The 71,552-nt window shown below is 47.6% G+C and overlaps 1 protein-coding gene across 2 annotated transcripts; it reads right to left on the bottom strand.

The window, feature by feature from the left end:
* Positions 1–11,861: 11,861 nt before the first annotated feature.
* ARID3B (AT-rich interaction domain 3B) lies at positions 11,862–60,967 on the bottom strand. Of its 2 annotated transcripts, none has more exons than XM_082841394.1 (8): positions 60,196–60,967; positions 31,394–31,465; positions 31,112–31,184; positions 18,265–18,448; positions 16,759–17,039; positions 16,386–16,640; positions 14,850–14,951; positions 11,862–12,097 (listed from the first exon to the last, which is right to left on the bottom strand). In XM_082841394.1, the coding sequence occupies exons 1-8, from the start codon at positions 60,763–60,765 to the stop codon at positions 11,934–11,936; spliced, it is 1,701 nt and encodes a 566-aa protein (XP_082697520.1). In that variant the 5' UTR covers positions 60,766–60,967; the 3' UTR covers positions 11,862–11,933. The 2 variants fall into 2 exon arrangements, with proteins under 2 accessions (XP_082697520.1, XP_082697521.1); XM_082841395.1 differs by having other exon boundaries at positions 14,850–14,948.
* Positions 60,968–71,552: the final 10,585 nt, after the last annotated feature.

The raw sequence follows: 71,552 nt of genomic DNA, 5'->3' as shown, positions 1-71,552 counted from the left end.
TGGAGCCTGACCACTGACTCCACATTATACTAGCTGTGTGCCCTTGGGCAAATTATTCCATTTCTCTGGCCCTCATCTGTAAAAACCAAGAACAGTAACAGCTTTCCTCCCCCAGCAGCTGGCTGTGAGGGTTAAACTGGACAAGCATGTAAGAAGCTCAGTGCTGTGCTGGACACGTGGCACGTAGTCATGAAATGTTAGCTGCTATCGTTACACACTTCATGCTGCTGCAGGCCTGGCCGCTTTCAGGCAAAAGTCTCCCTTCTGAATCAGGGTCCCTTTGGGGCCAAAGAGCTGCCATGGGGGTTTGATCTCATTCACCTTCTGTGTTAGTTTGCTAGGGCTGCCATAACCAAGGACCACAAAATGGGGAGTTTAACCAACAGAAACTTACTGTCTCAAAGTTCTGGAGGCTGGAGTCCGAGATCAAGATGTCGGCAGGGTTGGTTCCTTCTGAGGGCTGTGAGAGAGCATCTGTTCCCGCCTCTCCCCCAGCTTCTGGTGGTTGCTGACAGTCTTGGACATTCGCATCACCCCAGTCTCTGCCTTCATATTCACAAAGGACTCTCCCTGTGTGTATGTTTCTGTGTTCAAGTTTCCCCTATTTATAAAGACACCAGTTTTACTGAATTAAGGCCCACTCTAATGAGCTCATTTTAAATTTACTTCTGTAAAGACCCTGTCTCCAAATAAAGTCCCATTCTGGGGTACGGGAGGTTAGAATGCAAACATACCTTTTTTTGTGGGGGACACAGTTCAATCCACAACACCCTCCAATTTGCTTCCTGCTACCTTCTTGTTGGGTGGGTTGGGTGTGACTTGGGATCTTGGGGACCCAGCTCTTCTTTGTCTTGTTTTTCCCCTCCCTTAATCCCAGGACCCTGGCACAGCTGCAGAGGGGCTGGAGTGTCCACGGGAGGGGCCGCTCAGTGAGCCCCCAGGCACCTCGGGTGAGGGAGGTGGACTGGGGTCCAGGCTGGAAATCGGGCTCCTCTCTGCAGGCGGGGCCCTGCCCAGACTCAAGAGCCTGTGTGGGGGTGTCTGTGGGCATGAGAGGATGGGGGTGGGGCTCCCCACAGATGGGGCTGCAATCTGTGCTTCACTGCCTGGCTTTGGCCAGTGACAGGAGCAAGACGCAGGCTCTGGAGAGAAAAAACAACCAGATGACTGCCAGGATCCAGAGGTGGAAGGTGGGAGGAGCTAGGGGCTGCCTGGGGTGGGGGGAGTTGGGGCCCACCTGGGGTCAGGGCCCCCAGAAGCCCTTCCTGATGACCCTAGAGTTTTCCCCAAGCCTGAAACCAGGGACCTAGTGCAAAAAAGTAAGCAGCCCGGGCTCTGTCACAGGCACTAGCCCCTTCCCCTCATGGGGCCTCAGCTTCCCTGTCTGTATAATGGGTCCCAAACTCCATGTCCTGGCCCCTGTAGTACCTGGGGGCTCAGGTCCAGGGTGTGGGGCCTCTTGGGCTAAGGCAGCCCTTCTGTCCACAAATGGATAAGGGCCTCTCACTCCAGTCTGAGCTGGATGCCTGGGGGCAGGAGCAGGACTCAGGGTGCAGCTGGCACTGGAACCTGCAGCGTGAGCTACTAGGGGCAAGGGTTGGTGCCCTCGGGTGGGTGTGGCCCGGGCCTGCCCACACGCCAGGACAGGGACACGAGAACCTGGACAGTCCAGCCGGCTGAGAAGGCAGGCCAGCCGCCCAGGTGTTCCCGAGTCCTAGGCACCCGCCCTCTTCCCATAGGTGCGGGCCCCGGCAGAGACCCCAGGCAGGCTATGAGTCTGTGCATGCAAGGTGGACTCCACCCCATCCCCAGCCCCCTGTGGAGGTCTGCGCCCAGCTTGGCTTCTCTCTGGGGACCAGACTGGCATTTACTGAGTGGGCACCAGTCAAGCCCACTCCCCTCAGCCTCCAGTCCCATAGTCTGCAGGGGAGGCCACTGTGGAATCCTCCCTGGGCCTCCCAGGCAGCAGGGTTTCCAAGAACACAGAGATGGGGTTGTGGCCAGGTGGCCTTGGACAAACCCTCTGCTGACTCTGGGCTCAGGTCCCCATCTGTGCACTGGGACTGGTGTCGGCAGGACTCAGGAGGGGTTCTTGACCCTCAGTGGTACTATGACCCTATTTGGTTTACCCATTAGGTTGCTGTCCCTGGGTCATACTCTCCAGATCTTTAGGGCCTGTGTCCCAGTGGAGTGGCCCACTGTCCTTGGTGGGGCTAATGACATACAGAATGGGATGTGGGCAAGGCCTGCCCCAGGGGCTGCCAGAGCCGAGGCCTGCAGAGAAACCCAAGGAGTGTCCAGGGGGGCCCCCCCAGGGGCAGAGGGGAAAGCTTGGGAGCAGGCAGGGGCAGAGTCACTGCAGCCCCACTGGGAGGTGAGAGCTGGCCTGGGTTGGTCCTGGCTGCCCTCCCTCAGGGCTGGGGACAGGGCCTCCCAGGCAGAGGATGCAGCTGTGTGGACCGGGCCCTCTAAGACCACGCTGGGTCCTTGTGACCAGGAAACTGAGGCCGAGGCCACCTGGAGAGGTGAAGGTAGGGTGAACTCCGGAGGCGGGGAGGGGAAAGCTTGTTGGAACCAGTGAATCGGGATCAAGATGTCTCCTCCGAGGGCCAAGAGCTGAGCCTAGACTCACTGCAGGCTGGACCCCAGGCTGCCCTGCTCTTGCATGGTCTCGGGGTGGCCCTGGGTGGGGACCAGGCACTCGCTCCTTGGCAGGGTGGGCTCACCAGTCAACACAAAGCAAGTGCATCACGGTCAAGGCTCTGTGGGCCCGGCCTGGTGCACAGGGACCCAGTGCAGGGAGAGAGGGGAGGACCTGGAGACAGACGGGGATTTGGAGACCGGGGCCTGCCCTCAGGAAGCTCTCAGGCTGGAAGTAATTAGTCATACAGGGAGCACTGAGGGAGTTTCACCCATCAGTATTTTTGGACTCAGGGAAATTTTTAGTCACCTAAAAGTTAGGAGGGGAAGAAAGAGGCCATCTTGCTCCTTCCCCCTAGTGCTGTTCCGTCAGCTTCTCCCAGCACCTGATAGTCAGCTGTCCCTTCTCTGGGTCAAGGCGTAGTCCCAGGCAGGCCCCTGTGAGAATGGAGTGGGTTGATGTCCTCGGGGAAGCACCAGATTGAGATAGGAGTCAATGACCGTCCCCCCCACCCCCAGTTCCTGCAGACTTCGCTGCAGGAGGTGGGCTCCGAGCTGACCCAGATGCGGCCTAAGCTCGAGAAAGCCTGGGACGTGCTGAAAGCTCAAGCCTCAGAGCTGGAGGCTCAGCAGCTGGCCCTGGAGGGTGCCCAGAACCAGGGGCTCAACTCACCCCCACCTCTGTGCCGCTGCCAGGCCTGCATGCCCAACGAGGGACCCACAGTCTCCCCTGCCCATTCCTGGTCACACTGTGGCCACTGGCTTTCCCTTCTTCGACTCCCTAGTCAAGTCCCTCCCAAGCCCTCACTGCCCCCTTTCCGACAGGGCTGAAGCCCTCGAATGTGCTCACTGCCTCTCCCCACTCCCCCTCAAGGTGGCAGAGAGCCTTGCTGAGAAGCTGAGGCTGGAGCAGGAGCTGGTGGGAAAGTGAGGACCATGGTGGGGGGTGAGGGGCACCCGGATCTGATGGGCTCTGGGGGAGAAACCCCCCTCCCTCACAGAGATGCTCACCAGGCCCCACAGCTCTTCCCCTGCCCCTGAGAATCTGGGGCAGGTGGCAGGGGGCGTTTGGGGACATGCTGTTAAGTGAGTCCTCTCATCCCCTCGGGGGATAGTGATGGGCCTGGGGCCTGATGTATCGCCCTGTCTGCCTTCTCTTCTCTGAAGAGGGGAATCTAGGGGAAGAAGCAGGAGGGAGTGTGGCTAGGTGGGTTCTGGGGGCACAGAGAGTCAGGATGTCTGGGTTCCTGGGCCTGGCGTCACAGATTGAAGGAGAGTGGCCTTCAGAGCTGAGAAGTCCTGTGCTCGAGTCAGCTTCTCCACCAACCAACTAGGTGAGTATGAGCAGGTGTGCCTTCTCTAAGCCTCAGTTTCCTCATCTGCAAAATGGAGGTACTGACAGTACCTACCTCAAAAAGGACGATGTGAGGATTACACGAGACAGTGCACGGAGCACAGTGCCTGTTTCCAGTCCCCCTAAGCTTCCTGATACCTGGGGTCCAGTTTGGGTGAGTCAGTATTAAAGCCATAAAACCACAGAGATGTGCCCAAGACCAACTGTGTATGGGGCTTCAGTCACAAAGTCTATCCATTGTTCCACCAACAAGGCATTGTCTACACTTCTTATTAAGTTCAGGAAACAATCTGATATAATGTGCAGCCACCAGGGATAGACAATGCCCACGACCAGGAGCTTGAATACTGTTAGTGCTTGGATTCGATTTCACTCTGACCAAGGGCCTCATCTTTATGACCCTGCGTGGAGGAGCTGGATGGGGTGGGGGATCCTGTCTTTTGCCTCAGCTGCTGTCAGTGGACCCTCAGGCTGGGAACTGTGTCCACAGGGAACAGGAGCTGGTGCAGCTCCGAGCATCAAGGGCTCCAGCGCCGGGAGGACAGGAGCCTCCATCCGCCTCTCAACTGAAGGTAGCATTTGGGGATTCTCCAGAGGGACAGGCAGAGTGACCCCTGCCTCCTGTGGGACCCAGGCCCAGTCTCTCTCTCTGCCTTTGTCTCCCCATCCACAAGTTGGAGGGGGAAACAGAGGCTCGAAGGGTCCCTCCAGCTTGGACCTTTGCTGGTTCTCCTGGATTCCTCAACTGCCCACCCTTCCCCGGCAGAGCTGGAGCTACCGCATACCTGGTACCTGCCCTGCCTCTGCGCCCTCTGTGGGGGTCAGCCTCTGCCTCATCTGCTTCCAGATCGTAGCCACAGCCCTGGAACCAGAGGAAAGGAGCATCTGAGAAGCAGCCAGGGGCAGTGCCCAGGCTGGGGAAGAAAGGTGGCGTGGAGACTGAGGCCCAGAGCCACGAGGGAACAGATTCACAGCCCCGCTCTGCAGCACAAGAGACTGAGGTCAGCCCCTGGCCCAGCCCCAGGGAGCCGGGCAGTCCTGGCACAGAGGGCCTGGATCGATAGGCCTCAGGAAACCAAGTGGGGAAAAAGACTCTTGGGGAGAGGGGAGGCCCCTGTAGCTATGCCTTTAGCCCCCAAGGCCAAAGTCTCTGTCAGACCTATTGTAGGTGGCTGCAGTAAGAGGCTGTCCTTGTCCCCCACCTGCCACGGGGCCTGAAATGCTCACGCCGGCACAGCGTTCCTGACTCTCAGTGGTTGAGGCCACCTGGCTCTTTCCCAGGGGGACCCTGTGGCTCAGAGTAGAGCTGGGCAGGGAGTGGCCAAGTGGGGATGCTGGGGTCCTCGTGGGGCTTGGTTGGCCCAATCATTGCCCCAGTGCCAGCAGAGTGATGGCTGGGACCCTCTGTCTTACTGGTGAAGGCCTTAGGCACTGGGCTTTAGGCTTTTCAAAGTGAGTTTTCATTTACTTGTGCTTCATTCAAATCACTCTACAGTTTCCATTTCACAGACAGGAAACTGCCCAGAGAAGGGCAGTAACTTGCCCTAGGTCACACAGCAAAACAGCAGCTAAGCCCCCTGGTTCCCTAACCTGTCCCAGAAAGGTGGTTTCTCATTTCACACTGCCTATTCTGAGCTTGATAGCAGGACCATCTTTAATGGCCACAGGCCAGGCCGGCTTAGGGTTGACATCCCCCTCAAGGTCAACTGGCCATTTTTCTTTTTCTGAACTTCCCTCCCCACCCTCCTCTGTGCTTCCTTCCCCTACAGAGCTCTGTCAGCTGGGCCACATGCCCCCCAGAACCATCCTCGATGCTGTCACTGAACGCTCCCCCCATCTACTGCCTTAAGTGAAGCAGGGTTTTGCAGAGGGGGACTCTGGCAGGGCGATGGGACAGAACATCTTTGGGATTGTTTCTCCAGCATCGTCCTCCACAAAATGTCCTCTGCCCTCCCTGCCATATACAGGCTACTGTGGGGGCTGTCAAGTTCTCAACTGATTGGTCCAGCACTGGGTGCTGAACCCAACTGAACCAATGGTCTCCTTCCTGGGGTCACTGGACTTAGGACAAAAGAGTAATCTTTCCTGGGCTGAAAACTGGACACATAAAACTGGGGAGCTGTCAACCGCCGTTTTTCTCTGCGGAAAAAGGTGTATTTCAGTAAGAGTAAATGGAGCTGATGATTCCCAGAAACTGAAATTGGGATGGAGAGATTTTGGTTCAGCCCAGGGGGTCTCATGCATGCAGAAGACATAAAGTTGACCTTTCGGATGGTCATCTCACCTTGCTCTGTAGCTCAGGTGTCAGGCTGAGCTGGTCTTCAGGAGGGGAGGAATACCTTCCACGGGCAGCGCTTCTGGGTTCCAGACCCTTCCTGAGACCAGCCCCAGGTCCCATTGCCCTTGGGCTCCTCCACGTACCCTGGTGTCGGAGAATAAATACCCCTCCTGTCTGCTCATATGGGCCTGAGCGATTTGGGTCCCTTACGAGGGAATGCCTCCAAACCAGATGGCTGCCCACCCTGTCCCAAAGGCCCTCCGGGTAGGCGGAGCATTGCCCTCCACCGGCTTACCTCAGACCCGGCTCCGGTTTGTTCCCCTGGCACAGAAGGCCACCCCACCACCCCTTTGCCTTCTTGTGTGTCCCTGTGTCCCAGCTGCTGACGGGGTTGGTACTCACTGTCTGCAAGCGCAGCGGGGGCTCCCACTCTTCCCAGTCCTGCTGGTCCGGTCGGTTCCTTCTCCCTTTCCTTCCGGTGGTGATTACAAACCTTCTCTTTCATAAGTCCCAAGCCACCAACTCCCCCTCCTTTCCGGGCAGTAACGGGCACTTCATTTCATAGGGAGGCGGGCAGAGACGCTGCCGGCGCCGGACCGACCCTCCAAGCGCCGCGCGGCCCCAGGCCCTTCCCAGCCGCCCCCCACCCCCCGCTCGCCCCATTGGCTGCGCGGAGGGCACATGCCCAGCCCTGGCCAATGAGGTGGGGGAAGCTGCGGCTCGTGGCTGGGAAAGCTGGTCCCGGAGATGCTAATGTCCCTCAGGTGACCCCCCGTGCTGTGCGAGGCCTGGGGGGTCGGGTGGGGCCAGAGCCGAGACGTGGGATAATCAGACTCCCCTCCCCGCGTCCTCTGCTTCCCTCTCGTAACCGCGTTGGGTTACCCCTGCCCTAACTTAAAAGAGGCATCTGCGGGAGAAGTTGGACAGCTGCGTTAGAGTTCGTTCCCAGCCCTGCCATTCACTACGTTTGTGACCTCGTGCACATTTCTGCTCTTCAGTTTCTTCATCTGTAAAATGAACGAAGTCTCTGCCTCACAGGTCTATGGGTGCAGTGTTAAATGAGACACTGAGCAGAGTGCTTTGCCTCGCTCGTGGTTAGGGCAGATTCTGGACTCCGTAGCCACCGACTGCTCTTCTCACAGCTCTGGGACCTCATGCTAGTTACTCAACCTCTCTGCGCCTCCAAACTCATAAATATGTAGAGGAGCAAACGAGTTAATTCATGCAAAGAACTTAAACCACACCTGGCATACACCAGTGTTCAGTAATTGGTAATTTCACAGTCTCCTTATTACCATCAGTGCCATCCCATGTCCTGGGGCACACGTTCAGAGTTCCTCTGGGGTACAAACCTGGGAGCAGAATTGCTGGACCCCAGGGCATGGGGCACGTTCCACTTTACTAGGTACAGCCATAGCGTTTTCCAGAGTTAGGCTAATTTATCCCCCCCCAACCCCCAGCAATCTGTGAAAGTTCCCATTGCTCCCCATCCTCACCAAGGCCTGGTATTTTAAGACTACAGTTTGTGCCAATCTGATGGTGTGGAATGGATTTTTGTGCATTTTCCTGATTACTAATGAGGACCATTTTATTTCCTCTTCTGCCAAACACCTGTTCGTGACTTTGCCCCCTCTCCTCAATCCTTCTTTTTGCTTTTGTCTTAACAATAAGCATTTAATGGCCGCTGAGCCTGCGCGTCCGGAGCCTGTGCTCCGCAATGGGAGAGGCCACAACAGTGAGAGGCCCGCGTAATGCAAAAAAAACAAAAAAAACAATAAGTATTTTTTAAAAAAAGAAAGAAATTCTGACTAGTTGTGTGTTACAAGCATCTCCTCCCAGTTTGTCTTTTTATCTTATGGTATCTTTTGATGAACTTTTCTCGGAGGGTCTAGTCTGAGGAATTCTTCCTTTTCTCGAGGTCTTAGATATTCTCCTATATTTTTTTCTGTTAATTTAAAGTGGGATGGAATTGCAGTGGCTCAGTGCCTTGGTCTTCTCAGATTCTCCATCTCTATCAGGAGGCTTATTCAGCTGCCACTTCTCCCTCAGCGTCCCCTCACATCCACCCCATACTTCTAACTCAAATGTCTCTGGACCCTGCTTCTCCTCATCTCTGGGCCTCCTCCCATACCAGGCCCACTGAATCTCCACGTGGCAGCCTCCTGGTGTGTCACAGGAGGTTGTGACGTGTGATCCCAACTATTGGTTAGTAATTAAAGTACTAAAGGGTTGGTTATTTCTTTCAAAAGATTTTTAAAAGTCAGTGAGAGGTTCAAGACTGTCCCAGTGTCACCCTCACTTTCTAGCACTTCAAAATGGCAGAGAGAACCCCCACCCCGTGCCTCAGAGGTTGCAGACAGGCGAGGTGTATGTTGTTATGGATGGAGATGGGCAGTCACAAACCCACCCAGTGCTTTACCTCTCTGCCCATTTCTTTTGGTTTTGCCAAAACCAGGTTGTGCCCATACGATGCGCATCGTGGCAGAGAAAAAGGCTGAGCAGTCTGGGTATAGGCCTGTTTCAGTGGCAGTGTCCCAGGGTGTCCATGCCTAGAATGTCTCCCAGCTCCAGATCACCCTTCTAGAAAAGCCTCTTTCTAAGCCTATGTCCTCCTTCAAACATGTCAGCAGGGTCCCGATGCTCAGAGGATGGTGCCCAAATTCCTTAGCCTGGGCTCCATCCTGGCCCCAGCCACACTTTTTTCCAGCACCCCCCAACCCTAGGCACTGCCCACAGTTCCCCAATGCCAGGTCCTTTGATGCCACCGAGCTTCCACATGTATCACTTCCTCTGCTCTTCCTCACGTCTCCAGTTGGCCACCTCATTCTTCTAGCTGAAATGTCCGCTGCTGGGAAGCCTTCCAGAGATCCCCTAGTGAGCTGCTCCAGCATTTATCTACCCCACTGGTCCCAGTCATGCTGTATTCTAAAGACTCGGGTTTTGTCTAGAGTCGTGTGTGCCTCCCAGACAAGAGTGTGAGCTCTGTGAGCGCGGGGACTGTGCGTATTCAGCAGGAGCTCCAAGAGGGCTTGCTCACGGGGGAGACCCCTGGCCCTGTGCCTGCTGGGACCCTGGCGTGGCGCCAGGGGAGTCAGTTTTGGTGATCATGCAGTATCAGCGGTGCCCAGCTAATACAGAAGACGGGCTGAGAGAAGCGCTTTGGGAAAACGATGGGTGGGCAGCGAAGAGAAGGGTTAGGAAAAATCAAGGGTCAGAGGAGTAGCTCACTTGGCCGCTCTCATTCTGAAGGCCCTCGCCTCTTCCCTGTCAAATGAAAGAGTCACCGAGAGCGCCTGCGAGACCTGCTTGTGTGAAGAGGTAGAGGTTTATTGACATATAAACATTCGAGAACATGTAAGATAGAAAATGACCACAGCATATACACACACTGGCTGCAAGAGGACTTCTGAGGTATTTATCCACTGCCTAGGCTACCCATGTGCTATCACATTTTTTCCTGGTTAAATACAAGTAAGATGGGGAGGGGGAGGGGACGGAGCGGCCCTGGCCAATGGCTGCCATGTGACCTCAGGGCTGCACCGTCAGGAGAGCTCCTCTTGGCCCAGGGCCCCATTCTGGGGGCACCTGCCGCGCTCCCACCCTCGGGCTTTCAGGCTGAGACCCTGCTGTTGCCCTTGAGGGCAGCGAGGGCTTGCTGAGAGGGCAAGCTGGGCAAGCTGCCTGAGGAAAGGGAGAGGATACAACAACCAGGAAGACACAGTGCACCACCCCTGTGTCCTCCAGGTGGGAAGAGTCCATCCTTTGTGACCGAAGCCCTGAGAAAGACACACTGGCCAAATGTCTGCGATGCCTTCAAGTGGGCCCAGCGCCAGCCAACCGGGCTCCTCCCTGACACGGACCTCAGACGCCCTTCTCTGCCAGGCCCTGCGCCGGCCTGGTGAGGCCAGGAGAGGGTCAGCCCCCAATGGATGGGGCTGTGTGTGTGAGTATGTGTGAGTGTGAGACAGTGTGGAGGGCTAGGGAAGGGAGAGAAGATGCCGTCAGTGCAGCTGCAGCTCACTGGGCTGAGGTATGTGTTTTTCAAGCGTATGATTTCCCTTTCCTTTCCTAGATGGACTGAGTGTTAGTCGTGCGTGGGCTTGTGCCACCATGGTCTCCCACCACCACAGCGCGATGATGTCACAGCAGGTGGGGTTCCACTGAACACTGCAGGGCTTACTCGATTGAGAGGCGAGCCTTGTGTGAGAATCACCTCTTCTCTCGGACACAGGAACAGCCCACTCCACCCCAGGGTCCAAGAGGAGAGACAGAGCTCTTTCAGCATCTCCTCACCCTCTGGGGCAGCTCAACTTCTCCAAGGTCCATGGCCTCCACAGCCCACTCCTGCCCTGAGGTGGGAATGTTGAGTGAAGGGAAGATCCCCTGCCCCCACCCTGGTGAACTGGGCGCTGGGGTTTGGGACTGCCCTGCTCTGGTGGGAAATGGGTCAAGGGCCATCTTGAGAACCGGTGTGGTTTCACGATCCAACCTGCGTGAGAGCGGGCCTCTCCGTTCCACCTCCTCCTGCCACTGTGATCCCTGAGTCGTCTCTCCTGCTGCCTCGCTCGCACCCTCACTGGGGTCTTAGGGAAGGGCCGGAGGGGCTGGGGTACCAAATCATTTGCTCGGCTTTTGGGGTGATCTGCTTTCATTTCTTTGGTGCTACAATAACAACAATAAAAATTTTAAAGTAAAAAAAAAAACAAAAGTCAGCAAACACATATAAAAAAGATTTCAGAGATGCAAATACTTCCTGAAGAATCAAACATCAACAGTTACAAATCTGAGGTATTTCAATGAACCTGACATTGGCAGGTTTGGGCCCCACGAGAAGAAGAGGGGTCCAAGGGACAAGTGGGCTGTTTCCTGGGAGAGCTGGCCAACAGGGATGAGTGGGGACGTGAGGTCTGGCAGGGTCAGAAAAGGGTCAGTGGAGTGGGTGCCAGGGCCTGCCTGGGCAGCCCCTGAGGCTCTGCCTCTCCCTCAGCAGATGCCCAGCAGGCCCTGGGTCCTGAGGACTGCCCTCATGATCCCTGTCTTGGGACCATTAAAAGGGGGATATGGGGCCCTGAGGACTGCTTCAAGACTTGAATTTGAGAGACCCACACCCCAAGAACCAAACATGGGAGGCAAGGTGGGTTGGGAGGACCCCATGCCATGCTCAGCAGAGAAGGGCCACAAAGACATGCTCTTGGCTCCTAGCAGCCCCACACTGGAGTCAAAGATTGGGGGGACTGAGCAGGGGAAGAGACCAGTGACCCTAGGGTCACGGCAGAAGGCAGGGGAAGGGAAATAAATTAAAGGGGAAGGGATGTGGAGGGCCTCCAGCCCTGTGTCAGCTTACAGATTGTCAATACACTGTGCCCGGGATGGGAGGTGGCCTGGGAGCCCTGGAGGAAGCTGGACGCCCACAGACCCCGCCCAGTTCTCCAGGACAATCCCTGATTGGACAACGCTGCCCTGTCAGGCCCCTCCAGCCTCTCCTTGCCTCTAGAGTACAGCAGGACCTGATGGAGCCTGGACAGACGGACAGGTCCAAACTCTCAACATCTGGCCAAATGGTGTTTGATGTGGGCTCCATGAGATGAGGTAAATTCTGTGCATCAGCTTCCTCCACTCTCGATGGGAGGGTGGAGGGAGTTGGGAGCTGGGTCCTGCCCCTCAGAGGGACCAGCTGGTGGAGGGCTCTGCACTGGGGGTGCCCCGGGACGAGGTAGGACTTGGCGAGCAGTGAGAACTGCTGCTGCTGCTGGCGCTGCTGCCGATGCTCTGGGGAGCGGATCCTGCGATGAGGTGGACCACAGGTTTCTGGGCAAACAGCACACCTGAGCGAGTGGGGGCGGGGAGAAGCAAGTGTGAGCACATTGGGAGAGGAGGGACAGGTTCAGGGGTTCAGTTCATTCCACTGTATCTATTGCCGCCTAACTCTGGGCGAGGAGGTTCCATGCTGGACGCTGCGCTAGGTGCCGACACTGCCCTGCCTGCAGGTGCTTACAGGCTGGTGAGGGGGACGGACAGAGTCATTTTGCTGAAATGTCACAAAGGCTCTAAGTGAAGTGTACCCAGCGTGTTGTGGGGGAAAAAGGCGGCTTTGGAGGGCAGGGGAAAGTGGGTCAGGAGAAGCTCTGGCGGGAGAGCATGCCTGGACTTTTTAGAAAAAGTGGCCACACGACGAGGAGGAGACGGTGTGGCAGGCAGAGGAAATCTGAGAGAACAAAGAACAGAGAGAGGCGGCGAACGTGCTGGAGGCTGGTGCAGCAACGCGGTAGGCCCGGGGGGAGCTGAAGGCAGGCGTGCGGCACAGGAGGCTGGAGAGGTGGCAGCGCGAGGAAATGGAGGCCTGCGTGTCTCCAGGCTGCCGGGGTCGTACCCTGTGGGGCTTGTGAAGCCCCTGAAGTTTTAAGGGGAAGAAGGGGACGGACGTCACGCGACGGGCATTTCAGAGCTCTCTGTGGGGCTGGGAGGATGTGGGTGGATGGAAGCCTGCAAGTCAGAGCTACTCTAACAGGGGAGAAGAGAGGTCTGAACCAGGGCCATGCGGCGGGGACGCAGCAGAGCAGTGGTGTCTGCTGAGCTCTGGTGGTTGATGGGCCTGAGGGGCTCTCAGGAATGACTTCCAAGCTCCGGGCCTGGGTGACTGCACAGCCACTGAGAAAGGACACAGGTGGGACAGGATTGAGGCAAGTGAGGTTTGGGGAGCCTTCAACTCTCTTCTGACTGTTCCCCATGCTGAGGGAGAGGAGGCATATCCTCCTCTCTCCTGAGAAAGGATGAGAGGAGATGGAGAGCCAGGCACTGATCTCCCCCTTCCCTGCTTTCCACACAGACCCACTCCCAACCCCCAAACCTCCTCGACCACACGGCACCACCAGAAGGCAAAGGGCATCCAGGCCCTAGCCGCCAGCTCGTCCAGTCTCCTTGAGGGGTCTGTGTTAGGCAGAGACCTTTGAACGTGGCGTGGTCTCTGAAGCACTGACTCTGTGGTGAGTGGCTAGGCAACTTGGCATCCCTGCTTCTCTGCAGGCTGATTCCAGGAACTCTGCCCCTTCCCTGGCCCCAAGCGTGATGCCCCCAGCAAGTGGCCCGGCAGAGATCCAGAGCGGCCTTGGCCCCAGTCCCCAGAGCAGGAGCACTCAAAGCATGCCCTGTGGAAATGCCCCTGGTTTCGATAGAAGGTGCAGCTCTAAGCCCCCTCCACTGGGCACCTCCCCATGCCCCCTCTAAAACAGGTGATTGATGCCCAGGCTCCCAGCAGGAGGCCACTGGCCAGAGTGCCCGTGCTCTGGGGCCCCCACTCATCAAGCTGTGCTTAACAAGAGTCAGCTGGAGGGACTTACCTGGTGGTACAGTGGTCAAGAATCCGCCTGCCAATGCAGGGGACACAGGTTCAATCCCTACTCTGGGAAGATCCCACATGCCGTGGAGCAACTAAGCCCGTGCACCACAACTACTGAGCCCACGCACCACAACTACTGAAGCCCGTGTGCTGCAACTACTGAAGCCCACGCACTGCAACTACTGAAGCCCGCGGGCCTAGAGCCCGTGCTCCGCAACAAGAGAAACCACTGCAATGAGAAGCCCGCGCACCTCAACGAAGAGTAGCCCCCGCTTGCCGCAACTAGAGAAAGCCCATGCGCAGCAACAAAGACCCAATGCAGCCAAAAAAAAAACAAAAAACAACCAGTCAGCTGGCTTTATCCCCAAACTCATCTCTACACTAACAAAATGGGAGTGGGAAACGGATTGCTGTTTCTATGAAAACTAAGTTGAACACCTTGGAAAGTCTTCGTACAGGTGCTAAACCAACCAACCAACAAAAAACTGTTGCCAAATTAGATCTAGGAAGAGACAACTGTAAAAGACTGGGGGGAAAATCATGAAAATATAGGCTGATTCTGCTGCGCTCAGATTCCTTTGCCTGTGTCAGTTCTTGGACCATGACAGATGATGTCCAGGAAGAGAAGAGCTGAACCAGTCAAAGAAAGGAGACACATGCATTGAAAGACTGTAATGGTGGACACTGATTTAACTTATAATACAATGTTAAAGGTGTGGATAGAGTTGATTATGATTCTTTACGTTAAATGACTTTTTCAAATAACGAGCCAACCATTGGTCGAAAAAGGGTTAGACAAGGGGTCTCCATCACTTTATCAAAGGTGGTGGTGGTGGGGCTTCCCTGGTGGCGCAGTGGTTGAGAGTCCACCTGCCGATGCAGGGGACAAGGGTTCGTGCCCCGGTCCGGGAAGATCCCACATGCCGTGGAGTGGCTGGGCTCGTGAGCCATGGCCGCTGAGCCTGCGCGTCCGGAGCCTGTGCTCCGCAACGGCAAAGGCCACAACGGTGAGAGGCCCGCGTACCGCAAAAAAAAAAAAAAAATGGTGGAGGGGGATCTGTCATCCTATTAGCAATCCTCAGCCCTCCTCATCCGGAAGAACTACTTTACCTTTGGAACCTTGAAAGGAAGCCACCCCTGGGAAGATGTTCAGACAGAAGGGTGACAAGGGGGTCTTGCAGGGAGCTGTACTGAGGCTGGCTGCCACCCTGCCGCCTCCTTCAGAGCCCCAAGAGCCTCACCTGCGTAAGTGGTGCCGTCGATGTCCACAGACATGTTGATGCTCCCAATGCTGCTCGTGGTCAGGTTCACCGCTGCAGCCGAGGCCTCTGCTCTGTCCTCTGCTGGGGACAAGGGAGACAGCAGGCCCGGTCAGGCCCTCCGGCATTTCTGTCGTTCCCTTCAAGGCTCTCCCACCCTCCCGGCCTGGCCACAGCAGGCTGAGGCCTCCCAGAGTTAGAAAGCACCTGGATAACCTTCTGCCAAGTGTAAGGTGTGGCAGGAGAACCAGGCTGGTGAACGTCCTACGGCTTGCTTTCTCCACTGAACCACTTCACCTTCCCAACTCCCTCTGCTCTCAGAGAAGAGGCATCACATAGGCAAGGAGGCTGACCTCAGCTCGCAGCTGCGCACTGATGCTTTCAACACGATTCGGCAAACCCTGAGCACCCACTATCCACCGGGTGGGGCGTCAGAGGTCACTAAGACCCAGCCCCTTCCTCTGAGGATTTGCCTTGCCTCCTCCTCCCCTTAACCAGGCTGGGAGGTCCCCAAGGAGAGGGTCTACCTGCCCAGCACCTGGCACTCCCTCTCCATCTGAGCCCTCCGTGGTTTGTGGAAGGCTGCAGGCACTGGCACACAGGGCCTCGCCTGGCTCACCCGAGACTCTGCCCTTTCATGACGTTGAGAGCCAAGAATTCTTCCAGATGAGCTGCCTCATCTATTAGCCTGTGGCTTGTGCAGGGCCAGGGGCACCTGGCCTGAGAGGGTCAAGAGTGCAGAGCCCTGCTGTCCGGGCTGTCACCTCCAGTTCCCTTCGGCTCCTCGCCAGGGGGGGGAGTGGGACAGGGAGGGGCTGCCTGGGAACACGCACAGCTCTCTTCACACCTGATTTCTTCCCAACACGAGCCCGCTCATGTTTGTTCTGAGATAGAGTCAAGAATGGCAAAGAAAATGTGTGTGAGGGGGAAAGGGGAACAAGGGGAACAAGGGATGTGGAGTGCGTGGTTGCGGGTGGGGGGGAGGGGCGGGGAGAAGGTGGGGCACCTGAAAAATGTGGAGGGGAAGGGAAAAGATGCCAGTTATGCTGCCAAACTTGTATTTCCTCCTCCCCTCTCTCCCGGGGGTCACTGGCAGCCTGGCCTGAGGCAGCTCTGGCCCCTCACTGAGCCTCCGGAAAGGAGGTGCTGTCTTTCTCCCAGATGGTGAGGCACTGGGGTGAAGGGCGAGCCCTTTAATTGAGACAGATCAAAAGGCAGGAGGGGACAGGGAAGACGCAGCAGCTGTCCCTCAAGGCCTCCTGCTCCTCCTTGAACAACTGCTTCTCCTCTTTGCTAGAGAACAGGGCACGCCTGAGGAAACTGCAGGTCCCCTGCAAAATGACTTCAGCTTTGGTGAACTGAGACCTCTGTGGCCACCAAAGCCTCAGGTGGCTCTTTGGCCTCTAGATCCTTCTGGGGGCCAGGGGGGCAGAACCTGGAGGGGCTCCACCCCAGTCCCCGGGACGTAAACGGGCCCTCGAATGGAGCCGGGGTTTGGCGCCCGGGCCCGGCACTCACCCCTGCCATTGATCCTGATCTTCATGGGCAGCTGCCGTGCCATGCTGAAGAAGTTGCGCTGGAAGGCCTGCTGCACCAGGCGCTGCTCCTCCTCTGACAGCCTGGACGCCTTCTTCTCAGGGGGCTCCCCCGACTCCAGCCGCTCCCGCAGCTGCTCCAGCGTGGCCGTCCGGGTACCGGCCTGCTGGCTGGCCAAGGTCACAGGCACAGCCAGGCGATTTGGCACAGGCACGGTTGTCACTGGGACTCCATCACCTGACAACGGCACCAGAGCTGGACCCAACCCATAACCCACCCTCCCACCTGGGTCTTGGACCCAGGGAACTTGGCGCCCTTCCTCCCTGCCCTTCCTCCTCACAAGGGCCCTGCAGACCTTTCCTGAGAGTGGTTGCTGGGGATATCCGAGGGCCACTGGCATTGGTGCCACTGCCGGAGCCCAGCCCGAGGATGGGGAAGCGGATCTTGGGTGGGGAGAGGAGGGCAGGGGCCCCAGCGGCAGCGGCAGAGGCAGCAGCGGGCGAGTAGCCAAAGAGGGAGGAGCTGTAGCTGGGCCGGCGGCCCTCCCTCCGGTTGCCATCAATGGCTGCCTGGAGCTCGGCCGGGGAGCTCAAGGCTTTCTTCTCGCACTCGTAGGCATAGAGATACTTCATATACCTGGAGGGAAGGAAGGAAGGAAGCCAGAGTCATCCAAAACGTGGCACGAGGGCTGCCCAGTTTAAGTCGATGGGCCTCTGGAAGCGGGCTCTGTGGGGCAGGCTCTGTCCTCTAGGACAAAGGAGCACAACCTGGTGCATGTGATGGAAGAGGAGCCTCCCGGACAGCGAAGCCCCACCCCAGGCCCCCTAACTGCCACCCAATTCTAAACGCGGCTCGAAGTGGAGGCATGGCTCTTTAGGGAAATAGATACTTTCGCTAACGTTTCATGTTTTTGTGGCGCCTTTCTAGTGTCCTGGGAGAAATGAGAAATGCCATGTTTTGCAATGTCTTTCTGGCTCCTTGATCTCCTAACCATTCTGAGTCAGGCTGGTCAGACAGGAGCAATTCTTCCCACTGTGTGTGGACCTAGAAGTGATGTCCCTCTTTGTGTCAGATGCCCCAAGAAGCAATTCGCTACCCAAGAACCTTGGGAGAAGGACTGCTATGCTGGATATTGCTCTGTTCCCAACTTCTCCTGGAACAGTTTCAACAAGGCCTTAACATGTCACCTAACCTATGCATGGCTGATCTTTCCGTATTTTTCACAGAACAACGTCCAGAGTTCTGAAAGAACAGATTCCCCTCTGGCCCTCATTCGCCAGTGCTCCTCCTGTTCTCACTGCTTCTATCACCCTTATAATTAACTCAAATGGGTAGAAAAACAGGTCGCCGATCCCAGTGGGATCCCAGTGCCTGCCTTCCTCTGGGTCCGCTGTTGCTGGGCAAGCTGAGTGTCAGGTAGGAAGGGCCAGGCTTAGGGTAGGGGCGCTGTGTGGGAGATGACGTCCTGGAAAAAGCGTGAATTTCAGAGACAGAAGCCCAGGCGTGACTCTTCAGCCTGACCACTTACTAGCTGGTATGGCTCTGACCAAACGATCTAACCTCTGAGACTTAGTTCTTGTTGTCTGGGGAACAGGGACAAAAACCTTCTTGACGGGGTTGTTGGTGAGGTTTGAATGAAACAGAAGAGTGAAGCAGCAGCACACAGGAGATGCTTGGGAAGGGGTGCTCTCAGGATGACTTAGGTTAGGGAGGGATTCATCTCAGAAAGCTCCAGGCCCTTTCAGGAATTCCGCCCATCTTGTTCACTATACAGTGGAATTTCCTTCCTTCCTCTCCTCTAGGTTAAAGCATCCCCTTTCTCCAGCCTTAGCTTCCTTTCCCCAAGGCTCTGGCCACTCACTGGGTCCTCAGGGTGAAGGCGGCGCTGGTGATGGACGTGGGCAGGTTCAGGCCTTTGGTGATCTCCCTCCAGATCTTCTTGTTGATGATCTCCACCAGGCCCCCCTTCTCCGTCACCAGCTTATACAGCATATACAGGTCCAGGATCTGCTTGGCCATGATGGGGATTCGGTTGATGGGGGTCCCTGTGATTGTGCAAAGAGAGAAACAGAGGGTTGTGTCATTACCATGCAGAGAAAGAAGACATCTGTGGATGCCCACCCTTTTGCTGAGTTGGAAATATGTTCATAAATCTGCTTACAAGTATAATTTGACTCGAACTCTCAAAGCCTGGAAGCTATCAGACTAGCTGCCAGTTCTCCTTGGGAAGAACAGAAAGATAGGTCCAACTCACAGGCTGTGTGGCCTTGGGTAAAACACACAGCCTCTCTGGGTCTGTTTCCCACCTGTAAATAAGAGGGCCAGACTAAATGACTTCAAAGTTTTTTTTTTTTTTTGCTAGCAGTATGATTCCAGATTCTTTCCTAATGATTTGGCAACTCAGTCCTCTGGAGCCTTCAGAAGCTGTTCAGCTGCCTCCTCAGGGAAGTCTTTCCCTGACTCCCAAGACAGGTGAGGTCCTGCCCCATTGTCCACCTGGAGAGCTTCCTTGGCTTCTCTTCTGCAGCTCTCAGTGCAGTTTATAACCGTGTTTTTATTTGCATACTGCCTGTTTTCTCTTCATCTCTTCTCCTGCTACAGGGCAGAGAAATGGTTTTTTCTCTCCTGTGTACCCACCATGTCAAAGGAGCCGCTGGGCACACAGGTCTCCAGGGGGATGAAAAGCCACTCAACAATTCACTCCAACCCCTCCCTGGCCTCTGAAAGAGGGAGGGTCAGAGCCGCTTCCGCCCACTGGCCCCGAAGGGAAGTGAGAGGAGCCAGGGACTTGATTAGGAAACCTGGCACCGAGCAGGAAGGCCCACTAATGAGCACCGGGGGACGGCAGGGAGGGCGGGGCCAGGCTCCTTTCTCGGGCGGCTGGGATGCTCGTCAGGAGGCGTGATGGATGACTGTCATTTGGCAGCCTCGGGATTAATGATCTGGAGGTCAGAGGGGAGAATTCCAGCAGGAAGGGTCACCGTCCAGGGCAGGGTATGAGACTTGTTGCCTTTTGATGCAAGTCCTTTTACTGTACATAGGCTGCTCCTCCTGTGCCGCGGCCGCCCCCCCCACCCCAGGCTTGTTGAGGTCTCACTGCCTGCCTGGTGGAGTTACGCCAGCTTGATTAGAGAAGGGCTATTTGTTTCAGCTCCTCCTGCTTCTTTCCCCTCAAGGAATGGCATTTTTCTTCTCAGCTCTAGATCACTGGCCTCACCAACTCTTTTATAGGGTAATTCAAGCCAGAGTGGAGTGAAGGGTGCCACGTTTATGAGGAGGAAGTAGCGAGAGCACGAACACGTGGCACTGCTATGGTGGGACCGGGTCTCTTTTCTCAGTGTGGGGAGGGAGCTAGAGGTCTTGAAGACCTTTGTATTGACCGGCTGGTCTTTGGAGGGTCAAGGACAAAGGGGCCATAGAGTTAAGTTCAAAGATTCACTGGTAAAATATCAGAGGACTGCTGGCACGACAGCTCGCGCGCTGGTTAACTACTTCTCCCTGTGCTGTTCCGGACAGTAGACCTTATTCCTGTCATAAGCACAGGAGTCTCATGCAGCAGAACTGGTCTCCTGGCAGGGCAGGGCTAAGGTCTCCCTTCTTCGCAGGCCTGTCTGCCCGAGCACGCTCATGGCCTTGGCGAGTTCATACCCTCAGGGCATCACCTAGAGAGTCTGGGAGGACCACTCCCAAGGCCCCCTCACACAAGTCCCCAAAGCTCTCAATTCCAGAAGCTTCCAGAACATCTTTACACATGTGACCTGTTCACTTCCAGGTCAGATGTTCACAGTGAGCTCAGCTTCATCCCCTAGGCCAGCTCCCTTTTCCCATCACTTCCTCTTCTTCCAGCAGCACCATCATTCTTTGAGGTCTGGGGTAGGAACCTCCGAGGCAGCAATGGCTCCTCTCCCTCTTCTCTCACCCACCTTTAGGCTGTCGGGAGGCTCACCGATTACTGCTTTGAGGCCCCTCTCAAAGCCATCTTCCTCTCCGGCCCTCAGCCACCACCCTGGGCCAGGCCCTTGCTGGCTCACCGTCAGATGCCCCCAGCAGCTTTGAATCCACGTGATCAACCTGCACGCTGCTGCCAGACCATCTAATGAAAACACCACTTTCACGCCATTACTCGCTTCCTAGTTTAAAAACCCACAATGACTCTTATTGCCAACCCAGCCCACCTCACATGTTCAACCTCATGACTCGGGTTCCCCAACACTCCTTAGAAGATTACGTACGATGTATTTTAAGCATGTCCCAACAACTCACTCTCACTCCAATCAGTTGGGTCTTCTCACCCTCACCCCTAAAGCCAAGCTCCTCTCTCCTCTACTTTTTGTTTTTACTGTCCCTCCTCATCAAGCCTAAAATGACCTGTCTGCACTCAAATCCTCTCTACACTGGCCTTCAACGTTCACTCCCTCCAGGAAGAATTTTCCAACTACCCCAGGTCACATGGATTTCTTTCCTCTCAGAATTTCTATTATAATCACTACAAGTTCAGCAAATAGTTACACTTGTTTCACATATGTTCGTCTGGTATCCCAGGAGGACTGTAAGCTCAATGAAGGCAGGAATTGTTTTTCCTTCATCATGTCTTGAATATTAGAATGTTTAATAAGCTAAACTACCATGCAGATTAAACCAACCAACCAACCAACCTGCTTCTCAGAGTCAAAGCAACCAGCTCTGTGTTAACCCAACTGGGAATATTAAACGCATTTCCTTCCTTCCTGCTGTGGTGTGCCCACCAGGGTCTGTCACTAACTCAAAGTGTCTAATTGCTGACAGCCCTGAACAGAAGTCACCCTCTCCTCTCAGGTCCTGGCAGGTTCATTAGGGGGGTCACGACCCTTATTAAACAGACTGGGGAACCGAGGCCCAGAGTGGTTAAGCCCTTTGTGTCTGAGTCCTACAATAAGAGGACTGGCAGCACAGGAATGGATGGAGAGCTGGGGATTTTGAGAAGGTAAAAAAACCATGACTTCATTCAGTGGGGCCAAAGAGAAGGGGAGACAGGTGTTAAAGAGGGCAAGGGGGCTGGGTTTGTGATGCCCACAGAACAGGCGGGGCTGAGTGAGTGACCGTCAAGCAGGGCATGTCCAGCCGGGGGAGTGCTGTCCTTCAGAACTGTCACCTTGGAGAGCCAGCTACCGCTCCGTTTGTGAAGAGCTTTCAGAGTTTACACTATTTTCATTTGATTCTCTCCAAGGGTGGTAAATCTTCATATGTAAAGGGTGTGTTTTACTTTTAGAAATGGTCATTCATGGAAACAAGCCAGGAAAATAGGATGAAGTGACCAGGCTGTTTATACTGATTTTGTGTGAAGATGAGGTGTGGCCATAAACCATGACAGATTATCTAGCGTGGCTCAAACTGCCTCTGAAGGCAGCTCCCCAGAGAGGAATTATAGATTTGCTCAGAGTAGTCACTAGACTAAATGGCTAGTCATTTGAGATGGCTTCTTTCAAAGACAACAATGTCATAGATGTAGAAATTTCATTAAAAATTAGCCTTTTTTATAGTCACACGGAGAGTGGCTGCATTAGGCTGGGAACTGCTCAGGGGCAAGGGAAACAGGTAGATACTGGACCTGAGAAGACAAGGAAGGAGCAAAGTGGCATTTCAAATCCCCAGAGTGACCTCTTCTCAGCACCGCTGGAGAGAAAACACAGGCCAGGGCTGCTCCGCAACCCAGCCCCACTCTGGGCACGTGGGGGGTCATAGCTTCTCTCACCAGGGCCCCTATGGCCTGGCCAGGCACCCCGGTTCCAGGATCAGTGGGTAAGGGGAATGGGCATTTTCTTCCTCATGGTTGGCCCTCCACGAAACTGCTAAAAGTAGCTCCCAGTGCAGGCGGGCCCCTCAGTACCCTCAGAAACAAAGCTGAAGCTATTCTGAGGCCCAGCTCTAGATGACATCATGGTTTTCTCACATTATGCAGCCAATCCGGACACAAAGCCTGCCTTGGCTTCCATTCTTTTGACAACTAAGAGAGAGGCAGGGTCCTCAGGCTGGTCTCTCTCTGCAGTCTGCTCTGTGCTTAGTGGGCCTGGTAGCCACCTCCCTTGTCCCAGGGAGACTCAACTATGAAGAGAAGGGGAGAAGGCCTTTTAGCTGAGTTTCCCTACCTGAACAAGAAAGAAAACCAATACATCACGCTGGGGGTGGGGATGGGGGGGATCGGCAATATTCAGGCCTCAGTTTCCCTGTCAGTCTGAAGCAAGGAATTTGCTTCCAGATGACGTCCAGTTCTAAAGTCCTATGAGTCTATGAATAAAAACTTAAAAACAAAAATTGATAGTTTGGGGGGTTGGTGGTGGTGGTGGTGGTGTGATGAATTGGGAGATTGGGATGGACATACATACACCAATATGTATAAAATGGACAACTAGTAAGAACCTGCTGTATAAAAAATTTAAATTAAATTAAATTAAAAAGAATTGATAGTTGTGACTATTACCAAGGGAGGTAACTTGATTTTAGGAGCTTGCCTGAATTACGAAATAATGTTGCCAGGTGACCTTGAGATGGACGGTTTGGGGTCTTCTCCAATGAAGGGCGCCAGTGTGGCTCAGGACCAGGTCTGTGAAGTTCAAGTCCATCAGCAATGGCTCTTTCTCTAGCCTTGTGGGGAAGTGGGGGAGTCTCTGGCCTATTCTCTGGGCTGGATTACATCTTCCTCTAAAGAGGCTCTTCACCTGAGAGGGGACAGGCCTCAGTCCACAATAAATGCAAATGCAACCTGCAGAGAACCAGGAAGGAGGCCAGCAGCCACTGCAGGGAGCTCTTGGTGGGTCACCAGTGTCGCCCCTGCGGGAGGCCGAATCTCCGCCCCCATCACACCTCCCAGAGGGGGCGGGAGCACCTGATGGGGAAGCCTGTGGACTGTCAGTCACTGCTATCAAAGCAGGAGCTAGGATTGAGGGTAATTAATCATGCTCCCTCTGACAGCAATCCAGGGCCTTATCTGTACCCCAAGAAATGCCGCTGGTCTCCAGTTCCCTCCTCAATAAAGGAGACTGACAGTTCCAACAAAGAGGCCCCTTATCAGATTTCAGCGGGGGAGCCTGAGGCAGCCCGAGGGAGATGTGGAAAAGGCTTTTATGAGGCCGGGACCCAGCGAAGCTGTGGGGGCTCCTGGGGCTTTAACCCTTGGAGGTGGGAATGCCGCTGGGCACTGGCGCTCGCAGGCCAAAGCCGGGATCGGGAGCTTTCAGCGAAGATGGAGCTGAACAAAAGCTGCTCCCTGGCACTTGGCTCGTCTTCGTCTGCCCAGCACTCAGACCGTGGAGACAGAGCTTAGTGGGGGTGAGGGCAGAGTGGGGAGATAGCCTCCTCTGGCACTAAAGACAAAGATGGGAGATGGCAGGAATGTTGGGGGGAGGGCCACTTCCTCCCCACCACAGAGAATGGGCACATTCCAGTCAAGACCAGAAGCAATCAGGGGGCAGGGACCCAAGACAGAGTCGCATGGCTGCCTTCCTGCCTACTGGTCAGGGGTGAGGGCCCAGGACCCAGGGCGTGGCCCTGCCAAGGACCCTCGCTGCTTTTTCCTGACTTTGAACAAGATCATTAATCATTTCCATAGCCTGTCAAGAGAGCTGGGCGGCTGACCAGGGAGCCTAGAAGAGTTAAGTCCCGCGTTAAGCAGGGAATGTGCATAGGCAGACAGGCAGGCAGGCCTCCTGCTTATTCCTCTGCATATTAATTCCCGCCCTGCTCCAGTCCTGCTCCCCAGCAACAAGCAGAGGAATGACTGGTGATTTTTTTCCCCCCACTTGTTCATGTAGAAAATACCTCCCACCGGGAAACTGGGCAGCAGGCTCTGGTGGTGTGCCACGCAGTGAGTAGATGACTGTTCCACAGGTCAGGGCAGAGGCAAGGATGCGCAAATATCCTAATACCAACACGTATGCTTCAGCCCTCTACCTCCGATTTCCCACTGAGGGGGGTGTCTAACTGACAGAGCCTAGTGCACTAATCTTAAGTATACAGCCCACCAGATCTTTACTGCTGTGCATACCCCTGTATCCATTCCTCAGATCAAAATACAGAACATTTCCAGCACCCCAGAAAACTCTTCCATTACCATTCCCAATCACTATCCATCCCCTATCCCCCCGCCCCGACAGGAGGTAACTATTATCCTGACATGTATCACTATAGGTGACTTTCTTGAACTTTACATAAATGGAAGAATGCAGTATACAGTCTTCTGTGTCTGGCTTCTTTTGTTCCACGTTAGGCCTGTGAGAGTCATCCCAGTTGGGTACAGCAACAATTCATTCTTTGTCATCACTGTGTGGTATTCCACTACAGGACTATGCCAACATTTAGTCATACATTCTACTACCAATGGAAATTTGAGTTCTTTCCACTCTTTGGCTATAATGAATGGTGTTGCTACGAAAACTCTTGCATGTGTCTTTCAGTGAACATAAGCTCTCATTTCTCCTGGGGATACACCTAGAAGGGAAACTGCTGGGTAATAGGGTTGGCATATGTTTAGCTTTAGTAAATATTACCAAAGAGATTTCCAGTGGTTATGCCCATTTATATTCCCACCAGCAATGCATGGGAGTTCTGGAGGCACCGAACCTGAGAGGCTAATTTTAAACCCATTACCCTTCTTGATACTCTAGTTCAGACTAATTGCTTTAGGTGAAGTTCAACAGTATGTGCAGTGTTGTACTCTACTATGGCCAATAATAAAATAAAATTATGGTTATGGCTGTGCTGTTTCCTTCCATAAAAACTACATTCAGAGAAGTAGGCTAAGGAGTTAGAAGGAGGTGGACCGTCGGGTCATCTCTGCTTCGCCTGCTGCTGGTCAACAGACCTGGCCCGAGTCTCCAGGAGAGGGGGTGGAAGGCTGGCCGGGGAGAGGTGCAACAACTCAGGGGTGTTCTGGCCTGAGCAGTGCATGGGTGTCTGAGCTTCCATTGCCAATCCATGCCCCTCCCTCTCAAGACCTAGTAGATTTTCCCACAGTGTAACTGGGTCAAACTCTCCCTTCAAACTTTCCCTACGCCAACCTTAGGACGATTTATTGAATATTGGCTCACCTTGGAAAAAAGGAGGCAAAACTATCAACCCCATTTCATGAAGTGCTAGAAGTACCAATAAATGACCTTGAAGGGGAAGAGGTTGAATTTAAAGACAAAAGTGAGCTATTCAAATTAATCACACCTTTCAAAAACCAGGGGCCCTTCTCATTATCATGGATAACTGGGTAGTTATAAGGTATTTAAATGACTATTAAAAGTGGGGGGGAAAAAAACCCCAGTACTTGAACAGCGGTTGGATCACCTGGGGAGAGAAAAGGATCTGGCCTAAGACAAAGATTTGCATTTTGGACTTTCATTTGTGGGTAAAGTTAGAATATGAAGCCCCGAAGCCTACTTTATCTGACAAAGACAAACATATTTTAGTCTATCAGGAAGAGTGGCCATGGCACAGACCATTTACAGCAAGATACAAAGAATATACAAGAAACTCCCTCCACCAAAAGGCAAAGCAATATATGTCACGAACATTTCCTTGCCTGAGATGGATAGATAAGCACACAACAGAAGGAAAAACACTCAAATTGCACTTCGAGGCAGACCAAGCCCTTTTCCCACAGTAAATTCTTTGTATATACACATCAAAAACAGATCCAACAATCCATTTGGGAAAACCAAGGTCAGTTTGCAGCCCTGAACAGAACTGGTGGGGGAGGGACGGCAGTTCTCCGGTGAGGTCTTGACAAAACTTGTCTTCCACATGACCAAGCATGTCCTTAGCCTGGTGTGCCGAGCTGGGACGGGGACTGGAGGGGAGATCCTTGCTTGTGGGCACTCCGGGTGTGCGCAAGATGCTACCGTTAGGGCTTCTGTCTCCCGTGCCCCCAACCCCAACCTGCCCTGACAGATGGCAGCTTCTGTGCCAGCCACTGTGAATTGTCACATCTGCCCTTCCCTGAGAGATAAGCCGCCTTACCCTGAGATGAAGACTCTTCTTGCATGAAGAGTTCTACCTCGTGTTAATCAGTTAGATGCTGTCAGACCCTACTGGAGACCGACCTGTGGAGGCGGGCCACTGTCTCTGGGGCTCAGAAGGCTGAAGGAGACATGAGGCTTGTCTGCTGCCCCAGCGGGAGGTGATGGAGCTGCTGGTGCCAGGGGCCAAGTTTCTCAAGGGCAGTGCAGGTGAGGAGAAAAAGTCCTGGCCTGGGGATTAGGAGACCAAGTGCTAAATTGGCTCTGTAGCCTCAGGTGAGTCATTTAACGTGCGGGCTGATTCTTCATGGCTAACGTGATAACCTTTGCTCTCTCCACCCCACAGAGCTGGAGCTGTGGGGAGCAGCAGATCAGATAGTGGGTTGAAAGGGTTCTGTAAAGTACATGGGGTAACAATAATAAAATTAACAGCAAAATCATCTCCCTCCTCTTTGATGAAACCACACTTCTGTTTCACTGCCTGGGGAACAAGAGAACAAGCTCGTCTTCCTTAGTGATGAAGGAAGAATGGAATTGTTTACAAGCCTTTGCTTATGAGACTTCCAAACTAGCACCACCCCCTCTCCGTACCCCCTGGAAAATCTACCAGGGAATGATACTTCAGGAATCACCCACCGTGAGTTAAATTAGACAAAGAATTTTATTTACAAATGTTTGGCTTTGTTTTTTGGACAAAGAAAGGTGTGTGTGTGTGTGTTTTACACACACACACACACAAACGTGCACGTATGTGCATGCACGTGCACATGGCAAAAGGTGAGGAAAAAGAGGCATGGGTGTCCTGAGATCTAACCCATCTTTCTACAGAAACATTTGTCGGGGAAGCACAATCAAAGGAAATTTGTTTAATTCAGTTTGGCTTCAGTCAGCCAAAGGAACACATGATTCACCAAGGAAAGGAGTGAAGCATTTGGTTCTGGGGGTCCCTGGTGTAGTTTTTACACAATTATTTTGACAGAAAATTGCTCAAGGGGCTTTTCTTCTATTTTGATTATTGAGGATGGCTCATTATCTGTTTTGTAGCTCAACAGACACAATCAGGGATACATAACACAGAACAGAGAACTTGGAAGAAACTTCCAGATTGACTCTAACTGAACCTGCGCATTTTATAGATAAGGAAACTGTGGCCCCCAGAAGAGGAAGGATTTGCTCAGGATCATGAAGAAGGGTGGGATGTTAGCACTGGCTTCACACTCCTCAGTCCAGAGCTCTTTCCCCCTCCGCATGCCTCCCGACAGGCTGCAGCAGCCGTTCCTGAGGCAGGCAGGACACAGGGAGCCCGACTGGGCACTGCCTCGGCCTCTTCTCAGGCGCCTTCTGGGCCAGGTTGTTCTGCTGGTGGGGGAGGGGTCACGAGGTGCAAGTCACCCGGTCTGGCCTAGAAACCAAGGTGCCTCGAGCTGAAAGGCCCATCTGCTGCAGTCAATTCACCCAAACATGTTAACAAGCCAGAGAGACCCAGCACAAAGCAGTGGTTACGGCTGGGCCCCTCTCCCACTGGACAGCCGTTTTATCACCTGCAGCTGCAGTCATTTGGGGCCGCCTGCTGTGTCCTGCCACCCTTGGAGCCCGGTCCACTTCCTCTGCAGTGGAGCCTTCCACGTCAAAACTGCCCAGCCCACTCACAGCCCAGGTGGGCGTCACCGGGCCTTTCAAACTCAGGTTGCTTTCAGTGGTTCCTTTGAAATCTACTGCTTATCCTTCATATTAGCTCTGGAGGATGAGTTGCTGACCCACTGCCAGGGTCTATGAGGCTTTTCCTTGCACCCAGCCAGCTAACAAGATTGGGCTCCTGAGTGTCCCAGACACTCCAATTTGGGAGTGACAAATAAGTCACAAATGTCCGGGGGCCCTTGGTCTCCCCATTCTGTGAAGAGTAAAGACAGCAAGCTTCCCATGGTTAGAAGCGCAAACTGCTCCCAGTCCCCTTGAACTGCCCATTCTAATTTAGACCATCAACCATGAGTTTTCCAGGGAGGAGAACACTGTGATTTTAAAGGGAACAACCTCCACAGTCTCCCTGCCTCAGCCTTCCCTCTTCAGCCCAACTATACACTGTTTGCCACAGCAAACCTCCTAAAAGCACAGCTCTGGCGCTACTTCTCATATGTTAACTTCAATAACTCAGCTATGTCACAGACAGGAGTGCTAACTTCTTGGCCAAACACGGCTCTTCACAGTCTGGTGCCAGCTGATTCATCCAGGCCACAGACAAGGGTTCTTTCAGCCGTGCCTGGACCACGTACACCACGCATGCCCCGCGTTTCTGCCTCCACTCTCCCTATGCTGGAGCTACAGCAACTCTCAGGTCCCTACGCTCCAGCCTAGGATGGGGCCCCAGCACCCATCCCTTTGGCACTCAGCCACGGACGGGGAGTTCATCCTATTGCCCAACACGGGCCCTGCCGCCCTCAACATTGTTACCTGAGTGGAGATAAGATGATTTCCCTGAAGAGTTTCTCTGCAGAGGAAAGTTTTGATCTTCACCTTCTTTCCTATCCTTCTATGGCAGTGGTTCTCATCAGGGGGACAGTTTTGTCCCCCAGGGGACATTTACAATATCTGCAGACATTTTTGGTTATCAAGACTGGGGGGTGCCACCCCCAACAAAGGACTATCCAATCCCCAAAATCAATATGCTGGAGCTGAGAAACCTTATACTAGAGTAATTAACAAGTAGCAAAACTGACGTGACTATCTCTCTTCTACTGCTGATGCCAGCAAATAGTGAAATACCTAACATAAGTGCTGAAGACAGAAAAAAGATTTACTCAGGGCCTGGATAACCATAAACTGACATGATCAAAGAGAGTTTCTTACTCCTGCTTTGGGTGGAATAGACTAGATGGCAGTCTGGTAGCCCCAGCGCTGTGCAATAGCGGGACACTCAGCACACACTGCTCTCTACTGCTGACCTCCAATCACGGGCCGCTGTCTAACTGTGGGTGGGAGTGAGGTGGGGGAGGGGAAGCTCAGCTTCCCTGCGTGGGGCAGCTGAGTTAGGAAAACCAACAGGACTGCTCCTACAGCAAACACGTCCTGAGCAGCACCCGCCTCCAGGTCTGGCCCTGTGCTAGCACTGGGGACTTGGAGAAATGACAAAGTGGCTGTCCTCAAGGAGCGCCTCGTCTAGTGGGGACATATAGAAGTAAACAAACAATTACTGATCTTCACTCTTGGCTAGGCTGATATAACTAAAAATCCTTTTGGGAAGGGAGAAAAACAATAAAGTATCAATAGACTATAAAGCAGTGGAGCCACACTGCTGATTAAAATCTATATTGTTATAGCAGCCCCTCTGAGATGAGATCAGCTCCCGGGTTTGCACCAGCTGGGCTTGTGGAGCTTGTAAATAATTAAAAGGTAATTGGAGGGGGAGACCAAAGTATTAAGTGGATTTCTCTCTCTCAGGGCAACCAGGGAGTTTCATTGCTGCCAGTTACATTATCTTTCGGGATTATATTCTTGTTTTTTACTGACACATGCAGCTCCAGATAACAGTTGGAGGAGTAAACTAATTAGAGCTGCTTAGACTGCTTTGATAGGCTTGGGGATGGGGGAAACGGAGACTCAAAACTTTCAACTGCCTTTGTAAGCAAACCAGCAATAATAGGCGTGCTACTAAGAAGGCAATAAGGCTTTGGAAGGTAAAGGAAGGGGAAGGAGGGGGAGAGAAAGAGGGATGGGGCTGGTGGGGAGAGGAAGAGGGAGGGAGAGGAGTTAACTCAGCATATTTAGTTGCTGGGGGCTGTCATTATAGCTCAGCCCAGGATAAAGAGGAGGATTTCATTCCCAGGTCTCAATAAAGGAGCTGACACAGAAACCAAGGGATACATGATCAGGCAGGATCCCAGGGAACATGCTGGCAGGAGCAGCTCTCCCTTACAGCTTTGTCCTGAGGTGAAGAAGATGGAGCTACACAGGTTGCAGAGGATCATCTCCTAGAGAGGCTGGGGTTCTGCCCATGCTTCCTGAGGGCTGACCCAGCTGGTGAACCCATTGCTGTGACAGGATACAAAGGCAGGAAGTTGAGTCACTGGGCTCAAGACTCAGACATGCCATCGTCCAAAGTGGAGATGGCTGGGGGTGGGTGGGTGGGTAAGAGTGAGAAGGAGAGAAGGACAGGGAAGTGGGAAGGTGCATTTTAAGGCAGATGCCCATGTGCCCTATACTTAAACTGCAGGAACACCCCAACCAAGCCAGTGAATGCAAAAATCAAAGAGCCAATGGATAAGAAAAAAAGAGTTAGCTTTTCCTTTTCGTGGATCATTTCAGATCCTCCCAACAAATCCTGAAGGGCCTCTATTCTTTCACTGGCCCTCCTAAGACTCTGTTAAGCTAGACGCAACAGCAGGAAGCCCCGTATACCAGTTTAAGTGATGTCCAGGACTGCTATAAGCTAAGAAAAAAGTATAATTGAATTTGAAATGACTCCAGACACCAGTTCATCAGAACAGTGACAAAAATAAAGCAGGACCAAATCTGGATGATCATTCCATTCATTTTCTACCCAGGCCCTCTTTGCCCCCTTCAACCTGGTTGTCAATTATTCTGATAAGTATGGGACCAGCTGGCAGTAAATGGCTCTCGTCCTCCTGGGCTAAGATGCTGGCACTCTGCAGGGAGGATGGCTAACAGTGACCCGCACACAGTAGGCACTCTATAAATATTCAGTGAATTGAAACGATGAGTAGACTGAACACTCACCTCTCTTCTGCATAAAGACGAAGAGGTCATCCAGGAACTCTTTCCTTTCTGGATCACTGTCCAGTTCATACAGCTGCAATCCCAAAGCCCCCAGGGGAGAAAAAAAACACCACAATGAAAAATTCCATCTTATGCAGGAAGTCTTACACCAGTGATACACAACCATCTGAATGACTACAAATGTGACTCATAGGCCACTTCTATCCTTATTCCTTGGGGATCAGATACAACGACCCACTGCAGAACTGCCCCTTTCGTCATCACAAAGGAAACATTACAGACCTTGGCAAAATCACGGGAGATCTCTCTTCCCCGGCCTCCATCTGCATCATCACTCCAGGCCAAACCACCATTCTAAAGGGAAACAAAGCACAGCGTTCAGAAGGGAGTAGGAAGAGAGTGAGAGAGGGGAAGGCAATTGTTTAGGGTGCAGATGAGGACCCTTAGCAACTGTGCTTTCCTGGCTCACACTGAAAGACTGACGGCTCGAGTAACTGTCCCTGCCACCCTAACAGGGACATCTTGTTTTTATGCTTTCAATTATGGTTCCAAAACCAGAGGGAGTCATGTGGAAGAATCCTCTCCATTTGTTGGAGGGGGGTGGGTGTTACTTATACCTTATAATCCTGGAGAAGGAGGACACAAAGGCCCAGTTTTCTGAGAACCTGCTCAAACCTAGCTCATCTTCTGGGAGCCATCACTCTGAGATGTACCACTTTCCCGCAGGTTCTATATGGCATATGTTTGTATGTTTTATGATGTGTTTGTATATTATATGGTATGTTGTGAAGATACCTAGCCTGGCCTCCCACACAACACTCTAAGTGGAAGATAAAGGGTCAAAGGGAGCTAGACAAAGATCTCGAAGATCTCAAAGATCCTGTGGTCTCTCAGCCAAGCCTCACCACCAGAAACCCTAACTCTAGTGATTAGAACTGCCTAGTGATATGAGGGCCCTCAGGGCCTGAGATTATTCCCAAGGCACAGAGACTCTGTGACACTAGGGTGAAGTTCATTTTCATTAGAGAAGTAATGAAAACCTAAATCTAATTCACTTGATTAGGTCAAACCAACACCATTCAACTGAACAGGAGGAAATGGCAAATATGCTTTTGTTTATGTTCTTGAAATCTGCTTCCCACTTTTATTCAGCTGGGTAACTCTTATTTCTCAAATCAGGCATCATCTTCTATGGGAAGCCTTCCCTTCACACCCAGCTGCACAAGTACTCTGGAAGGACTCTCTGTACATTTCGAGCTTAGAATTTCACATATTATTTTGGAATTATTTGTCATCCCCACATATTGTAGGCTCCTTGAGAGCAGTGTCTTATTCATCTTTGTACCTTTAGCACGCAGCACACTGCCTGACACTTATAAGGCTCCAGTGAATACCTGATGAACTATAATCACTGTTAAAAGGCATTAACCTTTTTTTTGAACCAATTAAGCAGCTCTTCAAAAAATATACAGACAGGGCTTCCCTGGTGGCGCAGTGGTTGAGAGTCCGCCTGCCGATGCAGGGGATACGGGTTCGTGCCCCGGTCTGGGAAGATCCCACATGCCTCAGAGAGGCTGGGCCTGTGAGCCATGGCTGCTGAGCCTGCCCGTCCGGAGCCCGTGCTCCGCAACGGGAGAGGCCACAACAGTGAGAGGCCCGCGTACCACAAACAACAACAACAACAAAAAAAAAACCAGACATATATATCATACAGAAGAGTCCAAAAGGCCCTCTGCTAGTGGGGAGTATGAAATGTCAGAGCAGAAGTCGCCTGTTCACCTCATCCCACCTGTCAGTGGAGGACCCAGGGATGGGAATGGACACTCTGAGACCATCACTCTCACATTTCTCCCCCAGGAGCAAAGGTGCCCATAGGCACAAGCACACACGTGTGCCACCCAGCTGGCTGGGGTGTGTAAGTGGCTGGGGAGAGACATCTGGGGTTGGGGAGCAGGTTTCTTGGGAGGCCATTCTTTGGATTGCTTAAGGATCTCGTAAAATCATGCCAGTAAATGAAAGTGTGCTCTAATTCCATCCTCTCTCTTTAGTAAAGCTTGCCTGAAAGCAGGAGGTTATTCAGTTAAATTCTGGGGCCATACTTTGCTTCCCCTACTCAAAGTGGGCTCTGAGATGTAGACCCACTTTCTGAGAGCAGCAATTTAGCGCACACAGAGGTAAGTATAACCAAGAGAAGTGACACCCTGTCAGTTGACATGAAACAGGCTACATCAAATTGTTTCCCTGCTTATCTAGTAAAAGACGTGTGTACGGAAGTGCTCAGGAAATGCTATCTGACTGTGCACACATCATCTCCCCAGGCAGATGCTGTAGAAATCTTGCTATAGCACCTTCAGCTCAGGGAGGCCAACAACCAAGCAGGAGGAACACTATTTAAAAAAAAAAAAAAAGCTAAAACCCACCCCCACGTTGTAATTACAGTCAACAGAAATCTGGTGTCATCTGCTGGCAACTAGCACAATGAATAATCAAGATGAATTATGCCTGTCAGCTCAGCAAAACCAGACAGAGTTACAGTCCCCTTTCAAAGGCTGCAGTAGGTCACCCTAATGCCCAGTGATTTTGTTTGAGCCAGTAATTCCTGCTGGAAAGTCAATTATCCCTGGGGCCCCTATCAGCTGAAAGACATTTAATGGGGGATCATTGCTGCTTCTGTTATGTCAGCTGTTTAGTGTGGCAGCTCAATTCCCAACTCTCTAGCTGGAGATCTGAAGCTGATTCTGTTCACAGGAGGATTCTTTATCGGTCACCAAGAGGGATGAAAACACAGTTTTTTCCTAATCACAGTAACTTCTAGGCATTCTGAATGCTCACTCAGAAACTATTTAACACTCAGTTGGGTGGGGAGGATGGAATCCACAGCCTAGAATCTCAGACAGGGCTTTCCACAGCAGTAAGGGAGTGTAAAAACAAGCAGGCCAGTGCCAGTGCCACCACGGGTATGACTACGTGTGAAAATAAACACCCGAGTGTGAGGGCTCAGCTCCAGAACGGAGGAGAATGCCTTGTAGGATGGGGATGGGGGTCGTAGTGGCCCCGTGGCTTTCACCAGCTCTGCCCAAATCTCAGCAGAGTCCGAGCAGTGATGGTCAGACGGTGCACTAGCCACGGCCCACTAAGTAAGAACCATTCAGATTCAAAATCTGCTTAGAGACAGGATTTTAGCTTGACACGCACTACGTCAGTGACCACAGAGGACAGGGAGACTTGTCAGAACAGGACGGAAATAGGACACTACATTCTTTGAGCAATCCCACTGTTTGACCCATTACACAGATAGGAGTGTCAGCTACTATTTAAAGAAAACACAGGAAAAGAGCTGCCCAGGAGCGGAGGTGTTTTCTTTTGTCCAAGGCAAAATTGGGCCATTATACAATTTAAAACATTCAGATGGGGCTGATGGGGAAATGTCCACTCTCTTTGCATTACTTTGTTTTGAGGCAATTAAACTTCAACCCTGATGCACAGGATTTTCTGGCTGAGGTGAGAGTAGTTCCTAAGCCCTGCGCACCCTTCACCGTCTAGCTGGAATGCTGTTTCCTCCGTGCAGTCTCTCTGCCCACCAGTGTCTTTCTCCTCTGGGCTGTGTCACCTCATGTTCTGGTTATTGTGCCCCTGCTTGTGTCCCCAGTCTGTAAGCATCCTGTCAGGGTATCCCCAGCCCCCAGCACACAAAAAGCACTGACACATCTGCTCAGAGACAGGGATGGGCTCCCCCATGGGACCTCCAACCCCACAACTCCTATTTTCCCCTCCTCCTTTCATTGGGAGGATTACAGGCTTCAGCAGTTATTTTCTTGGCTCTTAACTCTGATCAACTGCTGTAAAACACAGCTCACTTATGCACTTCAAGTTTATGTGCAGGTTTCTTGGCCTATCAGCGGGGTGTGGGTGTGCCTGCTAGAAAGTAATCAGCTCAGAAATGATTGAATTTCTTCAATGTAGAATGTGCCTGATTGAGACTGTAGTGGTGGAGGAAAGGAGGGAGTGGTAGAAGCAAGTGTGGGGAAAACGCACCCCACTCAACAGTTTAGAGATCAAGAGGGGTCCCCAAGACAAGCGCTTCAGTTGAAGGGTCGCCACGTGCAAGTCCACCAGCCGGGGGAAGAGGCTTTGTTCCCTGTGGGCAGCAGGCAGCAGCATTCAACCGCCGAGTAACGTGTGGGATCAACAGTAGCCAGAGCGGCCGCTCACTGCCATTTACGACCTTCTCAGCCTCTCCTACTTGAGAGCTAGATTTAACGGCTTTGATCTCACCAGGAGCTCACAGGAAACTGACAGTTTGTTCCCAAATACCCACCCACGGCTAGCTTTGGCTACCATACCCACATTCAGCTCATTTTCCCCAGGGAGGCCACCGGGTGTTTTGCCTGTAAATCTCTCAAAATTGGTAGTGAAAGAAGGCTGGGGAAAGAAGAAAGCGGAGCAGGAAGCTAGTGTTTGTGCATCTTCTGTGTAACAAGGACTAGACTGGGAGCTTACCAACATTTTCTCCCTTAATTCTACAATGTAGAGGTGCTTATTTGGAGATAGGAAAACAAAGGCTCAAAGAGTAGGTTAGTTACCTTTCCTACAGTCTCAGAGCTCCCAAGTGGTAGCGTCAGCATTAAAACCCAGGTCTGCCTGGCTCTCTGTTACACCACCCTGCCTCGTGGGTGGAAAGAACAGTAGAGAGTGTTCTGGGTTGGGACATCAGGAAGGGAGAAAGGGAGGAAAAGAAGAATAATGTCCTCTGTACACAGAATGTCTACAAATGCCAAGTCTTGGCCTGGGACAGCTCTATCAATGGGAGATTCTTTCGCTCCTTGATTTTTCTCACTGGCTTCATCTGGGAGGTGCAGCCCAACAGAAAACCAGCCCTCACACAGCATCTGCCCAGGAGACTTATCTGGGGCTACTGGGGGTACTGGAATAAGAACTGCTAATCTTTGGGCTTCCCTGGTGGCGCAGTGGTTGAGAGTCCGCCTGCCGATGCAGGGGACACGGGTTCGTGCCCCGGTCCGGGAAGATCCCACATGCCACAGAGCGGCTGGGCCCGTGAGCCATGGCCGCTGAGCCTGCGCGTCCGGAGCCTGTGCTCCGCAACAGGAGAGGCCACAACAGTGAGAGGCCCGCGTACCACAAAAAAAAAAACCAAAAACTGCTAACCTTTTACCACTACCTCCACAGAACATCCTGGCTAAGAGGAGCCCCCACATTCCTCTCAGAAGGGAGACAGACAGACAGACAGACAAGTGGTTATGCCTCTGAGGGGACTAGAAGAATATGGCACCTAGCACGGCCAGCATGCAAATAAAAGGCCTTGAAAAAACAACAAATCAAAGTCTAATCTGACTGCTACTCAAAATTTAAATAGTGCTTCCTCAACACCTCAACCCTGGAAGGGGAAATGTGGTCACTATCCTTGAAAACCTAAAAGGCTGCCTTGTGGAAGAGGAAGCAGGGTTGTCTTTTTTTTTTTTCCCCTTTTCCTTTTTTCTCTAAAGCCCCAGAGGGCAGAACTAGAGTCACTGAGCAAAAGTTAACAGGGAGAAGATTTCAGGTCGATTAGAAGAAAGACTTCTAACAATCCGAACTGCCCAATAATGGAGCGGGACTTCGCAGGAGGTGGGCAGCTTCCTGTCCCTAGATGACCATCTGTCTGCGATGTCATGGTGTGGATTCCAACATGAGATAGGACTGGATGAGAGGGCCCCTAGGGGCCCTTTCTGTCCTGAGAAGCAAAGAGCCTAGGACAAATTCATTCAATGCTGATTTCCTGAGAACCCACCCCAGTTAGAGCATGTGCAAGCTGCTGAGAAGAATTACCCACTCTCCCCAAAAAGTGGTTCCCACACCAGGAGTTTTACCACAGAGTTGGAAAAACAAGCTGAACACACGCAGCACTTAATAGATAGAGCAAGTCAAAGTACCAAAACACAAAGTGCCCAGGAGGTGGAAGAAAGGAGGCGGCCCAGAGGTGGAGATGAAGCTGGCCTGGAAGAATGGGCTGAGAGATTTACAGTCTCAATGAGCATGGAGTGGGGGATAAACAAGGCATGTTTTGGCAGGGAGGATGCAAGTCTGAATAGTTAACGTGGAAACGGGCTGTGAAATGCCTTGAATACCAGGAGGAAATTTAAACTCTGAACTGTGAAGAGGGGGGAGGCGGTGGATGTTTTCTGAACAGAAAAATAAATGATTAAATCAGTGTTTTAGATGATTTTAATGACCCATTTTTGTTGGAAAATACATAATATATACATACAAATGTATATAGGCCCCTAATCGGATTGGAATCATGGGGGATTTTCACTTTTCAATTTTTTCCTTACGTCCATTCACATACAAACATCTGATCACTAGTATATACTAGATACTGTGAAAGGTTCTGAGGGAAAAAGAACAAGACAGATAAGAACTTCTGACTTCTTGGAAGTTACAGTCTAATGGAGAGGGAGAGAGAGAGACGATTTAAAAAACTGTTTATTTTTTCTAGATTAACGTCTGAATCATTTGTCAAGACCCATCACTGGCTTCTTCCCCACCCCCTGCAACAAAGAAAATTCGGACTGCACTGAAATTACAGAATAGTTTAGTGAACTGACACAATCACCATATAAGAGAGCAATATGACTCTTCATTTAATAAAATATATTTTTAATGCTCCTCAGTAATGATTTACAACGTTCACATATTACTTCTGTAAACGGTATGGAAGATTTGAGAGGGAAAGCCAGAACTGGGGCTGGCCAGCTATGCAGTAGCCCACGCTGATAATCTGGGTTGGGGGAGGGAAAAGCAGTAGAACCAGGGAGAAATGACTGTCTTAAGAAGCAGCCAAGTCAGAGAATCAACCGGATCTGGACTGAGGGGATGAAAGAGAAAGAGAAGGATGAATCTGAATCGTATCGTGAGAAAGGTATGTTCTGATGAAAATGGAGAGACGCTGGGCAGGGGATCAAGCAGGAGGTCTTTGAGCACTAATGAAAATAGACCACTGTCTCCGGGGTTGCATCAGGGGTGACAAGAACAATCGCACAGCCCTGGAGGACGCCAAGTTATGGCAACTGGCAGCAGCAAGAGCCAAAGGCTTATTGCCAAACTTCCAGTGAGAAGAGAGACATTTAACCAGCATCTCCTGACCCAAGAAAGGTACCTTGGGCTTTTTTACTGGGATTTGAAAAAAAAAGCCCAACCAGACCACGCCTCTAAGATCTTAGGAGCCAGTACTGCATTCCTTAGAGCTGTACCTCCCCAGAGACAGGAGCGCCTGACTTTAAAAGCAATTAAGTATCTAGGCTATTTTAGGATTACTCCTTGACCACCTGGAATATCTTATTAAAGCACAGCTCAGATGTCCAAAGCAATTTTAGTTCCCATTCCTCACTCCTCCCCAAGGCAAGAGTTAACCCCTTCCTTCAGGTTTAAAGCGCAGAGGCTAAGCTACTAACTCTTCACTTGAGCTCCCCATATTCTGAAACTTCTCAGAAACTGCCCCATCTTTAGAACACCATCACACACACCACAACTTTTATAGAGATTCTTGAGTGTTCTCTGAAGACACAAACATTCCTGTGTTTCCTTTCCGTCTACTCTCCATAATCTAATAGATTCTGAATCCCACCCAAGGTTCGGATCTGGGCAAATTCCTGGGACTTGAACCTCAAAGTAGTCATTAGCTAAATCACTAGACTTCAAAGGGCTGATCCCAAGCTCGTGGATATCAGTTAATAACTTTGAAATACCAAGTGTAACAAAAGTATTCAGGCTGAATAGTGCTGTTGTTAGTATTGTTATTATTTTTTTAATAAGCAACACATAAACTACCTTTTCTTTGGCTACACCTGTGGCTCTGTAGGTATTATCTATACCACATTTGTGACTATCCTACTACTGGACGGGTTGATGATGTTGTAATGTTAAAAGTCCAATTCCCAGATCTCAGGAGGAAGAAAAGAAAAACATCTCTGCCCTCCCCCCAGTTTTAAATGATCCCAGGAGGTAATGAGACATGCACAAGGGGGTAATGGGCAGGATTATAGGAGAATCCTAAAAGGAGAAGGGAGCCCCAGGAAGTAAAACAGATACTGTTATAAGCAACACTGTTGGACTACAAAACCCTCCTGATAAGATCAGGATTACTGCTCTTAGCTCAATCGCTCAGGCCTTGGAAGCACTAGAGTTATAATTATCAGATGCACACCTTCCGCTGTCAGGTAACTTTAGCAGGAACCAGAAAGTGCCTCCCCACCTCTTACAAGCAACAAAGATCAATTCAAACTCGGTGGCTTGGAAAGAGCCAGGGGACACTTTTCTGATTAAGCAGTAGAAAGGAGGAAGGGTGGGGGAGGGGAGAGAGGGTGGCAGTCCAACCTGTCCATCTAGGCATATAATCACTCCATGCAATAATCAAGAAGACTGCCCAGCAATGGGGTGTTTCTACAAAAGGAGGAAGAAAAACTAAAATGCACTGTTGGTGATGAGGACACCTCTATGCCAAAGAGTGAAGTGGCCCAGCCAAGTCTAAGTCTGAGCGCCACAGAGGAAAGTCCCAGCTCCTTTTATCTGCAGAATTCAAGCTGGCAGCACTGCTTATTCCAGCCCGTGAACTACCTACCACATGAACGTCCGTAATGGCTGCTGACATCACTTCACACCACAGAGCTCAGAAAGCCAGAGCTGGAGAGCTCAGCTCAGCCACAGCTGAGCTGAGCGGGAGAACACCTCATCTGACCTTCGTCTGAGAAGAGAAGTCAAGAAACCTGCCCGAAGTTGGTGCTTCAGAAAAGTGTCATCAAACTTTTTTCTTCAAACTACATATTTTAAATGTATAGGAAGGACACTTTTTTTTTTTTTTTTTCGGTACGTGGGCCTCTCCCGTTGCAGAGCACAGGCTCCGGACGCGCAGGCTCAGCGGCCATGGCTCACGGGCCCAGCCGCTCCGCGGCATGTGGGATCCTCCCGGACCGGGGCACGAACCCGCGCCACCAGGGAAGCCCCATCATAGCATTTTTAAAAAGGTGTTCTTCCGGGCTTCCCTGGTGGCGCAGTGGTTGAGAGTCCGCCTGCCGATGCAGGGGACATGGGTTCGTGCCCCGGTCCGGGAGGATGCCACATGCCGCGGAGCGGCTGAGCCCGCGCGTCCGGAGCCTGTGCTCCGCAACGGGAGAGGCCACAACAGTGAGAGGCCCACGTACCGAAAAAAAAAAATGCTATGATGAATTATTTTATAAAGTAAAAAAAATTTTTCAAGTGTGGGATTCCACAGAGAAGGTCTCCTCAGGCAGAACACACAGGTGCACTTTGTGTTTCGAGTCAGCCCCGTTTACAACTTTGAGAGCATCTCCTAGGGCTTCTCCCAACCCCACAGCCCCACACCCTGGGGGACAGCACTACGGTATACACATTCCAACTCTGAGGCCAGCTGCCCCTGTGCTGCCCGCTGCCTCACCCAGGCTAAGTCTCTCTCATACAGAGACAGTAACTTGCTCCTCTGTGAGGCTTGTGCACCTGGCACAGGGCCTGGCAGATGGTAGGGGCTCAAATAAATATCAGTACCTGAAGAACAAGCCACAGGAATGAACTTAGGAGAACTGCTGCGGGCTAACTGATGAATTTGGGGGGGGGGGGGAATCACATACTGAAAAGCAGGTGGACTTCAAGTTCTAAAATACAACTCCATAAAAGGGATCTAGAAGGCAATATAAGCCATTTCCTAAAGAAAACAGTTTAATGTTGAGGTTCAAGAGGATACACAGAGGAAAGTGCACCCCCTCTCCCGGGCTGGCAAAGAAGGAGCCCGTTATTCATATGTAAAATTAGAAAAGCTTTACAAAAATGACAATATTCAATGATAACAAGGATTGGGGCAATGGGATCTCCTATATTCCCATAGGGAAATATTAAAATACCATGACCTTTTCTGAAAGTCACTTGCCTTAAAATACCCATCACAATAAAAACAACAGCAGCAGCAACAACCAATAATAATTGAATACTTAACCACGTGCCAGGACCTATCCCGTGTTTTATGAGCATTAAACAGTTAAAACCTCAGCACAATGCTCTGAGGTGGGTACTATTATTACCCTCATTTTTCAGATGAGAAAACCAAGGAACAAGGAAGACACAAGGAAGTGACTTGAAGAAGGCTGCAAAGTGATCCAAGAGTGTCAAGTTGAGAATCAAATGCAGGCAGTGCACCTTCAAGTCCCTGCTTGTAACTGCCTTACTTTCTTAGTCTCTCCTGATCTTGTAATTCTGTGCTATGAATCTACCTGAAAGAAGCAACTAGAAATATAGTACGATTGTATTTTTAATAGCAAAAAATTACAATAGCCTAAAGGTGTGACAACAAGGGCACAGGCAACACATGAAGGTGCTATCCACATGACAGAACACTGTGCAGCCATTTAACACTGCCTTTTAAAAGAGTTTGATCCCTACTTCACATCCTTCCCATTAATTCAAGATGGAGTTAGTATCTACATATAAAAAATACAACCATAAAATAATAACTATATATATTTTATAATATTGGGGATGGGAGGGCCTTTTTAAGTATGACAGAAACCATCAAGGGAAAAAAATCAATAGATTTAGCAACATCAAAAATTTAAAATTTAAACTACCTGATGAAAGAACTAAAATCAAGTTGAAAGACCAACAAGTGTGAAAAATACTTGAAACACAAAGACAAGGATCTATGCAAAAGAGCTACTACATATCAATAAGAAAAAGATAACAGAATAGAAAGCCGGGTAAAGGCAACAAAAACACAACATACCAAAACTCATGGAATGCAGCAAAAGCAGTATTAGGAGAGAAGTTTATAGTAGTAATAAAAGTCTACATTAAAAAACAAGAAAGATGTCAAATAAACAACCTAACTATACTTCAAGGAACTAGAAAAAGAAGACCAAACTAAGTCCAAAGTTAGCAGAAGGAAGGAAATAATAAAGATTAGAGCAGAAATAAACAAAACAGAGAACAGAAAAACATCAACGAAACTAACAGTTGGTTTTTTGAAAAGATGAACAAAATTGACAAACCTTTAGCTAAACTAAGAAAAAAAGAGAAGACAAATTCGGAAATGAAAGAGGAAACATTACAACAATGCCACAGAAATAAAAAGGATTATAAGAGACTACTGTGAACAATTATATGCAAGCAAACTGGATAGTCTAGAAGAAATGGATAATTCTCAGAAACTTACAACCTACCAAGACCGAATCATGAAGAAACAGAAAATGTGAAGAGACCTATAGCTAGTAAGGAGACTGAATCAGTAATCAAAAACCCCACAACAAAGAAAAGCCCTGGAACAGATGGCTTCACAAGTAAATTCTGCCAAACATTTAAAGAATTAAAACACCAATCCTTCCCAAACTCTTCCCAAAAATTGAAGAGGAGGGAATACTTCTAAACTTATTTTATGAGGCCAGCACTACCCTGATACCAAAGCCAAAAAATGCCACTACAAGAAAACTACCTGATGAATACAGATGTAAAATCCTTAATAAACTATTAGCAAACCACATTTGAGAGCACATTAAAAGGATCATATACCATGACCAAGCAGGATTGATCCCTGGGATGCAAGGATGATTCAACATACAAAAATCAATCAATGTGCTATACCACATTAACAGAACAAAGGATAAAAATCACGATTATCTCAATAGATGCAGAAAAAGAATCTGACAAAATTTAACACCCTTCCATGATAAAAATACTCAACAAACTAGGAAAAGAATGCATGGCCTCAACATTTTAAAGGCCATATATGAAAAGTCTTCAGCTAACATCATACTCAATGGTGAAAAACTAAAAGCTCTTCCTCTAAGAACAGGAACAAGGCAAGGATGCCTACTCTTACCACTTCTATTCAACATAGTACTGGATGCCCTAGCTAGACCAATTAGGCAAAAAAAGAAGTAAAAAGGCATCCAAACTGGAAAGGAAAAAATAAAATTACCTCTGTTGGCAGATGACATGCACTTATATGTAGAAAACTCTAAAGATTACACACACACAACATACACACAAACTGTTAGATCTAATAAACGAATTCCAGAAAGTTACAGGATACAAAATCAACATACAAAAATCAGCTTTGTTTCTGTACATTAACAACAAACAACCTGAGAAGGAAATTAGGAAAAACAATCCCATTTACAATAGAATCAAATAGAACAAAATACCTAGGAATAAATCTAACTTAGGAAATGAAAGATTTGTACATTGAAAACTACAAAACATTACTGAAAGAAAACAAAGAAGATACAGATAAATGGAAAGACATGTTCATGGACTGGATTGGAAGAACTGAATATTGTTAGAATGTCCATGCTACCCAAAAGTGATCTGTAGATTCAACGCAATCCCTATCAAAATCCCAAGGGCACTTCTTAACAGAAAGAGAAAAAACAATTCTAAAATTCTTATGGAACCATAAAGGACCCCCAATAGCTAAAACAATCTTGAGAAAGATGAACAAATCTGAGGCCTCACACTTCCTGATTTCAAAACATATTACAGTAATCAAAACAGTATGGTATTAGCATAAAGACAGACAAATAGACCAATGGAACAGCATACGGAGCCCAGCAATAAACCCACGTACATACAGTCAGCTGATCTTTGACAGGATGCCAAAAATACGCAATGGGGAAATGACAGTCTCTTCAACAAATGGTGTTGGGAAGACTGGATATCCACATGCAAAGAATGAAAATGGATCCTATTTTACACCACACATAAAAAATCAAGTCAAAATGATTAAAGACTTGGGACTTTCCTGGCGGTCCAGTGGTTAAGACCTTGCCTTCCAATGTGTGGGGTGTGGGTTTGATCCCTGGTCGGGGAGCTAAGATTCCACATGCCTCATGGCCAAAAAACCAATATATAAAACAGAAGCAATATTGTAACAAATTCAATAAAGACTTTAAAAAATGGTCCACATCAAAAAATCTTAAGGGAAAAAAAAAAAAAAATTAAAGACTTAAACGTAAGACCTGAAACTGTAAAGCTCCTGGAAGAAAATATAGGATGAAAGCTTCATGACATTAGTTTTGGCAATGATCTCTTAGATATGACACCAAAAGTACAGCCAACAAAAGCAAAAACAGACAAATGCGACTACATCAAAGTAAAGAGCTTTTGCACAGTAAAGGAGATAAACGAGATAGAGTGAAAAGGAAACCTAGAGAGTGGGATAAAATATCTGCAAACCATACATCTGATAAGGGATTAATATCCAAAAGATATAAGGAACTCCTACAACTTGACAGCAAAAAACCAATAACCCAAGTAAAAAGTGGGCAAAAGACTTGAATAGATATTTGTCCACAGAAGACACACAAATAGCCAACATGTATATGAAAAGATGCTTAACATCACTAATCATCAGGGAAATGCAAACTGAAAGCACAAGATATCACCTTGCATCTGCTAGGAGGGCCATTATAAAAAACAAACAAAAAGCCAGAAATTAACAAGTATTGAAGAGGATGTGGAGAAACTGGAATCCTTGTACACTGTTGGTGGGAAAGAGTATAGAGATTTCTGAAAAAATAAAAAATAGAACTACCATATGATACAGCAATATTCACTTCTGGGTATTTAATCAAAAGAACTGGAGTCAGGATCTTGAAGAGATATCTGTACTCTCATGCTCATTGCAGCACCATTCACAATAATCAAGATATAGAATCAACCTAAGTGTCCATCAATGATGAATGGATAAAGAAAATGTGGTTTATACACACTATGGAATATTATTCAGTCACAAAAAAGGACATTCTGCAATATGTGATAACATGGATGAACCTGGAGGGCATTATGCTAAATAATGTAAACATGTCAATAAAAATTTAAATAAATGTAAATAAAGTGAAATAAGCCACTCCCATTTATATGAAGTATCTAAAGTAGGTAAACTCACTGAAGCAGTAAGTATAATGGTGGTTGCCAGGGGCTGAGGGGAGAGGGATGGGAAATGGGAAGCTGCTGTTCAATGGGTATAAGTTTCAGTCATGCAAAATGGAAAAGTTCTAAAGATCTACTGTACAACATTATGCTTACAGTTAATACTGTGAACTATACACTTAAAACTTTGTTAGAGTAAATCTCATGCGCTTTTCACAGTTAAAAAAAGAAAGAAAAATGGGCAAAGGCTACAAGCAGGTTAAGTCACAGAACAAATACAAAGGTAAATAAACATATGAAAAGATAGTAATATACATATACCCTCTGATACAGCAAATTCAACTTCTAGAATAATCTATCCTACCATAGAAATACAGACAGAATGGCAAAGGGTCAAAGGACATCTACAAAGATAGTTTGTATTTATACTAAACACACATACTCTCACACATTCTGTGACTACACATTAAATAGGTAAATATACAGAAACAGCCACAGAAGCTGATTCATGCCTAACTGTGGCCTTCTCTGGGATGGGAGGGAGCAGAGTAGGCAACAGAACACTACAATATGTTTTAAAACTATAAGTTTTCACTCTGTATTTTCCTATATTGTTTCAATTTTTCATGAGCATCTACTCACATTACTTATATAATTTTGAGATATTTGAGTAGATATTGATCTACTCACATTACTTATATAATTTTGAGATATGAAATGTTTATATCTCATTTATTTATAAACATTAATAAATGTTTATAAACATTTATTAATGTTTATAAAAACATTAATAAATAAATCTTTATAAACACGCATCAAAGTACAGTCATAATACTGAGTAAAAAAGTTGTAAAACTCCTGAATAAAAAAGTAAGTTGTTAAAAACAAGCAAATGTATTTGTGAAAAGAAAAAGCTCTAAAAAGGTATAGGCCAAACTGTTAACAACAATGACCTGTGGAAAGTAAGGCCGACTTTTACTTTACACATTTCTGTACTTTAAAAATTATTTGAGTCAATATAACTTCGGTAATATGTTTTTTAAAAATTAAACTATTTTAAAATAACACTTTAAAATAATAAACACTTTATAAAAATTGCTCATGGGCTGTTAGGTAATAAAGGTTGGGCACAAAAATAAAACCCCAAAAATATGTCTGTAATAGGCATTTAAAACAAAACACAAAGAAAATACAAGAAAATGTTTACATTTATACCTAAGTTATATGGTTGTGGTGATTATATTTTCTTCTTTACAAATTTTTATATTCTCTAAAATGAGTCTGAATTACTTGGAAAATCAGAAAAAATACAGTTACTTTTAGAGTAATGAAACCACTGAGAAAAGATTATCCTTGCCCTGCTCTCTCTGGAATAGGAAGAGGAGAGGCATGGAGGCAGAAGTCGGACCACCTGTGTTCATAGCCCAGCTTCCCAACTCTGAGACCACAAGCAGCCCATTTCACCCTTCTTTCCTCATCTGTAAAATAAAACAAACGTGTAAAGGGGGGATAATATCAGGGCTTACTTCACACAACTCATTGAAATAAGGCAAATCTCCAGCACAGGAGAGATTTTTAAAAGTCCAAGCTATTAAAAATCAAAAACAAACAAGCAAAAAACCAAAGTAGCAAACAGAATCATGAGCGAGGATAGTCTGATGTGGAGCAACTCTACCACCTCCCCGTCTCCAAAGAAAACCTCACTAGACATGCTAGATAAAATTTAACACTCCACACCCCTTACACACATAGCTAAGCTTGAAACCAAGAGCCCACAGTGCCAGAAACAAAAAGGAAGGAATCAGAGAGCAGTGAGCAGGCACCGAAGCTGAAGGGCTCAAGGGAAAAGGGACCTAGATATAGTTTTTAACAGCTGAGGGCTGAGGACTGGGGATTTAATCACCCCTATGGGAGAAGAGTCCAGGCTGCAGGCCTCCTGCATGCCAGGAACCAGAGCTGAGATAAATGCATAAAGCCAGAGGCCAGGAAGGACTACGCTTCCACCCTCCCATGAACTAGGGCCTAAAAAGCTGCCCACCAACCTGGAGAAGAAGCTGGGGTCCACATGGAAAAAGAGGGTCCATAAGAAATGGAAACCCAGGCTCTCACCAGGTACAAATGTAAACTCCAAATTCATACCCCAAACCAATGGCAACCAGCTAAACTTGTAGGGCCCCAGCAGGGGAGAAAACAAAGCTCCCCTTAGGAATGCTTCCATAATCCAAAACACATGGGACTCCCATGGAAACAAATCCCAACTCAAAACAGGATTACATTGAAAAACAAAAACAAACCACTGCAAGAGGAAACAAACCATCAAAGGGGAGAGTAACACGACACAAGGATAACTTGCACCCCAAGAATTAGAGGTAATAATAAAATAATCGAAAAGCATCTTTAATTTTTTTTTTATCAAAGTATAGTTGATTTACAATGTTGTGCCAATCTCTACTGTACAGCAAAGTGACTCAGTTATACACATACACACATTCTAAAAGCATCTTTAAAACAAGCATGTTGGGGCTTCCCTGGTGGTGCAGTGGTTGAGACTCCTCCTGACGATGCAGGGGATACAGATTCATGCCCCGGTCTGGGAGGATCCCACATGCTGCAGAGTGGCTGGGCCCATGAACCATGGCCACTGAGCCTGGGCGTCTGGAGCCTGTGCTCCGCAACAGGAGAGGCCACAACAGTGAGAGGCCCACGTACCGCAAAAAATTAAAAAAATAAAAAGCAAGCATGTTTAGGGCTTCCCTGGTGGCTCAGTGGTTAAGAATCCACCTGCCAATGCAGGGGACACAGGTTCGAGCCATGGTCCAGCAAGATCCCACATGCCGTGGAGCAACTAAGCCTGTGTGCCACAACTACAGAGCCTGTGCTCTAGAGCCCGCAAGCCATAACTACTGAGCCCACATGCTACAACTACCGAAGCCCATGCACCTAGAGCCCATGCTCTGCAACAAGAGAAGCCACCGCGACGAGAAGCCTGCGCACTGCAATGAAGAGGAGCCCCTGCTCGCCGCAACTAGAAAAAGCCCACGTGCAGCAACAAAGACCCAACACAGCCAAAAATAAATAAATAAAATAAATAAATTTATTAAAAAAAACAAAAACAAGCATGTTTAAACAATAGCAGAATGTTGGTCGGTAACTGCTAAAAACTGGGCAAAGGACACAGGTGGTTCATTACCATTCTCTTCTTTTGTATATATGAAATTCCCATAATAAAGAGTTTTAACAAGTCCATATAAAGTTTTTTAAAAGTTAAAGATGTTCAGGGCTTCCCTGGTGGCACAGTGGTTGAGAGTCCGCCTGCCGATGCAGGGGACACAGGTTCGTGCCCTAGTCCGGGAAGATCCCACATGCCGCAGAGCGGCTGGACCCGTGGGCCATGGCCACTGAGCCTGCATGTCTGGAGCCTGTGTTCTGCAATGGGAGGGGCCACAACAGTGAGAGGCCTTCGTACCGCAAAAAAAAAAAAAAGTTAAAGATGTTCAAAGAGCTAAAGGAAAAAATAGAAACCGTATGTTAAGAAGAGGCAGATTTTTTAAAACTAAAAAAGAACAGATATTAAAACACAATATTAAGATAAACTTTTTTCAAAGTGATTAAGTAGTATAGACAGAGCTGAAGAGAGAATTAGAAACTGGAAAACAGAATATGAAAATATTCCAGAATGCAGGAGAAAGACATAAAGAGATAAGGTTATAAAAGAAAGGATACAAAGAAGGCTAAATGAGAAGGTTCAAATACTTCTGTTACAATAGTGGTCAAGCGACTTCCCTGGTGGTCCAGTGGTTAAGAGTCTGCCTTCCAGTGCAGGGGACATGGGTTTGATCCCTGGTCAGGGAACTAAGATCCCACATGCTGTGGGACAACTAAGCCCACAGGGTGCAACTACTGAGCCCACGCACTCTGGAGCCCGCAAACACCACAACTAGAGAGAGGCCTGCGTGCCGCAACAAAGAGCCCGTGTGCCGCAACTAAGACCCAACACAGCCAAATAAATAAATATTTTTTAAAGAGAAAAAAAAAAAGGAACAGTGGTCAAGGAAAAATAGCAGCCAAGAAAAAAAAATGACACAAATCAGGCTGAAGGAGCAGATCAAGGCCCAAGTGGGGTAAATAAAAATATGTTCAAACCCAGAACACTAGTACAAGTGCAAAATAGCAGAGTCAGTAAAAATTTTAAAGCCACGAAAGAGGAAAAAAAGATTCACAACAGTGACAATTAAACTGATAATAGACTTCTCAAGAGCAAAACTAGCTGCTAGGAGACAAATGGGATCATATCCTCAAAGCGTTAAGATGAATAATGGTCAATCTAGAATCTAAAGCTGTGAACAATCATACAAGAATAAGGGCAAGATAAAGAAAGACATACATTTATTTTTATTTTTTATTAATTTTATTTATTTATTTATTGGCTGCATTGGGTCTTTGTTGCTGCTCAAGAGCTTTCTCTAGTTGTGGCAAGTGGGGGCTACCCTTCGTTGTGGTGCGCGGGCTTCTCATTGCAGTGGCTTCTGCTGTTGCGGAGCACGGGCTCTAGGCATGTGGGCTTCAGTAATTGCGGCACGTGGGCTCAGGAGTTGTGGCTCACAGGCTCTAGAGCACAGGCTCAGGAGTTGTGGCACACGGCCTAAGTTGCTCCGTGACATGTGGGATCTTCCCAGACAAGGGACTGAACCTGTGTCCCCTGCACTGGCAGGCAGATTCTTAACCATTGCACCACCAGGGAAGTCCCAAGAAAGACATACATTTAAAAAACATTTTCAGGCATACCAAGACTGAGTTTACTATATACAAATCTCTGCTAAAAGAGTTACTAAAAAAGGAAGACTGAACCCAAAGGGAAAGAATGGGATATAAGAAGTAATGGTGAAAAAAAAGACGGATAAACTTGTTGGGAAGTTTAAATAACTATTGACTGGTAGGGGAAAAAAAAAAACCCTAATTTGGGGGTGGGGGTAAAACAAATTGGAATATTGGATGATGGAAGTGGAGAGGCAGAAGCTACATTAGAATTTCTGAGATCCTAATATTGTTTAAAAGTAGTGTAGGGGACTTCCCTGGTGGTCCAGTGGTTAAAACTCCACACTCCCAATGCAGGGGGCCTGGGTTCAATCCCTGGTCAGGGAACTGGATCCTACGTGCCGCAACTAAAGATTCCACATGCCGTAACGAAGATCCCACACACAGCAACAAAGAACCCGAGTGCCACAATTAAGACCCCGTGCAGCCAAATAAATTAATTAATTAATAAAAAAGAAAGCAGTATAAAAAGTCAGTAATGAAAGTTTAAATCTAATCATCAAAAGAATAGAAACAGAAAACATAACTTCTAAGCCAGTAAAGGAGAAAAAGACAGTGGTTAAGAATCCACCTGCCAATGCAGGGGACACGGGTTCGAGCCCTGGTTCAGGAGAATCCCACATGCTGTGGAACAACTAAGCCTGCTGCACCACAACAACTCAGCCTGCACTCTAGAGTCTGTGAGCCACAACTACTGAGCCTGCGTGCCACAACTACTGAAGCCCGTGCACCTAGAGCTTGTGCTCCGCAACAAGAGAAGCCACCACAGTGAGAAGCCTGTGCACCACAAAGAAGAGTAGCCCCTGCTCGCCCCAACTAGAGAAAGCCTGCGCACGGCAACGAAGACCCGACACAGCCAAAAATAAATAACTTCATTAATTGAAAAAAAAAGAAAAGAATATTCAATCAAACGAACAAAAGACAGGAAAGGAGAAAACAAGAAGCAAAGAAAAAGTATGGTTAAACTGGAAAACCAAAGTTAGAGGGCAGAAATAGGTCCAAATGTATCACCAGTTCTAATAACTACATGGATTAAATTAAATTAACCTAATAAAAAAGACAGATTATAGGTCTTTTGTATGTGGTCTCAATATATAAAGACTGGAATGTACAAGGAAAAAATGCACTAATACTAATCAAAAGAAAGCCAGTCATGGGTTTCCCTGGTGGCGCAGTGGTTGAGAGTCCACCTGCCGATGCAGGGGACATGGGTTCGTGCCCCAGTCCGGGAAGATCCCACATGCCGTGGAGCGGCTGGGCCCGTGAGCCATGGCCACTGAGCCTGTGCGTCCGGAGCCTGTGCTCCACAACGGGAGAGGCCACAACAGTGAGAGGCCCGCGTATTGCAAAAAAAAAAAAAAAAAAGAAAGAAAGAAAGAAAGCTAGTCTTACACCGGAATATTTAAATTCACCTCTTTCTGAAAGTGATCACACAAACTTAGTAAGGATAAGGAAGATCTGAATAACACAATTAAAAAGCTTGATCCAACATACAGATATACAACCCAACCTCTATTAAACATAGAATATACATTCTTTCCAAGCACATATGGAGAATTTAAAGAAACTGATCATACACAAGGCCAACACAAAGGATATCACAACAAATTCCAGAAAACTGATAACGCACCAGTTCTCCTACAACGATGGTTAGAGCTGAATTATAAGCCATAATATTTTTTAAAAAGATAAAACCCACGTATTCGAAAACTAAAAAATACTTTCGAACAACTCATGGGTTAAAGAATCAATCACAACTGAAATTTTGAAACGTTTAGTACTAACCAATGGAAGCACTGCATATCAAAACTTGTGGGATACAGCAAAAGAGCAACTTCGAGAGAAATCTGCAGCTTCAAATGCATTTGTTAAGTAAAAAGAATTTCAGATGTGTTAAACATACAACTAAATAGGCTTAAAAACAGGACAGACACACAGAGTACAAGTAAAACTTAGGAAATCTAAATAAGATCAGTGGATCATATCAATGTCAATATCCAGGCTGTCACAGTGTACTACAGTTTTATGAAATGTTACCATTGGGGGAAAACTGGACAAAGTGTACAGGAATCTCTCTAAATTATTTCTTAGAACTGCACGTGAATATACAATTATCTCAATGAAAATTCAATTTAAACAAAATGACCAAAATCCCCAACACTAACACCACGACATGCTGGCAAGGATGTGGAGTAACAGGAACTCTCATTCACTGTTGGTAGGAATGCAAAATGGTGCAGCCACTCTGGAAGACAGTTTGACAGTTTCTTATAAAACTAAACATACTCTTTGAATACAATCCAGAAATCATGTTCCTTGTTATTTACACAAATGGGTTCAAAACTTATGTCTAACAAAAACCTGTACACAGATGTTTATGGTAGCTTTATTCATACATGCCAAAACTTAGAAGCAACCAAAATGTCCTTCAGTAGCTGAATGGATAAACAGACTGTGGCACATCCAGACAATGGAATATTATTTGGTGCTAAAAAGAAATGAGCTATCAAGCCATGAAAAGACATGGAGGAAACTGAAATGCATATTACTAAGTGAAAGAAGTCAATCTGAAAAGGTTGATATGAATAGCTGGAGCACAGAGGATTTTTAGGGCAACCAAACTGCTCTGTATGTTACTATAATGGTAGATTCATGTCATTATACATTTGTCAAAACCCACAGAGTGAACCCCAATGTAAACTATGGACTTTGGGTGATAATGATGGTTCAGTGTTGGTTCATCGACTATAACAAATGCAGCACTCTGGTGCAGATTTTGATGGGGGGAGGCGGTGCATGCGTGGGGGCAGAGAGTATATGGGAAATCACTGTAGTTTCTGCTCAATTTTGCTGTGACCTAAAACTGCTCTTAAAAAAAAAAAGCATTTTTTTTAAAGAAATGAAATGGTGCTCTTCACATAAAAAAAAAAACAACCAGGGCAAATTAAAAGAAAGCAGAGGAAACAAATATTTATGCAGCACCTATTATCTGACATTATTCTGCTGGGTGCTGGGACACAATGATGAGCAAAACAGACAAGGTCCCCGTCCTCTTAGAGCTTACCATCTATTACAGGACTCATATCAAACAAATAAACCACACAAAGTATAATGTTCAGTGACAACATATACAGGCATACCTCATTTTATTGTGCTTTGCTTTACTGCGCTTTGCAGGTACTCCATTGTTTTTAGAAACTGAAGGTTTGTGATAACCCTGCGTTGAGCACACCAATTTTTTTAATTTTTATCTTTATTGGAGTATACTTGCTTTACAATGTTGTGTTAGTTTCTGCTGTACAACGAAGTGAATCAGCTGTAAGTATACATACATCCCCACATCCCCTCCCTCTAGAGCCTCCCTCCCACCCTCCTTGTCCCACCCCTCTAGGCCGTCACAAAGCACCGAGCAGACCTCCCTGGAGCACACCTATTGGTGCTATTTTTCCAGTAGCACCTGCTCACTTTCATGTCTCTGTGTCACATTTTCGTAATTCTCGAAATATTTCAAACTTTTTCATTATTATTATATGTTATGGTGATCTGTTATCAGTGATCTTTGATGTTACTATCACAAAAAGATTACAATTTGCTGAAGGCCCAGATAATGGTTAGTATGCTTTATCAATAAAGCATTTTTTAATTAAGGTATGTACACTGTTTTTCTAGATATAATGCTATTTGCACACTTACTAGACTACAGTATAATGTAAACATAACTTTTATATGCACTGGGAAACCCAAAAATTCATGTGACTTACTTTATTGTGATACACACAACCGAATCCGCCATATCTCCAAGGTATGCCTGTAACATGACCTACACTAAAGGTGAAGACAGTGCCTCTGAGAAAGTGATGTTTAAGGTGAAAACGGAAGCTGGGGTAAGAGCCTGAAGGAGTGAAGGAGTGTTTTAGGCAGAACGACTAGCATTGCGAAGGCCAGGGTGACTGGAGTACAGTGATAGGTCAGGATACTGGCAAAAATAAGGCTGGAGAAGCAGGCAGGGATCAGATTATGCAGATTTGGGGTTTTACAATTAGAGCAACTGATGACAAACTTCGAGGGCATTAAAGTAGTGACATAATCTGATTTGGTTTTTAGAAGATCACTCTAGCTGCTGTGTGGAGAATGAGAATGGAGGAGGGAAGACACAGAAACTTGTTGATAGTTACAACAGTAGGTAAGAAGCGTGGGTCAAGTAGGTGATGGTGGAGAAGAGAAGTGGCAGGATTCTAGATATTTAGATGGGAGAACTGATAAGAATTGGTGATGAACTGGGCATTACCAGATGGAGTGACAGAGTAGGAGGTATACAAAGATAGTCAGCTCTAAGGTTTCTGATATGAATGACCAAGTGGGTAGAAATGCCCTTTACAGAGAAGGAAAATAGAGGAAATAATTGCGTGGGAGTAGGTTGGAAATTAAGAGTTACATGTATTTAACGTGAGGTGCCAGTAAAACATCTAAGCAAAACATCCCAAGAAGGTAGTTGGGAATATATCCATTGAACTCAGAATGGGAACATGGGCTCAAACAATGCACATTGAGTCAGTGGCTTGTGGATAGTACTTAAAGCCATGAAAGTAAAAGAAATTGCCCAGGGAAAGCATATAAAGAAGAGGGTTTAAAACTGAGCCCTGGGGAACTTGGAGTTCTAGAGGTTGGATAGAAGAAGAGAAAGAGGTTAAAGAAAATAAGCCAATGGAGAGGCTACAGAAAGGAAGAAACGGAAATGTTTCAAGGAGAGGAGTCTACTGAACTCAATACTGCAGAGAAATCAAATGAGGTGAGAGCTGGCGGGGCTTGGAAACATGGTGATCACTAGGAGGCCTTACCAAGAGGAACTTCAGGGATATGGAAGAGAGAGAGGCCAGACTGAAGTGTGCTGAGGGTGAGCAGAAGGTGACAAAGTGGAGGTACGGAGTGCAAACGATTTCTGACAGGCTTTGTTGTGGTAAATGCATGGATAGTCAGGACTACAGAACATGTTGGAAAGAGATGTGCAGTCAAGGGAAAGTTTTTAAAAAGTGGTTTCTTGGGAATTTCCTGGCAGTCCAGTGGTTAGGACTCCACACTTTCACTGCAGAAGGTCCAGGTTTGATCCCTGGTCAGGGAACTAAGATCCCACAAGCCAAGTGGCATGGCCAAAAAAAATAAAATTAAAATTAAAAAAATAAAAAGTGACTTCTCATTGCCTGGTAGCAATCAAATCAGGCAGATTTACTGATTAAAAGGAGACTTTTTTTTTTCTTAATTTGGGGATAGTAGAACATGTGTTAGTGTGGAATAAACTTCAGAAGAGAGTTCCAAGAGTCAGGGAAATGGGTTCACTGATGAAGCAGGCCCCTGAAAATTAGGAGGGGATGGGATCTGGGACACACATGGAGGGATTAGTCTTTGCTAAGAAAGATAAAGACCCAAGTTAAGTCCCTAATCATGTATTTATAAGAATTCAACATAAATAAAGCTTACTTCTACCTAAAGGAGAAATATCCCTATTTTAATATGGAAAGAAGCAGCTTCAAGAGTGCAATGGCTTTAACTCACATAATCCTGAAATGCTTCAGAGAACCCTAGAATACTAGAGTTTGGTCACAGTTCCAGAAAATTTGAAAAGGAGTTGCTTTAGAGCACTAAGATTTATGGAACATCTTACCCTACAAAGATAGTAAAAATTGAAAAATTACAGCTTCAAAAAGTATTTAGATGCTAATGACCATTCAACCTAATCTTTGCCTAATGGTATAAATTTTACAAAGATCTTTCACACTCATTTTCTTCTTCCATCTTTGTAATATCTTTAAAATTCCTCCCTGAGGATGGCAAGAGAGGATTATCATCCTCTGGGAGAGATGTATGCATGGGTTCAGAAAGGTAGGGTAGGACATCTGTGCCAAGCACTATAGCAAGCAAGTGGTGGAATTAGGATCTAAATCCACATCTTTTGGCTCCAAAACCAATGCTGACTTAATAATTACATCTTTTACTACATAACAAGTTTGCTGAGTATTTATGCCTTGACCTTTTGGGGTTAAAGTCTAGAAGGGCGACCGAGCGCTCTCACAAGTCACCACTGACATCTTAGATATCATGGAACACCAGGCTGAAGAGCCACTGACAGAGCCAAATAAGAGAGCGCAAGTCCTAGGTCCCAATCCTCCCCCGAGTGATGGACAGTCTGCTCACCAGATGACGACAGAAGACAAAAACTCAACACGGATACTGAAAACAGAAGTGAAGAAAACTCAAAGTTGCCAAACACTTCAGTTACCAGGACCAAAACACAAAGGAAGAATCTAGGGCAGTGTCTGAAAGCACAGCATATGTTCTCGTTCTAATTACACAGTCTAAAGCAGGGTTTCTCAACCTTGGCGCTACTGACATTTGGGGGCCAGAAAATTCTTTGTTGTGGGGGACTGTCCTGTGCATTGCAGGACGTTTAGTAGTATCCCTGGCCTCCACCCACGCGATGTCGGCAGCACAGCTCCACCTGCCCCAGTCATGACAACTAAACATATCTCTCGACTTTGTCAAATATCCCTTGGGAGAAGGAGGGGTTGGGGAGATCACCTCCAACTGAGAAACACTGATCTAGATGGATTCCACTATGAATATCGGAGCTAAGGCCATGCAAAGTAGACTTACAAAGAAAGTGGAGAAAGCTCATGATCTTATTTATTTTCAGGTAATGGTCTGCACAATCTTTACTAAAAGCATCAGATGTTCCAAAGACATGCAGTACGCACCCAGAAAAGTAGGCCTGGCCCGAGAGACCACACCTCACTACTAGTAGGCCTAGCCCGAGAGACCACACCTCACTACTAGTAGGCCTAGCCCGAGAGACCACACCTCACTACCACCTCATTACTCTTGGTAATGGATTCTGGAGACCAAGCAGTCAGTCAACCTTCCTCCTTCTCACACTCAGTAATCCAAGAGACTGCCAACATACACAGAAAATCAGACACACTCTCTGGCTCTCATATGCCCATTAAGCCATCATTCATCTTCCTTCCTATCCTATGGGAAGGAGTCTATGCCCTTCTGGAAAACTGGCTCCATTAATGGGCTCAAGACAGACAAAGCCTGCACTGCCTGAACTGCTCTCTTTCCAGAAGGACAGAAGACCACCCCTAACAGGCCAGCAACACCCCTAGCTGGTTGTATGTTGACAGGCTTCTACTGATCTCCCTTGAGAGAAGGGACACTCAGCTCTCTGCTGTCTTGTTTTACAATTATTTACTCTGCCCATCGAAATCTGATGGGTTTTAGAAGCTTGGCTCAATGGCGTTATCCATCTTCCCATCGCTCTGGTGTCAGAGGATGCCACACTCTTTCTAACAATCCAGGCCTTGAGAAGCAAATTACTTTCTAAGAGTTTCTTCAAGGAGAAAACATGAAATAATTTTGACTTTACACGTTATAAGAATGTGATTTCAGAAACAAAAGATAATCTGTGGAGCCCTTAAGCGTTCCAAATTTTGCTTTGCAGTTGGCAGATGCCCGCTGCGGCCCCCACACCAGCCCCAAATCTTGTAAATACTTTTGAGTATTTCTGTTGATTTACCAAGCTATGTTAGCTATGCTGTAGACAAAATCAACTTTATCTTGGTGTATGAATATCTGAAACAAAACTCTGTTTTAAAATATCTGCAGCATAGCTCAGACTGGACAGTTGGGCTTTAACTGAGTCAGGACAGAGCAAAATTGTTGCAACCCAAGACTCAATCCCCCTTGAGTTCCCACACTGTCTCTGCTAAACCTAGCTGGTGAGCTCTTCAAGGGAGAAGCATGCCTTAGCCCCTGGAGCAGAGGCCTGGCCTAAAGAAGCCTTGATAAAAGTTTCTTATGTGAAAGAACAAAATGGACACCGTCACCCATTAATAAGATCTTTTTCCGCTCTCTGGAAGTTAACTGCATAAGAAACAAAAGACTTTGAATAATTTTTAAGAAAAGCTAGTCTCACAGTTTGTAGTAGTTTCTAAAGGCTCTCCGTTAGGATATTTTTTTTTTTAGTCCCCCTTCCAAAGCACAACTAAAACATTTTAAAAATCCCCAAGCACATTATTTACCACTGTTAGGAGAAGGATTAGATAAAGGAGGAGGGCACAGACCAAATCAATCTTGAAAAACTAAATTCAAAGGGAGAAAAGAAGGTACACATCTAAGGTTTAAAGTCATCGTTACCCAGTGACCCCCTAACCCAGCTCTTGATCTCCAAATCCAGGGGGAGGGTAAATTTAGGGTGCGAGATTAGGCCTCAGCTACGCTGGCATTTAAAAACATTCTGGCAGGTGCTCTGCCAGGCAGTCTATAATTAGTGAGTATGCCTCGGAAACTTAAAATGAACTCAAAGGGTTTCAGAAGCCAACAGCCAGCCTCCCAAGCACTGAGCTGTGCAGCCACGGGGCTGATGCTGTCTAGAACCAGTGTTGGGTGCCTGCATGGCGCACACGTGTGTGCACACACACGCCACTTCTGCAGAGTGTCTTTTTTCAAAGCTCTAATGGCTTGACCTCAACACCTGCTGCACTTCCTGAAGACAGACAGGCTCTGGAGCTCCACTTGTTCCTCGCACGAGGCTGTACTTTCTAGGAACGACCGCACACACGCAGAGGCTGGCCAGCTGCCAAGGCGGGGGCAGCCCAGCCACCTCGGGCCTGAACTTTCCCAGTGCTGTCAGGGCGGGATCCCACTAGGAGCTGACTCAGCGGCCAGCATGGAACTCTGCCAACCACACAGCAGTGCGGGGGCTGCCGGCAAGTCACAGATGTTTTGCTAAACCAAAGCAATCAGCCGGGAGGCGGATCTGGGCTGGCGGCCAGGCTGCTGCTGTCGGGGAAGCTGGCATTCTCTGATCCTAGTCCGAGCTCTGCCACTACCTCCCTGGTGATCTGAGGGAAAACCTCTGTGCGTCTCAGCGTCTCCCCTGCTTCCGAGCATGTCTGTGTGGGTGCAGCAGAGGATGGCACTGTTTGCATGAAAGAGCACCTGGAGCACTACTACCCACCACATGCTGGTTCTGTTAATCCTCACAACATCCTTGGAGGTAGGCTTCGTTATCTTGATTTCACAGAGGGCTCAAAGGAATTGAGCCCTACCAAAGGATCACAAGGGTAATAGATGGAAGAGATGGGATTTGAACCCCACCTTGCTGGCTCTGGGATCTACTACAAACACTGCTACTGTGAAACTCAGATCAACTGCATAGGCAGGGCGCCTTGATAGAAAGATGCTGAGTTTTCAGTTTGCAAAGGACCTTTCTCATATGACTTCTCGGATGCCCTGTGTAAATCCATAGCCCTTCACAACTAATTTCTCAACAGCACCACTGGACCACATGGAGTGTATGTGCTTATGGGAAGTACCCAAATATTACCGGCTTTATTATGAACTCCCTGTCTAATCACCAACAAGTCACTTAGCCTGGAAGAACTGATCATCAGTCCCATTCTTTGGGTGAAGAAAAGCGGCATGGCAAGTCAGAAACACAAGAAGAATTAGAAGGCAAAGAGCACAGATTCCTTAGGCTCTACCCCCTAGGATAATTCATTAGGACCCTGGAATCTATAGTTTTAAAAACTCCCTAGATGACTCTGATGTTCTGCCATGTTTGGGAATCACTGAAGCTTGCCTTGGCTCAAAAGGGAATTGTGAGGGATTCCCTGGAGGTCTAGTGGTTAGGAGTCTGCACTTTCACTGCCTGGGTTCAATCCCTGGTCAGGGAACTAAGATCCTGCAAGCCGCACAGCACAGCAAAAAAAAAAGTAAAAAAATTAAAAGGGAATTGTGAGGTCTACCCTGCCCTGTTTCAAAGGAGGTGATATAAGGGTGAAATGAAATCATGTCTAAAGGCTCTTTGCTGGAAAATATACACAATGCAAAAGGTTCTCATCAGTTATGTTTAGGAGCAAAACAGCAAAACTGACCTTAAAAAGCATGATCCTGGGTTAGCCTGGAGCTAAGACACTGTGTTAGGCAAGACTGTTCTCTTATCAAACTACTACTAGAAAAACTGAAATTAGAGCCACACATCTCATTTTTAGATATCCCTCATAACACTGTTGCAACCTCATTCTTCCTTTAAACAAAAGAAGACTGTACTTGGTCTTTCATATTAAACTTGGAACAATCTATATTAGGAGTAACTTACACATTTCACTGCTCTAATCAAGAAAACAACTATGAGGAAAAAACGCAGTCTATTCACGTCTAGGCTGCTGGTCACTGAAGTAGGCTGAGAAGGCACAGACTGGCACAGACCCTGGCAGTCCAGTACCTCTCCCTGGCTAGCCTTTAGGGAGAACAAATAATGCCCCCATACCAGAAAGACTGACCTGCTTGAGCTGCTCATCCAGATTCCAGCCCGGCTGCCCTGCTGTGGAGACTGAAGCTGAGGCCTTAGGAGCATCTTTGGTATGGTCTTCTTTAGCTTGCTGTCCATGTGGTGGGAGCCCTGGCGCTGGAAGCAGACCAGATACGGGTGCGGCTCTGGGGTCTTGGCGAGCCACCTTCTGCACGTGAAAATATTTTGAAGCAGCCTGGGTCTCTTTCTCAGCCACCTCTGCAACTTCATCATCCCCATCCTCATCTTCCAAACCTCCTTCCTCTTTCTCAGGCTCTGAGTTCACCTTGCTCCGTTCAAACACTCGGGCCACTGCTGGGGCTGGTGGAACTCTGGCTAAGGGACCCAGGGCAGGGCTGCCAGAAGGCCTCCCAGGTGTGGCAGAAAGGTGAGTCTGCTGTGTGACCAGCTTCTGGGCATACAAGAACGGGGTTTCTCTCATCTGCTGAACCTGCTTCTCTCTGGCATCCATCTGCAGAGGAGCCAGGTGTGGTGGCTGTGGCGGCGGCGGTGGCTGCTGCTGCGGCGGCTGCTGCTTCTGCTGAGGCTGCAGTGGCTCCATCACTGCCTCAAGCTTCACCCACCGATTGGCATGGCTCTGAACCTGGGCACAGCCCGGCAGGCACACTGGGTGTAAACCTCTAAGTGATTAATAGAAACCACAAAGAAGGAGAAAAGAAAAAGGAAAAAAAAAAAAAACCAACAATGTAAAGCAGGTATAAAAAGGTTTTCTTTTCTCCAGTAAAGGGTATGAGTTCTGAGCATTAAACATATGCCCGTAAACCTGAGTTTTAAGATGAGTAAGTGGTGGGAGTTTGAGGTGGGGGTTGGGCAGGGTAGGGGGTGGTGGGAGTTGGGTAAGGAAAAGTATGCAGAAGAGGAACAGGATTTAAGAGGAGAAATACAGTATGAATCTCAGCTGCGGTGGACTACTGTGGGTTTAAAACGAAGTAAATCCAGATGACATTGAGTCTGCAAACATCTGTGTTCTGATCTCTCTTCCTCAACATTATCAAACATTAATCTGTTTACTACTGAAAAAGCAACTGGGTTTACACTGTACAGAGGTTGCGAGTATGAAAACCATAATTTAAAAAAAGGGAAAGAAGGGCCTGCCTACAAGAAAGAGAATATTGCTTAGGTTCCCAGGCCCATCAGAGAAAGGTATTACCATCTAAGCAAGACACAGAGCTATCAGGCAGACGGCAAGATTTCTCTCATAGAAAAGCAGAACCTAGCAAACTGCTCTTAGGTTTAAACTTTTAAAATTTCCCAGATCAAACTGCCAAGCCTGCTTTTTGAGTGGGCTGAGCCAATGCTAACCAGACATTATAGCCTCAAAAAGAATCCAATTTCAACAACATGAGAGAAAGAAACACGCAAGGAGGCAAGAGTTTCAAATTGCAATGGGCACTCAAAAAACAAACAGGGGGGAATTCCTCTGGAGATTTTTAAGGTAATTAATTGGAAACAGGTATCAATATTGTGTAAACGAGGCAAAGCTTCTTTTTTATAAACAGCCTAGTAAATCTCTTCACATCCCCTTTCTTTCTGATTCACTTCTATGACATTCTATGACGAATACAAAAAGAAAAGGCTTTCAGGCCAAAAGTATTCTGGGGGCAGGTTTATCAGCATTCTTACCAATCAGTCTCCAAACACACACCCCTTTCACACCCTCTCCTCCTCTAACCAACCCCCATTCCCTTCCTCCTTTCCAGGCCCCCATCCCCAGCAAACCTCACTTGAGTTATGCTTCCTCAGCAAGTCTCCATAACTGAATGGATTACTATGCATGGGCAAATTTTAGGTTAACAGGACTTGCAACATGGCGTACAATGTTGTCATCACATGAAAGAAGAAGCTGCACTGCACAGGTTGGGACTTGATATTTGCGTTGTTCCACTGTTTTAGGACTGGGTAGAAAGATTTAAAAAAAAAAACACCCAAAAACTTAAATATCTAGGTATCTTCAAAAATTCATGGGGAAGTAATCACACTCCTAGCAATAAAAACTGTTTGGATTTAGGCATTTTTTAAAAACCGGGTTAGAGAAAAAAGGTAGGACTTTTAAAGTTAGGCAAAAAAGTAGATATTTTAAAATCCTCATTTTCTGTTTAATCTTAGAAGCACTGCTTTTGTCTTTTGCATTCTGTGAAAGATTCAAATTCCAATTTGCCTCTTCCTCCCTTTACTTCCTCTCTTGGCATTTTAGAAAGTGAGTTATGCCGGAAGCAATACTTTCATTCTGCTATAGCCCTTTTTATAGTGTAACAAAGCATGAAAAGATTTACACCCACATTAAATCCAGTTGCCAAAAGTGTTCATTTAAAATAAAAACAATTTGCATCAAAGAAAAGTAAACCAAAGAATAAAGAAAATAATTCGGTGGTCATTTTAATTCTCCTTACAACATTATAACATCAATCAATCACAAGCGGGATAATTTTTCATGCAAGTCCTGCCAGTCATTGAACAACTGCTTCTCATCTTGTGGCACCATCTTCTCTGTATGCTGTCCCCAGCAGAGGGGGTGGTGTCTCACAGCCTCTTTAGTTAAAGCTGAGATGACTCAGTTCTACAACTCGATACACACACCCTCCCCCAAAGAGCCTATCTTTCCCTTGTCCCTAAGCAGCTAGTTGATCCAAACAACAATACCACCTGCCTACTTTTAGAAAACTTGGGTCTCAGAAATCTAAACCACTCCATCCTTTCACACGGCTCCCTCCCCCATTTCCCCTAAAGTTCCCGAACCTCTAAGCCCGGCGCAACGGACTCCTTGCAGCTTTGAAGCCGGCCTCGCCCACCATTCCCTCTACCTTCGCTGCCGGATCCCTCTGGCCTCAGCCCCCTTTAAGCCCCACACCTCCACCCCCCGCCATTCTTTATACCCCCACAACCCAACTATCACTTTTACCTCTACTGAGCCCTCCCAGCCAATCCGCCGGCTCTTCTTAGATTGTCCCAACCCCACCTATTCTAGCCCTCTCAGTTCCCAGGGGCCCCTCACTCTTCCCATCCCTTTATCTCATATCACCCAAATGGGCGAGGGCGCCTCCGGGCTCCTCCCAGCGCTCTCACTTTTCCTCCTTGGCCCCCGTGCTCCACTGGCCCGCGTCTTCACGTCTTCCCCCACACACCTGCCTCTCCTCCTACTACGCCGTCCCCTCCACCTGCCACAGCCCTCGCTCCCGCCAAGGCTGAGGGAGCTGGGCACCGCGCGGCTTACCTGTACGGGGCGCTCCGGGTACGCCAGCGGTGGAAGAGGCAGCCACTCAGGGCCCGGCGCGGCAGCTGCGTTTCGGACTTCTCCGCGGCCGGGGGCCACAGCCGGGGCGGGGCCCGCACCGGAAGCGGCGCCGCGGGGCCGGGTTGCCGGCCCGGGGCGGGAAGGGGGCGGGGTCACACGGTATGGGGCGGGGCCTGAGGCCGGAAACGGCCAAAAAGGGAACGAGGGGCGGGGTCGGGCGGAAGTGACTTCTAGGGAAAGCCCCGCCCAACTGAGTCGTGGGCGGAAGTGAGTAGAAGCTGGCGGAAGCTTCCGCCAATGGGGAAGCGCAGACATGGAGGAGTTCCGGTGTGAGTACTTCCGCGGGGAGTTGAAAAGAGCCGGTCTGCTTACACTCTTTTCTGAGTGTTTTCTAGTTGTGGAGGTTGGTGTAGCGTGGGCGGGCGGTAGGTTGGGAGGAAGGTAAATAAAGGACAAGGAGTGTCAGGGTTTTCTGCTGCTTCGGTCGCCTCCCCAACCTCCTACCTTCAAACCGATCTTCCTCTGAGATTCCCGCTTCCAGATCAGCTTTTCTCTGTTCTCTGAGGATGCTGCGTCCCCTGGAGCTCCCTCACATGGGTTAGTATTCTCGCTTCCCAGGTTCCAAAAGTGGGGGCAAGGTGCCATATACTGTCACCTCTTGTAAAAACCCTTGCTTCTCTGACGCTTACTTGTAAGACTTTGCCGCCCATTTAACCGCCTCTGTAGAGATGATCTGCTAATATGTGCATCCAGGTCCTTGTCTTACTTTCTCTTCTCTAACCATCTTCCATCTTGATAAATTCAGAGTCACTGTGGACAACTCATTTAACATGCAGGCCTCATCCCTTACATCAACCTCCCAATCCCAGTCAAAAACCTGGACCTTGTCACTAGAAACCCTATCTTGTTATGAATCAGTAGTTTGAACATCCCTCTGTCCAACTACAGCCTGATAACCTTTAGCTTGACTGCTTAAGAACTTCACCATAACTGTCTTTTTTACTTTATCAGAACCTCCAATCTGTTGAAAGCTTCTACTTAATTCTCATTCTTCAGTTCCCTTCTTATCCATCTTAGATTCAATGGTACATCATTACAATCCCCCTCTTACTTACTCTTAAGCCTGCCCTCCTCTTTTCCCCAACTAAGTCCTCCACCCCGGGTGGACTAACATGCTTCTCAATGCCTGTACCTTGTCATAGTAAATTGTCCTGCTGAACAGATTGGCATCACTAAATATAATAATGTCAGCCTTAAATGGGCTTTGAACAGTGTCTGCAAATTTCATTATATTTTTCTAGTTAACCTGCTCTCCACTATCGGCAAGTCTCTAATCCCCTATGCTTCCCATACCCCTTCCCCTGATTATCTTACTGTATAAGTAATAGAAAATGTAGAATGCCCTAAAATCTAGAAATCTACATATGTTCCCATCTGTCCTTTCCTCCTATAAGTTACTCAATCAAAACTATTCATTGAGGGACTTCGCTGGCAGTCCAGTGGTTAAGAATCCATGCTTCCACTGCAGAGGGCACGGGTTCCATCCCTGGTCGGGGAACTAAGATCCTTCATGCTTTGCGGTGCGGCCAAAAAAAAAAATTCATTGAACTCCCACTGTATGCCAGATGAGGCACTCATGTACTCATCTAGGTGCTTGTTCAGCAATAAACAAAAAAATTCCTTGTCTTCAAGGATCTTCCTAATGTGGGGAGACAGAAAAACAATACATATATATTTGTTTTTATACATATGATATATATATATATATATATATATATATATATATATGTATGTATTCTAAGAAGAACAAAGCAGGGTAAGGGTTAGACATTGGTCTCAGGTGGCTGCCATTTTAGACATTAGTCAGAGAAAGACTCATTGATAAGGGACACTTAAGCAGAAACTGGAACTGACTTGATGGGGGTAAGCCATGTGGATAACTAGGGAAAGCATGTTCCAGACAGAGGAGACAGCAAATTCAAATGCTCTGAGGCAGGAGCGTGCTTGACATGCTATAGAATTAGCAAGGAGACCACTATAGCTGATACAGAGTGAGTGGGGGGAGAGTGGTAGGAGATGACATCAGAGAGGTAGCCAGGGGCCCAGTCATGTGGGACTTTGTAGGCCGTGGTGACAACTTCGGATCGTTACTGCTTAAACCACTGAAGAGTTTTGAGCACAAGACTAACTTGACCAGATTTAAGTCTCTAAAAGTTTCATTTGAGGGAATTCCCTGGCAGTCCAGTGGTTAGGGCTCTGAGCTTCCACTGCAGGGGGCATGGGTTTGATCCCGGGTTGGGGAACTAAGATCCCACATGCCACATGGCCAAAAATAAATAAATGAAAAAATAAAAGTTTCATTCTAGCTGTCGTATGGAGAATAGACAATGAGGGTAGTGAAGTAAGAGTGGAAGCACTAGTCCTGGCAGAAGATGATGGTGGCCTGAACTAGATGACAGCATTGGAGGTGGTAAGAACTGGTCAGATTTCGGGTGTATTTTGAAAGTAAAGCCACAGGATTTACTAATGGATTATGTATAGGTTAGAGAAGAGAGTCAAGGGTGATCAAGGTTTTTGCCCCAAGTAACTGGTAGAATAGTGATATCACTACTACCTGGGGAATTCTATCAGAAGCTGACCCCAATGGAATACTACTTAGCAATAAAAAGGAAAGAAGTATTGATACACCCAACAACTTGGCATTATAACAACATAACAATAAAGGCATGCTGAATGAAGGAAGCTAGTCTCAAAATGAAAATCTTGAAAATATTAAAACTATAGTGATGGAGAATAAGTCAGTGGTTGCCAGGAATTAGGGATGGAGGAGTGACTATAAAGGGATAGCAAAAAGAAGGGTTTTGGGGTGATGGAACTCTTCTGTATTCTGACTGTGGTGGTAGTTACATGAGTCTATACATGTGTTAAAATCCATAGAACTGTATAAGAAAAATACAATCAATTTTATTGTATGATAATTTTTTTAAACCAAACTTTCCATGCATGCTTAAGTTTCCTTTCCTAATTCTCAGGGTTCTCCCTTTAACCTCTTGTAGTATTGGATCCTTCCATCAGTTTCAACCATCTTTTGCTTTGAAAAAACAAAAACAAAAAAAAACCCTTTCCTTTGACCCCATATTCTGTGACTAAAGCCTTATCTCAAGATTCCCCTTCCTGGCAAAGCTTCTAGAATTACTGCCCTCATTGCAGCCCAAGTGATCTTATCTCTCTCCTTAAAACACTCTATGGCTTCCCATTACTCTTGGGATCAAGACCTAAATTCCATCATGTGGCCTGCAGAGCCCTAGCCTCTGCCTACCTCTTTGGTTTTATTTCCTTGCCTCACATGTAGTAGAGGACCCAAGAGGGCAGCCTTACTAGATAACCTCAGTAGTTGAAACAGAAACACCCCCCTCCCCTTTCATAGTAATGTGTTTAAATCCTGAGATATTCACCCATTCTGGTTACAAGGAATATCATTTAATCTCGCTACTTTGGCTTCCAAGGTGTGGTACACTGAACAGAATAGCCATAGTATTTTCGGCTTCTCCCATCGAGAGGTGGAGTCTGTTTCTCCATTTTATGAATCTAGGCTTGGCTATGTGACTTGCTTTGTTTTATGGGATATTAGCAGTCTTCTGATACTAGAAGTCTTAAAAAGTGCTTACAATTATAGCTTGCTCTCTCTTGCTGCTGAGAACTCTTCCACCACCTTGTGAAAAACTCCTGGCTAACCTGATGAATGATGAAAGACATGTGGTCATCACCCCAACTGACATCTAAGCAACTGCCAGACATATGAGTGTGGCTCCATAGACCAACTAGCCTGCCAACCATCAGACATGTGAGCCAGGCCATTGTAGACCATCTAGGCCCAGCTTTGTTGGCCGAGACCAGAAGAAGCCCATCGACAAACCCATAGACCAGTGAAAAATTAGGTTTATTGTTTTAAAGTTAAACCAATAAGTTTTGAGGTGCTTTGTTTTGCAATGAAAGATAACTGATACCCAAGGCATTTCTTTGCATCTATCAGGTTGGATTTACTTGGTGTAATTCTTAGAGCTGAAGAAGAGAGTCACCGTGTATCATCTTCACATAGCTGGCCCATGTTACCTTAGGTTCTCCCATCACATTTCTTAGTGTTTTGCTTAAATATAGCAGGGATAATCTTACATCATGTCTCTTTTATTTCAACTGTTCAATAAAGGTGATATCATTTGCATGGTTTTCATTGATTTTATTTCTCTTGTTAAAAATAAAAGTTGAATTGTATAAATATTGGGTATCATTTGTATGTATGTTTTGTTATAAATTTAGTCTTGAATAGTACAGGGCATAAAAGCTAAGAAACAAGAGGTAAATGGCCATATTATAGAATAATAGTGTAATTAGTAATAATTAATGAAGAGAAAATGCCTCTATGTGTTTATGATAACCAATGTTAATTATTGATGTAATCGTGTCCATCTTAAAGAGATCTGGTGTTTTCACATGAATGGATGTCAGTTTGGGGACTTGAAACGTATAAAATGTTTTCCCATTGAAATTAACAGTGATTACGTTTTCGACTTGCATTGGCCCTACAAGAGGTTTTTCAGGTAAGGCAGAAGGGCAGTGAGGCAGTTACTATACATTTTACTGTAATAGGAAATTAAAATGTAACAGATGATTAAGATTCTTCTTGTACTGAGATCAAGGTATAGCCTCAGGAACCTCAATTAGCACGTGTAAAGCCTCTGATGAGTAACTGGTATTAACTGTGTGTAAGGAAAGAATGTGACTGTCCAAGGCCAGGGGGCTGAAGGCAGGTATATCCAGTCCACACACTCATGAGGGGACCTTGCTGTTGTGGTGGTGGATGTACCAGTAACGTTACCTGCAGCCTGATTGGGCTTCCAATGTGTTTTCCTACAGAGGGGCATATGCCCATCAGGCTGACTCCTGGGTCCTTTATTTCACAGAACTGTTTGTATTTTTGTTGTTGTTGTTGTTCATCTTTTAAATCAGATAGTTGGTATTTGGTGTCTGATGTCTCGAGTTGTGATGTGTCAGCCTCCACAAGCCAGGCAACGCTGAGGAACTGCCAGCATCTAGTTATTGAGGACTCCTGGGCGGGGGGCAGCCAGCCTTCCCCTTCAGGAAGCAGCTCTCTTGCCACATTCCCTTTCAGCCTGCTCTCACCACGAAGGTCCTTTCCAACCCTGTGATTCTGGGATTTGCCAACATTTTGGTGAACTGGACTATGTTGTTCTTTCCCTCACCTGGGAATAGAAGAGGTCAGACCTCCAAGGCAATTGGTTCATCTTTGAAAACATTGGATCATTTCACTCTTGTTGACACTGAATTGAAAGCTGTCTTTGCAAAGCTGCACCCAGATTTCTGTGGTGGCCCTGGCACTCAGCAGTCCTGTAGACTTCCAGAGCAAAAAGGAACAGGAGGCCGTTCAAGCCATCTGTCCTAGAACGAGACATCTGGTCTCAGGTCCGTGCCTCTCGTCAGGGCTCTTTGGGAGCCATGTGGCCCCCCATCCGACAGAGCTGTTATAAACCAGACACCATCAAGTGCTGGTGAGACTAAGAGGAGAGGGTGCCCAAGCTGAAGTTGGCCGGCCAGTGAGGCTGGTTGGCTGGGAGAATTGTGGGTCCAACTGGTTCCTGTAAATGTGTCCACAGACACCTACACATGCCCGGGGGCTTTAATCCATCAAAAATCTTTACTCCCAAGCACCTGCACTGAAGGTTGAGTTCTCAAGAATAGTAATATACATTTTACTATTGTCAAGGTTGGCCAGGACTCTTGTCCTTTCCATGTTAAAAGAAAAAAAATCAAGACAAGGTACAGATGTTATGGAGGAGACTAGGCAAGGATCTTGGAAACATGAGCTCAGAAGATGCAAGGTATACTGAAGAAACTTCAGTGGAAAAGAAATTTCCCAAATATAGGGAGGGGAGCACTTGCTTTTGTGATGTTTGGGCACCGGGTTCATCATGTATTGCTCCCACACAGCACGTGCACCACAGCTGTGTTTCTGTTGCAAGCTTAATGCTAGTTAATCCTGAATCTGAGCTAAAGGAAACCAAGTATAGTTTAATGGGAGTTCCTGACATTTTATTAAGGTGAAATATATTCAGTGCCAGAGAAGTTGAAAAGGTTGTCTGTTCTCCATGCCTTCATTTGCTACTTTATGGCAAGAGCACATGTTGAAGGCTTTGATGGATTCAAACCAATCTTAACACAGGTTCTTAACTCTGCTGCAATTTCAGGGAATAGGAGATAACCCCATTTGGGAATCTGTTTCAGAAACTTCGTCTTAAAGAACTGAGCTCGGTTTTCAGTCTCTCCACTTAAAGTGAAAGTTTGATTTTATAATGCTTATAACTGCACTGAGATTAGGTTGGAAGAGAATAGAGTGGTTATAAAATTGTTAGTTTTACTAAAACTGATTTACTAATAATGTCCTCCTGACCAATTCCCTTTCATGCCTCCTCCTACCCTGACAATAAATAGGGCAAAATACTTAGCTTAACACTGTGGTCATCAAGCAACCAGTCATTTCCTAATATGGACAGTCGAACCCTCCAGTTTCACTTCTGGAATTCAAGTGCTAGGAGAATGGCATTTACGTTTGTGTATGTTTTCTGTAGCTACTTCCCTCTCACTCTCCAACTCAATGAAGCCTCTGTGTTGTTTGCTTTAACATTAATTATGGCATCTGCAATGACTGAATTTCCTGAACCTGCACTATAGAATCAGCCTGGACCCAATACAATCTAACCCTGACAGTTTGATACAAAATTCAAATGAATAGTCACAAGATTTGAGGGCTCTCTCCTCAATAAAAATGAATCATCCCCCACCCCCCAAATTACAGTCTTTAAAAAGAATGAAGTCAGTACATTTCTACTGACATAGGAAGCTGTCAGTTGTAGAATTTAAAAAGAGACTAGCAAGTTACAGAAAAGTATGTAAAATAAAATCATTTTGAAAAAGAAAAAATGATGTAATCTTTTAAAAAACAATTTCCCATCTTAACAATAAAGATAGTTATGATACATGTCCTAACCTTAGACTCAGGTTTAATTTTTGCTTTCTTTGGTAATTAGAAAAAAATTGTACATTAAGGAAAATTCTACAGTGCTTATTAACTGATGGTTATCATGCACTAAGCACTTCACTTACATTATCATTTAATCCTCAAAATAACCCCCATTTTACTGGTGAGAAAACTAATGCTTATAGTAGTTAAGCAACTTGCCCAAGGTTAAGTTACATGTTACACGTAGCAGAGCTGGGATTTGAACCCAGGGCTGTCTGACTGTAATTCGTGCTACTAACCACCGTGCTATATTCCTCCCATCAATGTAAGTATTTGAATTTGTAACCATTTGAATTTTACAATAGTAGGCCACAGAGAATCAATATGGTCAAATATTAGCTTTGTAATTTGTCTAAAAGAAACTAAGTAAAGTCCTAATTCAGAGAGTAAAACCAGACACTGCTGGACCTGAAGCTGAACTGTGCCTTGCATTTGCAGAGTACCAGCTGAAAGAACTGCAACATAGAACACTAGCTATAGATTAGAAAAAGCCTAGATGTCCATCAGTAGGGAACTGGTTAGGTAACATTGTACTTAAGCTGTCAAAAAGCAAAAAGGAAAGAATATAAAAATGAAGTTTTTAATGTACTAATATGGAACACTTTCCAAGACATTAAATGAAAAAAGCAAGGCTCGTTACAGGATGTTTAGTTTGATACTATTAATAATTATGTTTAAAGAGGATGCATATATATAATCATTATGTTGAACAAGCATGACTCATGGGGTGTATATCAGTTAATGCAGGCTAAACTACTGCAACAAATAGATCCAAAACACGACTCAGCAAAATAGTTTATTTCTTGCTCACCTAATAGTCCTGGACAGTTATTCAGGTCAGGGAGGAAGCTTTCCTACATTGCCATCATTCAGGGTCCTTGGATCTGTTCATCTTGTGGTCTACCATCCCCAGAAAGTGGTAGATATTGCTTCCACTCACATTACTTTGGAGAAAATTTGGTCATGTGGCTACACCCAAATTGAATGGGAATATGGGAAG

Source organism: Leucopleurus acutus (genome assembly GCF_964270905.1).
Source record: "Leucopleurus acutus genome assembly, chromosome: 1".
Lineage (NCBI taxonomy): Eukaryota > Metazoa > Chordata > Mammalia > Artiodactyla > Delphinidae > Leucopleurus > Leucopleurus acutus.
The sequence above is the reverse complement of the archived record's forward strand: the minus strand, read 5'-3'. Positions and strand labels throughout refer to the sequence as shown.

Bases quoted from the DNA above. Each gene is read 5' to 3' on its own strand.
- ARID3B (XM_082841394.1), bottom strand. From the start codon at position 60,765: ATGGAGCCACTGCAGCCTCAGCAGAAGCAGCAGCCGCCGCAGCAGCAG. The intron at 31,466-60,195 runs GTCAGTCTTTCT...GTTTCCCTTTAG, and splicing joins TGGATGAGCAGCTCAAGCAG to AATGGTGGTTTGGCCTGGAG. The intron at 18,449-31,111 runs GTGAGTGTTCAG...GCACAATCACAG, and splicing joins CGTCTTTATGCAGAAGAGAG to GGACCCCCATCAACCGAATC.